Raw genomic sequence first — 72,089 nt, 5'->3', positions numbered from 1 at the left:
TTAGAGAAGACAACCATTAAAACGTCAAATTAACCCCTCTTCCGATATTCAACTACATCACAATATTTTTCCAAGACCCCATATATCCAGAATATGTATGCTGCAAGCACAACAATATGGCAAAAACCCATTTTCTGCCCTCAAGTTTGCTTCAGCACCCCCAAGGCCAATTATTATTATTATAATGTCTTCACGGAAAGGATCACAAAATTTTAGTCGTTTACACGGTCCGAACGCTCCCGAAAGCCCAACACAGTTAAATCGTCTGCCCCGCGGCCCACATGTTTCACTCCCATCTAATCAGCAGCCGCTGCACCAGAAACGCTTCCCCCGCAGTCGACACATTTTTTGGCAAGTCTAGAGCATAATAAAAACACAGGTGACATTCCCTGCTAAAATTTAAATGATCATTTTGTATATATTCTTTTGTCTTTTTAAACACCATCTTCCCGTTAGCGGACGGGATCAAAAACCAAGCTGCAATAAGCCATCACATTGCTGTAAATTGACAGTACATATAGGTTATATCAGTGGTTTTCAAAGTGGGCGGTACCGCCCCCCGGGGGGTGGTGTGAACTTTCAGGGGGGCGCTGACGAATAAACAGGCGAATGGGGGGCGTTGAAATAGTGAAGGGGGCGATGGAGCAATTACAGTAAAATGTGACGTTGGTGTTTGTAGAAAGACCGGAAAAATTGATTGTCTGTAATAAAAAGTCGACAAAAAAACAAGCTTTATTGAAACAAGAAACGTTGTCTGCTCGAGCGCTCACGAGCAGCGCGCATATACCGTATATCACTAATTGTCGCGAGTTTATCGTCGATGCAGGCGACTGGGGAAACCACCACCATCCAGTCAGCCGCAGAGGAGCACACAATAGCGCGCCGGCAACGCTTAACCACAGACGTATGCGCACAGCGACCGGCTTAATGCATCAGCTATCAATTTTTATGATTCGAGGTGAAGAATAAATGATAACCATTTTTGTTTATTAAAATTGTTTTTTTTAGTCTTCAAACTGTTTGTGATTGAAGAATCAACCAATTCTTGTGACATTTAGCAATATAGTCGTTCTAGCGTTCGTTGGAAAGGGGTAAAGAGGGGGGCGTTGGCATTTTGGCCCGGCGGTGAAGGGGGCGGTGGCCAAAAAAAGTTTGAAAATCACTGGGTTATATTAACAAAGCACCACCAGCACTTGGAAATAACCATTCTAATTGTTGTTATACAAGCCCAAGCATCACAAAAAAACCCAATTTATTGTAATCACAAAACGTCATACCCGGATTAACCAAATCAAATACCAGTGTCCCCATTAATTTTCTAGCTCCCTTTATTTTTGTTAAACTTCCTCCGCGCCCGTCACCTATCTCGGTAAATATTTTCCCCGTCAGCCGAGGAGGCCCCGCTATTTTTTCCTTACCAAACAGTACTTTCCCGCCGCCACGGTCTTAAATATATCCCCGTTATCCGAGGGAGCCCCCACTATTTTCCCAAAATAGTATTTTTTAACTTCTCCCCGGCCTTATTTCGCCATTAGTGTCTGTGGAACAAGCTGTTACACTTTTATCCACTCACATATTATTTATATATGTATATTACCTCCATTAGTGTCTGTGGAACAAGCTGTTACACTTTTATCCACTCACATATTATTTATATATGTATATTACCTCTATGCATTAGTGCATATATTATCCTGCATTTTATGCATTTTAAGCTGGCCAGCAAACCCATATTTATTTATCCATAAATATAGCTGTGTAATATTTTTAAAGCGCTTTGTCTTTCCAATTTTTTCCAATCCTTACAAGTTAGACGTATTTTTTGGATCGTCATCCAAACCCGCCTTACAACACGTGTTTCCCATATTTTACTTTTATTTTTTGTAGTGAGTTCGTGTGCCTCACACAGTTAACTCTATTATTTATTATTATTATTAATATTATTATTATCTATTCGACTGTATCGACTGTATCTCCTAGGCCTTTCCTAATTTTACTGCAGAAACCACACAAACACCATACAACGTATATTCGTGCCTACCCTTTAGACACAGGACACTCCCCGGCCCCAATATTGTACCTCTAGTACAATACATTCGTGCCTACCCCTGAGACACAGGACACTTTCCAGCAAAGTGCCCCACCGTACCTGCCATTGACTAGTATAAACACAGGGTTTTATCGCCGTCACCCAGGACGCGAAACCAGCCCAACAATGGGCCTCACATACAATGTCCCTTTAACGCATTTGTAAACACCTTCACAACATGCAGACATTAATGTGGACTTACCCGAGATCCATCAGATGTCTCCCTCCAGCAGGAAAAGTCTTCAACCGCCGAGAATCCAGGCGCCCCCGTCGAAAAACTCCGGCCCACCAAGGGTTTTGAAGACGCCGTGCGCACGGTCACTTACCAGATGTCGAACAGCAGCGCCTGGGTTCTCGCTCCGGTATATTGACCTCCATGGCTCAGAAGGACCAAAATGTCAGGTTCATTAATAATTACCTTCGTCCGTAATTATCAATAACTGCAGGAAGACATCTTATTCAATTATTGACATTTAATTAAATAGAAATGGATACAACAGGTAAAAGCCTCCGGAGGGGAGCATTACAGCAAGTGTCCCTAACAACTTCCGAACGTCTCCTCGAATAGACGTTTTCGTCCCATTCTTATGGTCACAAGTTAAAGAGTTGTTGATCATTCCATCACGTATGAGTAAAAACAACATCTGGGACTACAATAACAATCAAAGTATTTTACTAATAACAAAAACAGGGACTAGACCTAACAACATTTAGATTAGAGTAATTATACAACCTCCTTGACCTAAGAATCATATAATATAATCATAATCATATAATCGTTACATACAGAAAAACCCGAAGTGTACGGTTACATAACGATAACAATATTCTTGTTATTGTCCGAATAGCCCTGTCCTCGTCACCAAGGGCCCACCAAATCTCAAGGACCCAGATTGGGTGGATTGTTTGTATAACCATCCTGGAACAGGCTGTCTAGGTTAAAGATGACTTGGTGTGACCTCAACACTTTTGAAAAACAGAAAGAGAATGATTTAACAAAGTAATGAATTAATACAGAGAAAAGAAAGAGAATGATTTAATAAAGAAATGAATTAATATAACTATTATAATAGTAAAACAGAATAAACCCAACAATATATTACATGATTACCCAGATTAGAGGGTCTCTGAAAACAAGGAATGTCGGCTTAAAATGATTTGGAATGTGGATTTTGGATATTAGAATGTTGAGCTGCTATTTCATTTGGTTAATCCAGGTATGACATTTTGTGATTACAATTAAATTGGGTTTTTGTGATGCTGGGGCTTGTATAACAACAATTAGAATGGTTATTTCCATGTGCTGGTGGTGCTTTGTTAATATAACCTATATGTACTGTCAATTTACAGCAATGTAATGGCTTATTGCAGCTTGGCCTGGTTTTGATCCCGTCCGCTAGCGGGAAGATGGTGTTTAAAAAGACGAAAGAATATATACAAAATGGTCATTTAAATGTTTAGCAGGGAATTTCACCTGTGTTTTATTATGCTCTAGACTTGCCAAATAATGTGTCGACTGCGGGAGAAGCGCTCTGGTGCAGCGGCTGCTGATTAGATGGGAGTGAAACATGTGGGCAGCAGGGCAGATGATTTGCCTTTCGGATGCGCGCGGACCGTGTAAACGAATAAAATTCTGTGGATCCCTTCCGTGAAGACATTGCAATAATAATAATTGGCCTTGGGGGTGCTAAAGCAAACTTGAGGGTAGAAAATGGGTTTTTGCTATATTGTTGTGCTTGCAGCATACATATTCTGAATATGGGGTCTTGGAAAAATATTGTTATGTAGTTGGATATCAGAAGAGGGGTTAATTTGACTGTTTAATGGTTGTCTTCTCTAAAAAGCGTTGTATTTGGGCACAGGAAAAAAGGCGACGTTTCAAGTGTTGACTCGCTGGTTTGTAAACAAGAAGATAAGAATGCTGCTTTCGCAGCAACAGTGGAGGTCATAGTTAACGGCTTATGGCGTTTTCTGTTTGGACTTTTCAGAATAAGAGCAATACATGGTCTTCAAAGAATGCAAGGTTATGCGAATGCTTTCGCATTCATTTTTTGGGTTTTAAACAGAAATGTATATTAAGGTGCTAGAAAATCTGTTTAGGAAAAGGTTGATTTGGAAAAAAAGCTTTGGATTTGGGAATAGAGCAAAATAGTCATTTTTGAACAATTGTGGATTTCAAAGGGCTCTTAGTTAAAGGAAACTAGCTTTTGGAGGATAAAATAATATTAATACTAATTTTGAATAGTTTGATTGTTCAAAATATTTTAATCCAGAAGGTTGGCTTGTTAAAGAAAAGGCGAGGATGGAAAAAATTACAATATTATGGTATATTGGTGACAATTTGAGGGTCTTTTATTGTAGATTTTATGTTGTAGATTTTTATTTTGGTAACAGGGAGATATGGGAAATGACTCTTGTCTTAAGTAAACATCGTATGAGGTGATTTGCAAAGGATATCTTAGGTATTGAGAGTTATTTGGCTGTTAATGACATCAGACGGGAAATTAACAATGCAATAGGGGCACGAGCTCATGGTTCACAGTAATTTATCTAAGCAACGCCTTCTTTTCCATCCCATTGCACGAGTCTGCCCGTCATTGGTTCGGTTTCACCTTTAATCAAAAGAAGTACACATATACGAGACTACCCCAAGGCTATGCAGAGAGCCCCGCCATTTTCTCTCAAGAAATCAACAACTGTCTGAATCTCAATGAACACAGTAAAACCACTCAAATTTTGGTGTACGTATATGGCATTCTCATCGCCAGTCCATCCAAAGAGGAAAATCAAGAAGAAGCAGTGAAAGTATGTCAACACCTAGCAAAGACAGGAAACAAAGCCTCACTGACCAAACTACAGTGGACTCAGACCGCAGTAGTTTTCTTAGGTCACATCATATCGGCAGAAGGAAGAAAATGAACCTCTGATCAGAAACAAGCTATCCTTGATGCCCCCAAACCAAAGACCAAAAGACAGATGATGGCCTTCCTAGGCCTAGTGAACTTTTGCCGTCTATGGGTTCTGGACTTTGCCGAAATAACGCAACCAATGGTGGATTTAATTTACCATTAAGACATCACCCTGGCTGAACCCATCACATGGACGAAAGAAACTAATGAGAAGTTTAATCAGATAAAACAGACATCACAAGCACAGGCCCCTTGGGCCTACCCGACTACGAGAAACTGTTCACCCAAACAGTGGACTGCATTGACGGATTCATGACATCCGTCCTACTCCAACAACATGGTACACAAATGCGACCAGTGGCCTACTACTCAAAGAAACTTGATGCTGTCGCCAGAGCCCTGCCCCAGTGTGTCCAAGCAGTGTGTGCCACAGCAACGGCTGTCCAAGCATCCGCCGAATTGGTGTTCTTCCATCCCACCACTCTACGAGTAACAAAGTCTTTCAGGCTTTAGAAGGTCGAAAGGAGATGGACACCCATGAAATGTCGAAAAAGGTCTTGACATGATGCTCACAGAACCTGGTATTCCCAAGCGGTCTCCCAATCAGGTACTAACCAGGCCCGAACCATGCTTAGCTTCCGAGATCGGCCAAGATCGGGCGTTTTCAGGGTGGTATGGCCGTGAGCGGTACTGCACCAGGGAAATCAGTCCTTTGAAAAATCCTAAAGACCCAATTTTCAGCATGTGGATGGTGAATTTGGATCCAGTGTGGCAAGGGGGCAGGTCCTCTTTGGACAACCATTCGTTAATGTAGTCGACTTGGTTGCCGCTCGTTATCCTTTTGCTTTAAATTCTTCTACAACTAGGTGAATGTAGTTTGTCAGAAGGATCGCTTCAATAAAATGTCGCCAGATGTGTGGAGGAGGGAAGTCTTTCAGGCTTTGGAGAAGGTCGAAAGGAGATGGACACCCATGAAATGTCGAAAACGGTCTTGACATGATGCTTACAGCACCTGGTATTTCCGAGCGGTCTCCCACACAGGTACTAACCAGGCCCGAACAATGCTTAGCTTCCGAGATCGGAGAGGGAAGTCTTTCAGGCCTGGGCCTGGTTCTAAACCACCACTTGTAAATAAAGTGCCCAAATGGAGGTAATTTATTCGGGCATAACAGAACTTCTGAACATCCCTGGATGATAATTTTTATCCAGAATAGTCAAAAATAGTTCCCTTTCATCCTTGGACACCATCCCCGTGTCAATACACCAACCACATCCGACCCCGACCGGTTATAATACAGGCACTGATTTTATCGCAATTATGCAAGTTTTTGACACTATATTTGGTCGGCTACAGCCCCAGAACCAGTTAGGGTGATTATTTTTTCACAGATTAACGAAAATATATCTACCAACATAATGGACAAAGTTCTCGAGTAAATGCACCAACCAGAACCGACTGGGCCCGGTTCTAATACAACAACCATGCAAAAATCAAGTGGTCAATTGGAGTGGTCATTGATTTGGATATTACAAAAGCCCAGAACATCCCTGGATGATAATTCTTATTTAGAATAGTCAAAAATACATCCACATCATCAATGGACACCATCCCCAGGCCAAAAAACCCACCAGAACCGAATCCAACCTCTTATAATGCAGCCACTGATTTTATCGCAAATATGACTGTTTTGGACACTGTCTATGATGGGAAATAGCTCCAGAACCATCCTGGATCTTTATTTTTACACAGAATGACGAAAAAACATTTACCCGCAAGGGGGAAAAACCCCTGGTTAATAGCACCAACCAGAACCGACAAGGACCGGTTCTGATACAACCACCATGCAAAAATCAAGTTCTCAAATGGAGGTCATTGATTTGGACATAACAAAGCTCCAGAACATCCCTGGATGATAAAACTTTAAATTATATTAGAAAATGCATCCACATCATCATTGGACACCATCCCTAACCCAAACAACCCACCAGAACCGAACCCAACTTCTTATAATGCCGCCACTGATTTTATCGCAAATAGGACTGTTTTTGACACTATTTATGGTGGGAAATAGTCCCAGAACGTCCCTGAAAGTTTATTTCTTCACAAATCAGTCATTAATACATTCCCTCACAGATAGAAAAAAGTCCCCGTGCAAATACATCCACCAGAACCGAAAGGCATTATGTTAAATCAAGGGCTCCAGTTAATGACACTATTTATGATGAGAAATATCTCCAGAACATCCCTGGATGAATATTTTTACACAGAATTGTCAACAATACATATACCTACATATTTAAAAGCATTCCCAGTTAAAAACAACAACCAGAACCGACTGGACCTTATTATAATGCTAGCACAATTTTATCGAAAATAGGCATGATTTATGATACTATTTATGGTGGTAAAAATCAACAGAATGTCCCTGGAAGTTTATTTTTTTCACAAATCAGTCAATAAAACATCCGCCTTGAAATAGAAAAAAATCCTGCATCAAAATAACCCTCCAAAACCGAAATGGACCGTATTTAATACAGGCACCTATAATTCAATCATCAAATTTTCCTCGTACCAAGAGCATTTCCCGGCTGAATATCCACCCAGAACTGGTTCTTTTGATATAAAAAGATGTAATATAGACCTAGGAAATATTCAGGCACTTTTCCCCGTGTAAACTGACCCACCAGAACCGTTTGGACCCGTTTTTATACACTACCTGTTGGGTTTATTCTGTATTACTATTATAATAGTTGTATTAATTCATTTCTTTGTTAAATCATTCTCTTTCTATTCTCTGTATTAATTCATTTCTTCGTTAAATCATTCTCTTTCTATTTTCAAAGTGTTGCGAGGTCACGAGTATTGCCAAGTCATCTTTAACCTGGACGGCCTGTTCCAGGATGGTTATACAAACAATCCACCCAATCTGGGTCCTTGAGATTTGGTGGGCCCTTGGTGACGAGGCCAGGGCTATTCGGCCAATAACAAGAATGTTGTTATCGTTATGTAACCGCACACTTCGGGTTTTTCTGTATGTAACCATTATATGATAATGATTATATTATATGATTCTTAGGTCAAGGAAGTTGTATAATTACTCTAATCTAAATGTTGTTAGGTCTAGTCTCCTGTTTTTGTTATTGGTAAAATACTTTGATTGTTATTGTAGTCCCAGATGTTGTTTTTACTCATACCTGATGGAATGATCAACAACTCTGTAAATTGTTTTGATTCATGGCAATAAGAGGCGTACGAAAACGTCTATTCGAGGAGATGTTCGGAAGTTGTAAGGTGACACTTGCTGAAACTCTCCCCTTCGGAGGTATTACCTATTGTTATCCATTTCTATTTAATTAAATGTCAATAATTGAATAAGATGTCTGCCTTCAGTTATTGATAATTACGGACGAAGGTAATTATTAATGAACCTAACACTACCGCACGCATGCACGCTTTGGACGCTGTTTGGAATCGGGGAAACTCTTCTGTGTGGCAGACACATTTTGTCATTACACCCAAAAGCTCCCGTAATGTATCGAACTTTTGACCGTTTTAAGCAACCCCTGGACCTAGCGACTTGATTCTTTTAGACTCAATCTATTCTAATAAATGTCTTCTTATTTTAGAAATTTTTTTTAGGTCTATAGGACATCCAGGAAAAAAGTAGGACTGCTATTTATGGTTGTATTCATCACTACTAATAATAACCCCATTTGACACACTATTTCTTGTATAAAATAGCTCCAGAATATCCCTGGATGGATATTTTTACAGTATTTAGTCATAAATACGTCTACCATGATATTAAACTACATTCCTAAGTACAACTAGCAACCAGAAGCGAAATGGACCGATTTTAATACAGGCAATGTGTTTATTGCATATAGGCATGTTTTGAACACTATTTATAGATGGAAATAGCCCCTGAACAATCCTAGATCTTTATTTTTTCCACAATTTAGTCATAAATACATCCACAATTAAATCAGACCACATAATTAGGTAAAATACTCATCTAGAACCGACATGGACCGATTTTAATACAGACAATGTGCATGTTTTGTACACTATTGATGGATGGAAATAGCCCCAGAATATCCCTGGATGATTATTTTTACACAAAATGGTCAAAAATACATCTACCCAGAGATAGGACATCATCCATGGTTAAAATGACCCTCCTCTTATTTTAGAAACTAATTTGGGGTCTATAGGACATTCAGGAAAAAAGTAGGACTGCTATTTATGGTTGTATTCATCACAACGAATAATAACCCCCTTTTAGACACTATGTCTTGTATAAAATAGCCCCAGAACATGCCTGGATGAATATTTTTTACACATTTTAGTCATAAATACATCCACATTCATGGATCAAATAACCCTCCAGAACCGAAATGGGCCGATTTTAATACAGACAATGTGTTAATTGAATAGAGGCATGATTTGAACACTATTTATAGATGGAAATAGCCCCAGAATCATCCTGGATGATTATTTTTTCACTAAATAGTCATAAATACATCCACCCATAGATAGGACATCATCCATGGTTAAAATGACCCTCCGGAACCGACATGGGCCGGTTCTAATACACTCTTTCACTCATATTTAATCAATCTACCCTCATTTGAGACGTTTTTCCCATGTATATATCAACCCAGAACCGGTTTTCCGTATAACAAAATGTCCCCCAATGACCCAATCGTATTTTAAGCATTTTTTTCCCGTGTAAATTGACCCACCAGAACCGTCTGGACCGGCATTTATACTTTATCATGCGCACTGGACGCTGTTTGGAAACGGGGAAACTCTTCTGTCTGGCGGACACATTTTGTCATTACATCCATAAAGCTCCCGTAAGGTATCGAACTTTTGGACGTTTTAAGCAACCCCTGGACCTAGCGATGAGCTTCTTTTGGACTCCATCTATTCTAATAAATGTACTCTTATTTTATAAACAAATTTTGGGTCTACAGGACATCCAGGAAAAAAGTAGGACTGCTTTTAATGGTTGTATTCTCACTACTAATAATAACCCCATTTGACACACTATTTATGCTATAAAATAGCCCCAGAATGTCCCTGGATGATAATTTTTACACAATTTTGTCATAAATACATCCACAATTAATTCAGACCAAATAAATAGGTAAAATAACCCTCCAGAACCGAATTGGACCGATTTTAATACAGGTAATATGCACTGTTCTGTACACTATTTATGGATGGAAATAGCTCCAGAATATACCTGGATGATTATCTTGACACAAATTAGTCATAAATACACCCACCAAGTGATTTGACCACATTCCCAATTAAAATGACGCTCCAGAACTGATATGGATCGGTTCTAATACAACCAGCATGTAAAATACAGTAAGTCATATGTAGGTCATTGATTATGGTATAATAGAGCCCCAGAACATAACTGGATGATAATTTGGATACAGAATAGTAAAAAATACATCACCATCATCATTGGACACCATTTATAACTAAATACACCCACCAGAACCAACTGGGCCTAGTTCAAATACAGGCACTATTTTTATTGCAAATATACATGTTTTTAACACTATTTATGGTGGGAAATAGCCCCAGAACAATACTTAATGTTCACTTTTACACAGAATAAAAAAAATACATCCACAAACATAATAGACACAATTTCTGGTTAATAGCATCACCCAGAACCGACATGGACAGTTCTAATACAAGAAAATGGCAAAATATAGTGCTCAAATGGAGGTCATTGATTATACTATAACAAAGCTCCAGAACATCCATGGATAATAATTTTTTTATAGAGAATAGTCAATAATACATCCCTATCATCATTGGAAACAAGTTTTGAGTAAATACACCCACCAGAACCAAAATGGACCGGTTCTAATACAGGCACAATTTTTATAATAGCCCCAGAAGCATCCTGGATCTTTATTTTTGCACAGAATAATAAAAATACATCCACCTACACGGGGTAAAAACCACTGGTTAAGAGCACTAACCAGAACCGAGTGGGCTCGGTTCTAATACAAGAAGCGTGCGAAATAAAGTGTGCAAATGGAGGTCATTGATTATGGTATTACAAAGCCCCAGAACAATCCTGGATGATAATTCTTAAACAGAATTGTCAAAAATACATCACCATCATCATTGGACACAGACTCCGGGCAAATACACCCACCAGAACCGAAAAGGACCGGTTATAATGCAACCCTTATTTTTAGCGCAAATAAGCATATTTTGGACACATTTTATAGTGGCAAATAGCCCCAGAATCATCCTGGATCTTTATTTTTACAAAGAATAATCTAAATACATCCACCCACATTGGGAAAAAACCCTGGTTAATAGCATCAACCAGAACCGAGTGGGCCCGGTCCTAATACAAGAAACGTGCAAAATAAAGTACAAAATTGGAGGTCATTTATTATAGTATAACAAAGCCCCAGAACATTCCTGGATGATTATTTTTATCCAGAATATAAGAAAATAGATTCACATCATCATTAGACATTATCACTGGGTCAATACACCCATCAGAACCGATTAGGCTCGGTTCTAAAACGACAACCATGCAAAATAGGGTACCCAAATGGAGGTCATTGATTATGGTATTACGAAGCACCAGAACATCACTGGATGATAAATTTTACACATATTAGTCAAAAAGACATTCACATCATCATTGGACACAAGTTCCAGTTAAATCAGTGCTTCTCAATTATTTTCTGTTAGGCCCCCCCTAGCAAGAAGAAAACTATTCGCCCCCCCCCCCACCCCTACTTCCCACCGTGACTATAAATAAAATCATTTTATAAAATTGTTATAAGTACAACATTTTATCCTTATTAACATTAAAAAAAAGGAAAAAAAGAAAGAAATATAGGCAAACTTACAAAGAATAACTTTATTAAATCTTGTTTTAAGTCTGCAACAGAAAAGATTTTAAGTGCATCAATGCCTGAAATAAAAAATAAATGAGAGCGCCACTGCCAGCTACTGTAGTGGATGCGCAATTATACTTTATTCTAGTACGTCCAAATAAAATCCTGTTCCCCAGGGTTACTCTCTCTAATTCACACTCAGTCACTCATTCATTTGCTTAATAATTAAATAATTCACTCATTGACATAATAAATCACAGTCACTCAATCACTGATTCACTTAGTGAGTCACTGACTCGCTCACTCATTTCCTTAATAAATCACTCAGTCACTCAATCACTGATTCACTCAGTGAGTCACTGACTCACTCAGTCGCACTCTATCGCGCTCTTGCACTCTTGCTCCCTCGTGCTCGCTCACACTCTCTTCCGCTCACTCTCTCACTCTCCCACTCTCACAGTCCCTCCCTCCCTTTATTTTATTTCATAATCACATATGCACAATCATTTCCTTTTTTTGTGTTTCAAAAGGGCGGGGGGGGGGGGGGCGTGTTGTCTGAACATAGGCAAATTAAAAAAGGAAGTACCTAAGCACAACAAGGAAATATGCCCATCGTGGTATACATAGTGCTCACCAAACCGCTAGTTTAATAGCATACACAACACAGCTATCAAGGATTCATATTTTAACGATCAACCGCAAAACCTTCTATCAGCCTTAACTATTGTGATGTGATGAAATGGTAAACGCTACGGTTAGAGCACGTTTATCCACGGTAAGATGGCTGTGATCAGAGCGAGCAGTGATAGGCACGCGAGTTCTTTCAATTTATATGCAAGATACATTTTTTTCCTTGAAATATATTCATTTATCTGTTCATCCCTTCTTCATTAAGAAGTAAATGACCGTATTGGCCGCATTGTCTCGCGACATGACTTTAGAACACAATTGCGCCATGACATCATGGCGCCATTTTGTCGTCATATAATCGTACCAAGCCGTCATCAACTTGCAGTTTCGTGGATGTTGTGTTTTTATGCGCATATAAGCCTTACCCTATCTTTTTTACAAAAGCAGCTAAATATGGTATTTGTTTCCCTGCAATTTGGACTTGTTTTACTGGTTGATTCCTTGTTATAGATTAGGGTTACTATTAGCAACTGATCTTCCCCTGCAGGATTCTATAGGCACCCCTTATATCCATAATTCAGCCCACCCCATGGATTAACTGGACCCGAATAATGTTGTTGCAAATTGGAGCCAGGAGCCGTCCATGGATTAAAAGGCCAATTTTGTCGAATGTTGGGATCCCAGCATCTTGGAGGTGCATGGGTATGAAACATAAACAGAAAAAAGGACTGAAGTATTAACATACTCATCACTCATCATTAAAGTAAAAAGTATAAAGTACAAAGTAAAGTAAAAAGGAATGTATTAAGAAACATCAAAATGTCATTTGAATAAAAAAAGATAGAGGGGCTGTAAAACACTAAAAACTAATAAAAGTGGACAGAGCTACTGTCACTGGCTTTCACGTCACGTCGACATCTTGGGAAAAAAAACATTATTTGGACAACGTCGGCGGGGAGGATTAAAAAGCCTAGCGGGCTGTATGTGGCCCACGGGCCGTAGTTTGCCCATGTCTGCGCTAGTCCAACAACATCCTCCAGTTTGCTTCTCACCGGAGTTTGCATTGCTTCAACAACCACCGTTCTGAATAGCGTCGTCATCAGAGGACTGCTGTCAACCTCCTCTTCTCGTTTTTGTTTCCACATTTTGAGCAGCCGTCTGATGTATTTGGTAGAGTTTTCCATATCATTGAGTGGCCTTTCTTTCAGAGCCTTGGGATCAATCTTAATCGGGTATTCCTTCCTCAATTTAGCCTAAAAGTCTTTACGGTACGGATTGAACTCTACTCCATCCGCCTCTGGGTTACGCATCCAAGGATGTCTGCTCAGGTACAGGACATTCTCCATTTTAGGTATTCCCAAAACTCTCGCCCATACTACTTTGTGCTTATGTTTAAGGCTTATATAAGTATATTTAAGGTTTATATAAGTGCATTTGTATGTTTGAGGCTTGTATAAGTAACCAGCATTGGTTTGTACTGAAAAAAAAAAATTGGAGAGAATACATACAGTACTGTATACATATAGAGAAACTGGCCGAAAGAAGCTATCTAATGAAAATTGCACAGTTTTCTCCTTTTTTTCATCATAAACGCCGTAGCATTGTATGGCATCATTGAATTGATTTGCAAACTTTAGGCAAAGTTCAATATTCGGGTCCTGCTGATCGATCTTTGTTTATAAATGGTACTGACGGTCGAACGATTCAAGTTGTATTCCCGTGTAACGCTCACCACTTTCTCACGGGCATCAAGCGTCTTTATTATTGCCACTTTCGTTTCAAACGAAATTGCTTGTCTTTTCTTTGCACCTCCCTCACTAGAAGCCTTTCGCTTTTCACCAACCATATTGAATAATGGATGCACGAGATATTTAATGACAGAAATGAAAAAGATTCTTTGCGCACTGGAGATACGTAACCCACTTCCGCGCTGCAACGAACTGGGCAGAGCGGGGGGGGGGGGGGGTTTATGCTGGGTGAGCTGAGTTCTCAGAGCACCAGGCACTACCACAAATCCCTCAAGGTCCAAGGTTGTCCATGGTAATATCCCAGGGCACATTTTAGTAATATTGGAAATTGATTTGCTGGATCAGTTTACCTATCTGGAGGGGGAATCCCAGCTCTGTATCTGAGATCATACTGTCTTCCTTCCCCGTCTGTCGTGGCAAATGTAAGACAACCTCCCAACACATGTTTCTTTTCCGCTCCAACTGAGTTATTCCTTTCGTTGTTCATTTTCTAAGTTGCATCATCTACCGCATTCTCGATTTGCTGGATAATGCTGTTTTCTTTCTCTCTGTCTCCATTTTGGTATTCTTGATTGATTGAATGACCGAATGTTTTGTCAGTTATTTGAGCACTTGTTCTCTCTCAGCATGAAAATCCAGCACATTTGACTATTTTGGCTTTGGGTCTCTTTTGTCGGTGCTGCAGTATTGTGGTGGACTGGACATCCTTACGGTGACAAAGGTGAATGCCTTCCTTCATCCAAGTCCACATCCCCTGAAATTCTAACATTTTCAGTGATAAACGGGTATAGACCTGATGGGATCACATCTGAACACTGACCATTCATGTGTCCCTCCTTCTTGCTTTTTATTTTGGCTTTGTCTCCCCCTGTAGATTTCATTGTTTCGCGACTTTGTTTTATTTTTTTTCCCTAAACAACTCCCTTTCCTTCTTAAACAACTTTCAAACTTCCAATTCTTTATCTTTTATTGTCTTTCATTGCTCTTATCTTTTGGTTTGTAGTCCTTAACTGTAAGTTCCATACTCTCGCACAAGTTTACATCAAGCATTCTACTTGCAGGCCAGCTAGGGTTTAAATTATTTGTCTGCTTGGCCCATTTCTTACAAAAGTCTTCAATTTCGTCTTTCTTCGTTGGATATTTGACTCCCAAAATACTTGTCGGAGGAAAGGTAATGTTAGCAATGTTTTCCAATAACCAGTTAGGAAGTAGGTGTTTAATCTACATCACCTGGATTAAAATTGGGATTTAGCACAAGCAGTTTGTTTATAGAAATCTGGATAGTGCACTGTAGAGAAAAAAATGCTTTTATTTCAAACGCTTTAGTGAGTGGTTGTGTACTCAGAGTTAATTTAAAGTCTTCTCAAACACGATCTGTTGTTAGACGGGATAAGACAGAGTTAAGGAATTGGAGTCAGGTGATACAATTATTAGTCTAACAAACTATGTTTTGACACTTGTTTTCAAGTCTCAAGCTTATCATATGTTTTACGGCGCGTTTTGTTATACTTCATACCTTCATTCTTCTTTGCCTCTCAGCTGGTAAAGACACACACTCACTCTCCTAAAAGTGCGCACATTTAGCAACTTACACACTCGGTAACTCATATCAGAGTATTGTTATATTTCAGTACATAAATGTATTATGTAGTCTGTTTTCATATGGGCCGCATGAGTTTTTGCTCCAACAAAACTGGCTTGATTGCTCACAGGAGGGTTCACTGAACCCACATTATTTTTAGGCGCAGACCGGGATTGAGTGTTTCCTTCTGATGCGTTTTTCGGAGGTCGTAACTTCAATTGTACAGGCCCGCTAACCCTGAAGTAATGTTCATAGAAATTACAATTAACTTGCGGCCGATGGCCGCATCTGACCACTCCCCACTTTGTATTATTTTCCAGACCGAAAAAGCACTTGAGTTTCTTCCATAAGACAAAGCGCTCGGGATAACGGCCGCAGGTAAACTGGCCTTTTAGCTTTCCTTCCAAGGAAATTCCAATCAGCTGTTCAACAGCTTTGACTTGAGTCTTTTTGTACAAAACACACGAAGACTTTTGGTCTACTTGCGAGTGACCGTATAGCTAATCAAATGGTAAGAAGTCTTACCTCTTTTTTTTAATATTTTTTTTTTACGACCGTCGATTTTGCATTACCTTTCGCGTTTCAGCAGCCAACATTTGACGCGTTCCCCTTCGGCTCCCGATTCCGTGACTCCAATTATTGAAGTTCGAAAAGAGTGCACACTTGGACAGCAGTTACACAAGAACAATGACCCACTATATTGAACAACTCGGCATCTTTTAATGTTTGAGCACAGTATCCGAGACCCTGAAGGACAACTTGTCCCTTGCCCTCGCTTCGGCACCGTCTAGTATCTTTTTCGGGAGGTCAATCCCCCTGGCTCATGTAAACATAAGCGACAATCAGATGCCTGCACAAACTGAATCAAATTATATAAAAAGTTCAAGCTGTGGCCATGCACGTCTCTAAATTACAATTCATAATGGAATCATTAGATAGAATTCCACAATATTATTATATTCAAATTCGAGCAGCAGATTGCAATAACAATTTTGCTAGGCAGACAAAACTAGATTCCTCTGTCCTTCTGTATATTATTCCAAATTTTATTTTCTTATACATCCTTATTATTTTTGCTTCACAACAATAGTCAAACTATCTCTCGAGAAGTCACAAGTTTAAAGAGTTTAATGCATATGCACGCACGCATGTACATACATCATGTTCTAACAAACAGTACAGAAAAGTCTCCGAATTCTTTTGACAACATTGTTACGCTGTTGCTAATCAATGAGTATGCATGCACAAGAGAGTTCAATTATGTCAATTAAATTACAGCATAAGGAGGATTTTTTTAAACCTGGGAACTTAAGCAGATCTTAAAGCCAAAGACTAAATAATTTATAATTCATTCGATTCATTGTCTTGGCTTAATGATATTCTTAACCAATGAATACCAAATTGTATTTTCTCTAACACAGTTTCAAAATATTTGGACATTTTTAGAACCGTCTATCGGTCAGTACCAGGCCAAATAGTGGTTGGTTATAGGGGGCGATGATGCAAAAGTTGATGAAATGGAAAAGGAGCAAAGTAATCCCTCGAATACCGCGGTTAATAGAGACTAGACATAATCGATAATTTAAAAATCACAAAGTAGGGTCACCCGTAATATAAGAAAAAAGAAAATCAGCGCTGAGTCCCAGTGGAAAGAGTGGCTTCCGCTTATAAGTTTCACTGTGGATTTTAACCTCTTTATGAACTGAAAAATGTATATATATCCAGTGTTCCCTCGCTATTTCGCGGGGGGGGGGGGAATATATATATATATATATATATATATATATATATATATATATATATATATATATATATATATATATATATATATATATATATATATATATATATATATATATATATATATATATATATATTCTTAAGTGCGGAGTCACATTTTTATGAATTTGAAATGAAAAATATAATAGAAAAAATTGCGACGTGAATTTGCAAAAAATTAAGTCGCGATAATCGAGGGAAGACTGTAGACGTTCTCTAATTTTTTTAAAATGAATTGTTAAATGAAAAATTGACAACACCTTATTCAGGAGGGGAAAAAAGCAATCAACACTTGAGCTAGATACACTAGTCATAAAAGAACAATCAAAAGCAGGACTGATTCTCATGCATTCAAGAAGATTTTGTGTCAAATTTCTTTACTCATACAACTTTTATTATCACTTCCCAAATAGGCAGGCTTGGGTCAGTTTGCAAATTAGACCCATAAAACCATTTGCCCGAAAAAAAAACATTGGAAAAATACAAAGTATACACAAATTCCTACTTTCTATGATAGAATATTATATGAAAATATATTCCTTTGGGATCGGTAAAACATATGGCATTTCTCCCTCTGAAAGCCACACATATGCAAGCACTCATGCACATATACAGTTATGTTATAATTTATACTATTCACTGCCAAGCACAAGTATAGTAAGCTATCACCCCCACTTTGAAGCTTTCCTCCTCATCAGACTCTCTCTTTTACCGTCGATGGCCTCGTAAAGGTGCTGGTCATTTTCTTTTGTCGCGTGTAGGTAGCCCAGATAACCAATACACAAGGTGATGCTAATCAGCCCAAATGCCATCACTGGTTTATTCTGGCGGAGGAGAGAAATCACAGCTATTAGTTAAGATACAATTTAAAAAGTATATAAAAGAAAGAATTTTAGGACTTCAACTGTCCTGTTAAAAGAAAGAAAAATCAATTAAAAAAAGATGTATTATATATGAACAGATATACACACACATACAATGGGGCAAAAACCTGAAAATCACATTGTTTGATTTTTAAATAATTTATTTGCAAACCATGGGGAAAATAAGTATTTGGTCAATACTTTGTTGGCAATGACAGAGACCATACATTTTCTGTAACTTCACAGGCTTTTCACAGTTGCTGGTATTTTGGCCCTTCTCCATGCAGATCTCCCTAGAGCAGTCATGGTACGGGGCTATTGTTGGGCAACACTGACTTTCAACTCCCTCCAAGAATTTTCTATGGGGTTGAGATCTGGAGAATGGCTAGCCCACTCCAGGACCTTGAAATGCTTCATGCGAAGCCAATCCTTTGGTGCCCTGGCTGTGTTTGGAATCATTGTCATTCTGAAAGACCCAGCCACGTCTCATCTTCAATGTCCTTGTTGATGGGAGATTGTCCCTCAAAACCCCTTGATACATGGCCCGACTCATTCTTTCCTTTACACAGATCAGTCGCCCTAGACTCTTTACAGAAAAACAGCCCCAAAGCATGATGTTTCGACCCCCATGCTTCACAGTGTATGGTGTTCTTGATGCAAACACCAGATCCTTGGTTTCTACTAAAGAATAACATATTTTACTCATTAATTTTACTGTAGCTGTTTCATTTTGATATTACTACTGCAGGATTAAACTCTTGTTCTTAACTCAATTACAATGAACAAAAGGCCCTGCCTGAGATTCTTCTTTTGAGGTTGGATTCACACTGATAAGAAAACAGATGGAGAGGGACTTCAAAGGGCAGAGAGAACAATGAGCCGATGGTCTGGACTTCAAAGGACAAGCAGAGACAGAGGTCTGGATGGTGTGGATTCGAGCAAGGAGAGTGTGAAGTCCGGAGAAGACGCCCCTTGCCGCAGTAGAGGACCAGTCCGCATCTCATTGTCAAAGCGAATGAATATGCATTTTTGTTATACTATAACTGGGCAAACGCGGGTTTGGACGATGCCTTTCTCATCTTCCGCTTGGGACATCAACACTCAGCGGGCTTATTCTTTGGGAGGGAGACCCGGAGCTCTGTACGGGTAAATTTGTATGGAATAAATCATCTGTGGATTAACTCGCTCAACCCTGGTTTGTCTCCTCCGATGCTGAACACACTCCTTTGTTAGATTACAAAAAGAAGTTAATTACAAAACGAGTTTCTGTTTACAGCAGTCAGTCAGTCTTTGGGAAATTTCTTTGTCGCAGTAGCAAGAGGATGAGGATGCAGAAATAGGAAAGGCATTTTACACAAATAGGTAGTTAATAGTAAGTTAATAAATAAATACATGAATAAATATATAAATAAGTAACCGTGTTGCTGAAACATATATAGATATACAGACAGACAGACAGACAGACAGACAGACAGACAGACAGACAGACAGACACACACACACACACACACACACACACACAGAGAGAGAGAGAGAGAGAGAGAGAGAAGCACATGTATACGCATGCATGAGAATTCAGTAGGTCCTAACCCACAGCCATTTTTTGGGTTAAAGAGCCTGACAGCTGATGGGAGGAAGGATCTGCGGAAGCGCTCCTTCCTGCAGTGAGGGTACCGCAGTCTATTGCTAAAGGAGCTTCGAAGGGACTCCACCGACTCGTGCAGGGGGTGGGAGGTGCTGTCCATGATGGACCTCATCCTGGTTAGCATCCTCCGCTCTCCGAATTCCTCCACAAAGTCCAAAGGACAGCCCAGAACAGAGCTGGCCCTCCTGATCAGCTTGTTCCTGTCCCTCTCCGTGCTCCCGCTTCCCTAACAGACCACTGCATAAAACACAGTAGATGGTCCTCAGCAGTGACCTCCACACTCCAAATGACCGTAGTCTCCTCAGTAGGTAGAGGTGGCTCTGGCCCCTTCTGTACAGGGCATCTATGTTTGTGGACCAGTTTTGTTTATTTTTCAATATAGTTTTGCGCAATGAAACGAGAAACTTGGTAGGAACAACTGTTGTCTTCAATGTACGAAAGTTGTTTTGCTGTTTGCGAGGCGTGTCAGAGAAGATCGGTGACCTCACGTTCCCACGTGGTACTATTGAGAAGTGAACATGCTGTGCGCACAAGGTGATTTTACGGGGGCAGGGTACTAACTTACTTATTACCTATCTATTTATGTCTAAAATGCCTTTCCTATATTTGCATTCTCACCCTCTTGTTACTGTGCCAACGAAATTTCCCGAATACGGGATGAATAAAAATATCCATTCTACTCCAATCTGAACACTACACGCATCTACAATGGCGTATATCCTCCATTTTCTGTTTCCAAAAAAATAAAATCGAAGTACATTATGAGTATCTGATTCTGACGCGTTGCTTACAGGCTTGATGAAGAGTTCCGGGTTGATAACCCTGAATAATGTGGTGCCCCGTGCTTCTCTTGATCCAGAATTCATGCGGACTGGTTTTGGGACTACGTCCTTGCTTTGATGAGTTTTCTTAGATACCATGTCCAACTATAAGACTGACGTCTGCTTGGATTGCAAGATGTGCGCATGCGTAAAGACGTTTGAGGCAAAGTGTAGATATTCAATGGTGCTAGATGTCTGATGCGCTTATCAACAAAATAAGACGGGCATCGTCTTTTGTTAGTCATTTTGCATCGGAGCCATTCGATCAACAGCACTGTGACCAGATTCGATTATTACTACACATCATGAACCGGAACAATATTACGTCTGCACAGTCATTTATTTATTCGTAAGTCACAAATTCGTTCCTGGTCTCGATCTTATACTGTAACTGTGAGAGCGCCCCCGCCTTTTACCACATTCAAAATGGAATGTACGTTGACGCACATTTCAGAGTAAAGCGTCCTCTATCTGTACTGAATGTCTAGCCCTTCATCCAATCAAAAGTCAAACATGAGCGTGGCGTCATCATTGACGTACGTACGAGCGGGAACTCGCGCTGTATCAAACGAAAAAGTTGCATTTAACTGGCTTGCTATTGCAGGAAAGTAGGACTAGGGATGTTTTCGCATTAGCTAACTTTGAATTGAAATTTATCAAGGATACGTCAATATTAACGAATACAGCCTTCGACTGTCTTCGATTTTCTGCTGTCTTGAAGTGTGAAGGTAAAATGGTTTACTAATACGTATATGAAAACCTGGTTGTAATGTTAGCAAGCTAGTCGCGACACGCAATGTATAGATGTTTTTAATGGTTTATTTATTGCATGTGTTGTCTAAATAATCAAGCCTGACGCTTGAAAAATCATAAAAATTATACATTTAGCGTTTATATTTGATATTGTTTAACGTAACTATTACTAAAATTTCTGAGTAAAAAAATGTTTCGAGCAGTCTTTTTGAGGACGAATCTCACGCAGTAAAAATGTACTATAAATATATTCCAATTTATTGTGTGTTTTGCATTTGGATCCGTCACATCTTCGGCTGGGGCTGGTTCCAGGACACATATATTGTATGTAAAAACATTCTTAAACAGCTAAATCTTGGGATAATAAAGAATCAGCATTGTGTTCAAACCGAGTTGGAAATTTCAAACGGCCTTTTTTAATGAAAAATTAGAATACACATGTAAAATATTGCAACTGTATGCAGGCTGATTGGACAATCTGAATTACCCCCAGGTTTGAGTGTGAGTGTGCATGGTTGTCCGTCTCCTTGAGCCCCGTGATCGGCTGACCCGGAGTCAGCTGGGATGGGATCCAGCACCCCCCGCGACCCTAATGAGGGTAGAGCAGTTCAGAAAATGAGACATAACAAACAATGAGCTATCATGCCAGTGTAATGTCACAAGCTAATAGTTACATCTTTGGTTATATATTTATATGCAGTCAGTCATACCTCTCGGTGCGAAATTTCCAAGTTACAAAATCGTTTTATATGCAAATGAGTGCCTCCAGATAAGAAAAATATCCAAAAAGTACATGCATTCCTTATCCGTTATTTTATTTTGAAAATATTGTCGCGGATGCATTGATTCTCACATTAGAAGCTCACTCCACCAAATACTGGGCTCTCATTGGCTTTCTCACAACAACTGTTCATTTTCTTTAACCCATTACCTGCTTAAACTTATTTATGCTTGGAAGTGCCTCAACCTGAACTGCAGCCTTCGGCGGGCGAAATTGTGGCGCTGGGCTTTGTGGTCAGTAACACGGACGCTGACGGGTTAGTTGGTCGATGTGCACCAAAACGGACACATGCAACGCTCGGCAATACACGAGGAATTCAACGAGAAAGCAGCTACCATTGCAACAGCACAAATCAGAAAAACGCCGGAGAAACAAACTTTCCTAATTGGTGGAAAAACATGAACTCTCAATGCTTGGCAATACACAAGGAATTCAACAAGAAGGCAGCTGTGGAGGAAGCAGCCACCATCGCAACAGCACACATCTGGAAAAAAAATGGGCGAAGCAAATTTTCCGACCTTGTGTAAAAAAAACATCCTGAAAAAGTGTTCACGTGTCGTGGCCACTTTGGCGACATTTGTCTTATGCATTTTAGTTGGGAGGTATGGCCCTGGAACGAATTAGAGAATTTACATTGCTCTGCTCTACTTATGAAATTTTCAAGTTACGAAAATAGTTCTGAAACCTATGTAGACCTATGACTGTATTTTACTTTCGTCTTCATATTTCGTATTCATCAGTGATCTGTTTATTATTTACTTTACCATAAGTTAAACCTTTGTATGAATTCATTCATTTTCTGAACCGCTCCTCACAAGAGTCATAGGGGTGCTGGAGCCTATCCCAACTTATTTAAAGGCGTAAGACGGGGGACATGCTGAATTGGTAGCAAGCCGATCACGGGCCAGAAGGAGACGGACAATCATTCACACTGACTCTCATACCTAGGGGTAATTTATTGTCAAAACAGCCTACAATGAGTGTTTTTGGAATGTGGAAGATAGATTACCTGAGGAATACCCAAGCATAACATGAAAATTCCACACAGGAAGACCAACCTGCATTTTAACCAAATACTGCGAGGCCAACGCACCAACCACTTTCACGGAACTGCTCTATTTGTCTGAATGTCATTCAAATATAAGACTTGCCACATTGAAAAATTGTGTTGTGTATCAACATTTTGAATGAGTTTGTGCATTGTTTGTTCCCCAATATGTAGATTATGTAAAGTAATGTTTGTTTCCACAGGTAGAGGATGGCAATGCAATGCCAGGGTGCAGTTGAAAATGCCATTGAGGAGGAAGATAATTTTGGACCGCAGCCTCTCTGCAGACTTGAGGTATGTTTTTTTTATTTTTTCAATTATTTCTTGTTTGATATCGATTGTCATCATACACCTTCTTCGCACTACCCTTCATTGCACTGGCTTGCAATGGATCCATTGTGGTTCCCTTAATTCTGCACTAACTAACAAAAAAAATCAGAAAAAATGCAACGCTCCGCCCAGTGCTTGTAGAGATCTTTGCACGAGGAAGATGTGGCGCTGAAATCTTAAGCAGCCTCTCGTGGCTCTCTCGAATGCTAGTATGTCCAAATTTGTTTCATACTCAAGGTAGATATTTGCTAGGAAGTTTACTCGTATCTCAAATCCCTTTATGTCGGGGCACTCGAATTTCAAGGGATTATTGTAATGTAAAAACAAAAAAAAACGATTTGAATCTCGTAATAATAACTTTTCTGCCGATATTTATTCAATCGCCTGACATTACAGAAACAACAGTTGTGCTCGCACAGACTTAACATCAACAAATGTTGATGACTGTGAAACCAGACATAAAAATGATAACCGGAAATGAATAAAGCTGCATTAAGCACACTAAAAGAACAAAACGTGTTAGAAGTCTTTCCATTGACGGCAATGGGAGAGCAACTCTATCATGACAATTTCAAAATAAAATACAAGAGGTTACAAGAGGATGTAAATGTTGAATGAATTCACGCTAAATCAATATAAAATGTAAACATAAATAAGCATAGGACAATTTAAATCAAACCGTTATGTTTTTATCAATTGAAATATTGTTTTTGCAAACTATTGAAAAAGTACAGCACAATGAAAATAAGTATCAAAGTGAACAAAGTCAAATTTGATGATCATTTATTGGCAAATTCAAATTTCCACAACATCAAGTTTCTTCAACTGGTCCCTTACCTGCAGCTGCACATGCATGCAATGTGCAAATGTCAGCCCTTATGGAAACGGCGTCAACATGGGATATTTTGTCAAATAAGAAGAAATGGAGCTCTGCGAGTGTCTGTGTTATAAATTTCCTGTTGTGTTTTGATTATAAAATGATATTTTTTCTTTTCAAAAGGTACATAAGTGGGCAGCTCAGGCTCCTTAAGTTTTTCTTGCTATATTGAGAAACTTAGGCGTACAGCGTGGAGTTCTAGATTTGTAATTTGGTATGGAGTACCGTGAACGTCTTCAGCTGAGTTTTTCAACGTTCGGAAAAAGTTGACTGTTGTGCAATCGTGGAGAAGAATATTGTGCATTGTGTTAGACTTATCGTTTTAGTGCCTGACTCCAATTCCCTAACTCTGTCTTATCCCGTCTAACAACGGAGCTTTTCAGCATTGGAGGAGACAAACCAGAGTTGAGCGAGTTAATCCACCGATGATTTATTCCTGACAAATTGATCCTTACAGAGCTCCGGGTCTCCATCCCAAAGAATAAGCCCGCTGAGTGTCGCTGCCCCCAGCAGAGGATGAGAAAGACATCGCCCAGACCCTCATTTGCCCAGTTATAGTATTACAATAATGCATATTCATTCGCTGGTTGACAATGATGCGGATTGGTCCACGACTGCTGAGAGGGGTGTCTTCTCCGGACTTCACACTCTCCATCCTCGAATCCACATCATCCAGACCATCTGTCTCCTTATCAGCATGAATCCAACCTAAAAAAAATAATCTCACGGAGTCTTTTGTTAATATTGTAATTGAAGAATCTCAGACCAATCTTTTTATTCATATTGTAATTGAGTTGAGATCAAGAGTTAAATCCTGCAGTAGTAATATCAAAATGAAACTGCTACAATAAAAAGAATGAGTAAAATATGTCATTCTTCAACTGTCAATTGCTTGAAACTCAAAAAGGGAACTGATCAGTGTGCTTTCGTCTCACTTTCTGAATGGAATATCTGTGTAGATGAGGTATCCCAGTACTATCAACGAACACCGTGATGTTAAGTTAATTATCTAATCTTGTCTGGATTTCATGAAAGATTCATCCTGATTGCGATCCATTTTACGCTTATTCCAAGGAGGCTTATCGCAAAATGCTGTGTACTACTACTTGAACTTCCTTTGGAACAACCCAAGAAATTATAGGATTTGTTTCAAAATAAGAGTGGTGGTTTAGTCAGCCTTAATAATATATACCTCCCTTATGAAAAGAAAACAAAAATGTTAAAGCGATCAAGGCTATCTATGTAATAGATTCCGAATCGATTGCCACGGTGAAGTTGCACAAGACGAATCATTTGTCAGAACCTGTAACTCGGATGATTCACAATGCACTTGTGTTACCGAATTCTTCCGATTTACAGGACAGTTTAATCAAGATGGTGGAAGCCGTAGCGATGATGTAAATTTTGTGGCATTTAAATTGCACATTTGGTACTCGCTCAAAATGGTTGCTTCAAAAATAATGTAAGTGACTATTTCTTTGAATTTCCGGGATGTCCGGTGTACCGTAGTTTGCGTTGTATCGCAAAATCGCGGGGTAGTTGCCAGCTCTGATGATGTGTAAAGGTGATAAGGCTTTAACAAAGGGCAATTTATAGCTTGCCTGTCAGAACCTTTCCCTTTGGAGGCTGTCAATCTGAAGTAACTGAATTATTGCGGTGTGAATGCTATCTCGTTTTTATATTTCCTACAATCCAACTGGTGGCGGCCCGGAGTGGTGAGTGTGTCGGCCTCACAGCTCTGGGGTCCTGGGTTCAAATCCAAGTCGTGTTCATCTGTGTGGATTTTGCATATTCTTCCCGGGCCTGCGTGGGTTTCCTCCGGGTACTCTGGTTTCCTCCCACATTCCAAAAACAAGCATGGTAGGCTAATTGGACACTCTAAATTGTCGAGTATAGTATAGTACTTTCGATAATTCACTCAACATATTGGACAAAATTGTCCAATTTTATGGAGGTTAATGTCAGGTTTTCCAACAGTTAATGTAATAGCGATTATAATATTGATGAATGGTTGTGACAGTGACTGCCCTTTCGACCAGCACAAAAGCCATTTTTTCTCTATGTTACTGTTAAACTTATCTTTCATAAAATGCTTACTGCAGATTCTGGACTGCTTGGACGAAGTCAACCCAACACTTCTTTAATGCTTCATTCTTTAGTACACCATTCCCTAAATATACGCTGAAACTCGTAACCAGAAGACAGATGGGAAAATGGCGGTGAAAAATGGCAAAGGTCAGGACAGCACTTCATCTCTGTGCCAATAATGTATTCACAACAGAAGGAGAATAGCAACTCCAAAAATCATTTCTATCGTGCCTAGTTTGCGTCTTGCATTTTCTCTTTTGTTGTGACTGACTTTTTTGTATTTTTTGGTTGAAAATGCCTCTTAAATATTGACGTTCCTTGATGTACTAAATTAATAGCATGCAATTTAGGCATAAATGAAATGACACCGTGGCATTCATTTGTAATTCAGATGGTAGGAACGATTTTAATGTGAAGTAATTTCGCCATGCAGTTAAAGTCGAGAGATAGGAAGTGATTGCAGTTTTCTGGAGACGCATCCTGAAAAGACCTAAGACAGGGGTCTCAAACTCAATTTACATGAGGGCCGCTAGAGGCAGAGTCTGGGTGAGACTAGGCCGCATCAGGATTTCCACAAGAAAAGCTCTGATAAAACCATTCCAAAGTTATCAAATATCTTTATTTTCTAATGAATTAAATAAATTAACTTAAAGATGAATAAAAAATAAATCAATCAGTAATAAAAAAATAAACTAATAAAGGGCTTACAGTAGATATACAGTGGCTGGCTAAGTTGAGAAAACTAATTATTTGTATTCTGTTTCAAATGTCTGTATTACCAGCTCTTTAAATTTTAACTTTCTGAACTTGAATGGAACATTGAACATGAAATATTCTGGACAGAGCTTCTCTTGCCTACTTCTTGCTGCTAGAGACCTGGCAGCGCTTCTTCTCACATAGCTGAGTCACATTTGGCTTGAGGGAGGAAGCAGTGGAGACCCTCAATAGCGCATGAAGATGCTCATTAGTAAGTCTGGACCTATACTTGGACTAATTGAAGTTCAAGGTGGAGAAGAGTTTCTCACACAAGTATGTGATCCCAAAAAGTTACATGGTCCGCTTGAAAATTCGGGAAAGTTCAGGGAAGCTGGGGGTCAACTCTGTCAAAGATTGCCCAAGCTTAACTGCTTCTCCACTCACCTCCCTGAACACTGAGCTTTGAGTGCAGAGTTGCACAGCAGGTCAATGAGCTCCATTTGAAGCTCAGGAGGGGCATCTTGCCCATCAAAGGAGAAGGGGTCCACAAAATTTTGAAATGTGGCTTTGTGTGTCTTGAAGTCTGCAAATCTGTGATCAGATTCCTCCTGCAGCTTCGAAATGGCCTCAACATATTTCTCACCACTGAATGGTGCCTTGCATCCTTGGAAATGGCAAAGGTTTGCCTGAGAGAGCTGGGTTTCCATAACACAAGTTTAGTGCAGAATGCTCTCGCGTTGTCATAGGCAGCACTGACAAGTTGCCCCTGGCCTTGTAGCTTCTTGTTCAGTACATTAAGCTCATGCGTGATATCAACAAGAAAAGCTAAGTCCATGAGCCATTTGGGATCACTTAGCACAGGAACAGCAACCCTGTCTATCTCCATGAAGTCTTTTACTTCTGCTCTCAACTAAAAAAATCCCTTCAACACGTTTCCCCTGCTGAGCCATTGTACCTCAGTGAGGTAAAGCACATCCCCACATTCTGACTCTATTTCCTTTAAACAAAAGCATGGAACCTTCTATGCTTTAAGCCCCTGGATCTGATTTGGTTGATGCATTTCACAATGACAGACATCACATTGTCAAACTTCAGGCATCTGCTGCAAAGGGCTTGGTGATGGATAATGCAGTGCAGAGCTATGGCCTCCACACCCTCTGCCATTTTTTTAACAAGAGCTACCAGTCCATTCTTTCTCCAATCATTGATGGGGCTCCATCAGTTGTTATTCCAACAAAGCTCTTCCATGGCAAACCGGCATTCTGAATGGCATCACACAGCTTGTGAAATAATTCCTTAGCGGTGGTCTGGCCATGCATTGTAATTACTGTGAGCAACTCCTCGATCATTTCAAAATTGTCATCAACACCACAGACATATTGTGAGCTGGGCAGTGTCTGGTCTCATCAAGAGCCACTGAATATACAAAAACATTGCGCTTTCTCACACAGTTGATCATAAATGTCACTTGACAGGTCGGAAATGCGCTCTACCATCGTCTTGGCAGAAAGGCTGATGTGGTTGAACTGACTTCTTTTCTGGACAGACAATATATGCAGCCTGTAATATGCACTTTTTGATAAATTCACCTTCTGTGAATGGCTTTCCTGCTTTAGCAATCAGCTCACAAACGGCGTTGCTAGCTTCGACTGCTGCGTTACTTTCTTTGGTAGCCTTCTTGAAGAAATCCTGTTGCCTCAGAAGACGTGTTTTAAGACTGTCAACCTGGTTGGCTCTCTCATCTCCCTGGTATTTTTTGTACTCCTCAGCAGGTCTAGTAGCATAATGACATTTCAAATTGTATTCCTTGTGCACTGCAACTTTTTCAGTTCAAATGGGACACGTCGGGGTGCCCCTGTGCTCAACAAGGAAATATTGCACTCCCCACTTTTCTTGAAACTATCTGTGCTCATCACTGACCTTTCTCTTCACGGCAGGCTTTGAAACAGACATCTCTGGGGCTGTAATATGTGTTTACACTTGGAATGAGTCTCGGATTGAACTTTTAACTTTCAGTTGCGTGGGTCTGTTGTGCATGCGCTCTTTCGCTCTCCGTTCGTATTGGATTACGGCAGCTCGCCGAGCGGGGTGATCGGCTTCACGGCTTCTCCGTCTAGCTGATTGGAGGAATGAATGAATGAGTGAGTGAGCGAGGCACTGAACAGCCCGGCCAATGTCCCGTCCTCCAGAACCGTATACCTCATCTTGATTGGGTCATCCAGCTCAATGTCACAGTGTCATTCATATCAATCTTGCGGGCCGCACGGACATTAATCTTTCATATTAAGACGCGTGCCGCAAATTATCGTCCCAGGCGCGCAGTTGCCCTGCGGGGCGCGGGTTTGAGACCTCTCACCTAAGTCATTCAGGTTTATTTTTAGAAAAACAAAGATGAGAAGGATATGTGAAAGAGCCGCAACGTGGTCAAAATTAATAAAAATAAATTCTCGTGAGGTCATAGTGTCCCGTCCGTTAAAAGTAATCCATTAATTAAGACTATACTTGAGAGGGCTGTCTGAGTTTAAAGAAAAATAGGTCTGACATTTTTTTTAAAGGAGACAATGTTATGGGTCAATATTCTTATTCTTGTATAGAGAAACACTGAAGTGCTTCTGATGATAAAAATTTACAGATCTTTCTCCTCTACAGCAATGTGGAATAGGTGTGAGTGACATCAAGAGACTGGAGGATGCTGGCTTTCATACCATTGAGGCAGTGGCCTATGCCCCGAAGAAGGAGCTGCTAAACATTAAAGGCATCAGTGAAGTCAAGGCTGATAAAATAATTGTAAGTTTCCATTTCTTGAAACAGAATTGTCTAAAAAATATTCAGATGTGGGGACAATTCATGTTAATTATTACACCCGTACCTCGATTGACAAAATTTCTTCCAGAAGTGGTTTTGTAATTTCGTCAAAAAATGGAGGTTGATAGGGAGAGACACATAGAGAGAGAGAGAGAGACACTGCGATAGCAAGAGCCACACACACACTGACAGAGAGGGAGACACAGCGATAGAGAGCCAGACACACACACACACACACACACACACACACACTGACAGAGAGAGAAAGAGCCACAAACACACATGCATGCAAACAGACACAGAGAGAGAGACACACACACGTGCATACAAACACTGAGACACAGAGAGAGAGAGAGAGAGACATACATACACACAGATAGTGAGACACACAGATAGTGAGACACACGTAGAGAGAGCGAAAGAGACGCATGGAGAGAGAGCAAGATATGGTACACAAAGAGAGAGAAACACATACACAGAAAGCGACAGACACGAACAGAGAGCAACAGAGGCACACGAACAGAGAGCGAGAGAGACACACGAACAGAGAGCGACAGAGACACGCGAAGAGAGCGACAGAGACACGCAAAGAGAGAGCGACAGAGACACGCGTTGAGAGAGCGACAGAGAGACACGCGAACAGAGAGCGATAGAGAGTCACGCAAACAGAGAGCGACAGAGAGACACACGAACAGAGAGCGACAGAGAGACACGCGAACAGAGAGCGACAGAGAGACAAGCAAACAGAGAGCGACAGAGAGACACGCGAACAGAGAGCGACAGAGAGACACGCGAACAGAGAGCGACAGAGAGACACGCGAACAGAGAGCGACAGAGACACGCGAACAGAGAGCGACAGAGAGACACGCGAACAGAGAGCGACAGAGAGACAAGCAAACAGAGAGCGACAGAGAGACACGCGAACAGAGAGCGACAGAGAGACACGCGAACAGAGAGCGACAGAGAGACATGCGAACAGAGAGCGACAGAGACACGCGAACAGAGAGCGACAGAGAGACACGCGAAGAGAGCGACAGAGACACGCAAAGAGAGAGCGACAGAGACACGCGTTGAGAGAGCGACAGAGAGACACGCGAACAGAGAGCGACAGAGAGACACACGAACAGAGAGCGACAGAGAGACACGCGAACAGAGAGCAACAGAGAGACAAGCAAACAGAGAGCGACAGAGAGACACGCGAACAGAGAGCGACAGAGAGACACGCGAACAGAGAGCGACAGAGAGACACGCGAACAGAGAGCGACAGAGAGACACACGAACAGAGAGCGACAGAGAGACACGCGAACAGAGAGCGACAGAGAGACAAGCAAACAGAGAGCGACAGAGAGACACGCGAACAGAGAGCGACAGAGAGACACGCGAACAGAGAGCGACAGAGAGACATGCGAACAGAGAGCGACAGAGACACGCGAACAGAGAGCGACAGAGACACGCGAAGAGAGCGACAGAGACACGCAAAGAGAGAGCGACAGAGACACGCGTTGAGAGAGCGACAGAGAGACACGCGAACAGAGAGCGACAGAGAGACACGCGAACAGAGAGCGACAGAGAGACACGCGAACAGAGAGCGACAGAGAGACACGCGAACAGAGAGCGACAGAGACACGCGAACAGAGAGTGACAGAGACACGCGAACAGAGAGCGACAGAGAGACACGCGAACAGCGAGCGACAGAGAGACACGCGAACAGAGAGCAACATAGAGACACGCGAACAGCGAGCGACAGAGAGACACGCGAACAGAGAGCGACAGAGAGACACACGAACAGAGAGCGACAGAGAGACACACGAACAGAGAGCGACAGAGAGACACGCGAACAGAGAGCGACAGAGAGACACGCGAACAGAGAGCGACAGAGAGACACGCGAACAGAGAGCGACAGAGAGACACGCGAACAGAGAGCGACAGAGAGACACGCGAACAGAGAGCGACAGAGAGACACACGCGAACAGGGAGCGACAGAGAGATACATACAAACAGGGATTGACTGAGAGACACACATGAACACAGAGCGACAGAGAAACACACAAACAGAGGGACACACACGAACAGAGAGCGACAGAGGGACACACACGAACAGAGAGCGACAGAGGGACACACAAAGAGAGGGTGAGAGAGACACGCACGGGTAGTGAGAGAGAGACACGCACGGGTAGTGAGAGAGAGACAGGCACTGGTAGTGAGAGAGAGACACGCACGGGTAGCGAGAGAGAGACACACACATGGCGAGACAGTGAGCGAGACAGAGAGGGCGACACCAACAGGGAGAGAGCGACACCAACAGGTAGAGAGAGAGACACTTAGCAGGGAGAGAGTGACAGAGATAGCACACAGGGAGAGACACACACGCACTGAGAGACAGGCACACCCAGAGAGAGACAGAGAAAGAGAGACAAACACATGCACATAAATCGAGAGACACGAAGAGAGAGAGACAGATGGAGAAAGAAAGAGACATCGGAAGAGAGCGAGCAAGACAGAAAGAGAAGCCAACAAGGAGAGAGAGAGAGACACTTAACAGTGAGAGAGAGCACATGGGGAGAGACACACACGGAGAGAAAGGCACACAGAGACAGAGAGAGAAAGAAAAACACAGACACATAAATAGAGAATGACCCCCAGGGGGGGGGGGGGACACTCTCGAGAGAAAGAGACATACACAGAGAGAGAGTCACACACTCACGGTAGAGAGTCTCACACGCACAAACACACACGGCGAGAGAGTCAAGCACGCACACACGGATAGAGAGAGTCAAGCACGCACACACGGATAGAGAGAGTCAAGCACGCACACACACGGAGAGAGAGAGTCAAGTACGCACACACGGAGAGAGAGAGAGAGAGTCAGGCACGCACACAGAGAGAGAGAGAGTCAGGCACGCACACACAGAGAGAGAGAGAGTCAATCACGCACAGAGAGAGAGAGAGAGTCAAGCACGCACACACGGAGAGAGAGTCAAGCACGTGCACACACGGAGAGAGAGAGTCAAGCACGCGCACACACGGAGAGAGAGAGTCAAGCACACGCACACACACACACACACACACACATACACACACACACACACAGAGAGAGAGTCACACACCCACACACGGAGAGAGTCACACACGCACACACGTAGAGAGAGTCACACACGTACACATGGAGAGAGAGTCACACACGCACACGCGGAGAGAGAGACACGCGGAGAGAGAGAGACAGACACGCGGAGAGAGAGACACGCAGAAAGAGAGAGAGAGACCCACGCGGAGAGAGACCCACGCGGAGAGAGACCCACGCGGAGGGAGACCCACGCGGAGGGAGACCCACGCGGAGGGAGACCCACGCGGAGGGAGACCCACGCGGAGGGAGACCCACGCGGAGGGAGACCCACGCGGAGGGAGACCCACGCGGAGGGAGACCCACGCGGAGGGAGACCCACGCGGAGGGAGACCCACGCGGAGGGAGACCCACGCGGAGGGAGACCCACGCGGAGGGAGACCCACGCGGAGGGAGACCCACGCGGAGGGAGACCCACGCGGAGGGAGACCCACGCGGAGAGAGGGAGAGAGACCCACGCGGAGAGAGGGAGAGAGACGCACATGGAAAGAGTGACACACACGGAGAGAGAGAGACACACACGGAGAGAGAGAGAGACACACACGGAGAGAGAGAGAGAGACACACGGAGAGAGAGAGAGACACACACGGAGAGAGAGAGAGAGACACACACGGAGAGAGAGAGAGAGAGACACACGGAGAGAGAGAGAGAGACACACACACGGAGAGAGAGAGAGAGAGACACACACGGAGAGAGAGAGAGACACACACGGAGAGAGAGAGAGACACACACGGAGAGAGAGAGAGACACACACGGAGAGAGAGAGAGAGAGACACACACGGAGAGAGAGAGAGAGAGACACACACGGAGAGAGACACACACGGAGAGAGAGAGACGCACACGGAGAGAGAGAGAGACGCACACAGAGGGAGAGAGAGACACGTAGAGTGAGAGAGACGCACACAGGGAGAGAGAGAGAGACACATGTAGAGTGAGAGAGACGCACACAGAGGGAGAGAGAGAGAGACGCACACAGAGGGAGAGAGAGAGAGACGCACACGGAGAGGTAGAGACACACGGAGTGTCAGAGAGGGTCAGAGAGAGTCAGGGTGTGAGGATACAAACCACAACATCTTTTTTTTCTCTTCCTTCTTACCATTGCCTTGCCATTGATTTTTTTTTTGTCTTGCATTAACATTAACCTGCACAGGCCCATAACGATGGAAATCTGTCTACGGTTATAATAATAATAATAAAAAAAAAAATAATAATAATAATATAATAATAGTCGGACATAGGCTTTTTTATCTTCATTGACTCGACAAAAGTCTAATTGTCATACCCAGGTGTGTATGACGAAATTAGTAGTGCTTCTCCACAAGGTGCGCTTTCCCGGCAAAAGGCCCAAATAAGTGATAATTTCAGACTCGTTGGCATTCTGCCGTGATGGATGCATCGCATCACACCCCGAGCGAAACCAAAACCCATTGACTACAGAAAAACTTTGCCTCGCAGATGGCAACAAAGAAAAAATGGATCACTTACCTCTCACTGTCTCCTCACTTCAGTCAGCCAGTATGTATGTATGTATGTATGTATGTGTGTGTGTGTGTATGTGTATGTGTGTATGTGTGTGTGTGTATGTGTGTATGTGTGTGTGTATGTGTGTGTGTATGTGTGTGTGTATGTGTGTGTGTGTATGTGTGTGTGTGTATGTGTGTGTGTGTATGTGTGTGTGTGTGTGTGTGTATGTGTGTGTGTGTATGTATGTATATATATTTATTATTATTTTAATAGGGACAACCCTACTTCGTGGATTTTCACTTTTCGCGGGATGTCCGGCCCCCCATTAACCGGGATACTCGAGGTATTACAGTAATATTCCCTTCTTTTTTGAGATTTAAGCCACCGTTGAACAGCAGCCAGCTCCACTCACTAAAACAAACTCCCTTTCAACGTCCATTCCCACTCTCATACTTTTCCTTCAAACCAGTTTGAAGTTTCTATCTCTCCCATACACGTAGCAACTTTCTAATTTTCTCTCTCTCTCGCACACTACCCTCACCTTCAAACATTAAGAAATTCTCTCTCATTCTTTCTTTCTCTCCCTCTCTTTCTGGGTGTTTTATGCCCAAAATCCTGTTTGGTGAAATGGCCATTTTTCATTTATATGTCATGTTTCAAATTCTAAAACAGAAACTACATAGAAATGCCTTGTCTATGGGGGAAAAAAATACCCTTGAATGTAGGTTAGGTAAGTACACCAATCCCTCGACCGGATATTGCTGCGATAATCGAAAATCAACGAAGTAGGATTACCCCTATTATTTATAATATTTGATAAATATAATTCTTGATAATTGTACTTGTACTTTTTGTATGTAGTAATAATACATAGCATACTACATGTTTTCGTGCCTATTCAAAAAATGCATGTACACAAGTACAATTATCAAGAAGTGTATTTATTAAGTATCACTGTGACAGGCATAAGAAAAGACTATATAATATATTAACATCTAAATATAATATATAAATTAAAAAGTACTGTAGTTACAGTGAAAATAGTTCCTCTCTGCTTTATTCAAATACAGTAATGTCTTGATATACGAGCCTAATGCGTTCCGGGACCGAGCCCGTATGGAAATTAACTCGGATCTCAAATCAAGTTTTCCCATGCAAAATAACAATACAAATTAATCCATCCCCACACTGAAAAAAGAGCAAAACAGTATATTTCAACAGAAAATCATCTTTTTATTTCTTCTAATTCACCACCTACTTACCAAATACATATCCATTGGTTATGATCGTCTATACTAAACTGTTTACTCAGTTACTCACTACAGAGAGACGATAGCATCTAACCGGAGAGTGCACGTCCGAGAAAGAGAGAGAGTGATAGTTTCACCAATAAGTATTCCCAAGTTCACCCTTCAATAATGGAGGCATCTGAGATCATATCCTTTTATTCATGCAAGAAGAGATCCATCCACACGTGCCTCCGTTCAGATGATTCTGAAGACCCCGGTGTCCCTTTTGCTAATATATTCATTAGATCTAAACAACATATAATATTGATAACTCCAACATTCCTAATAAGCCAACCGTTCATATGTGTAATTGTTTAATATCCAAAATAAGCAAAGCGTTCTTCATTGCAAGCACATGTATAATATTGATAACTCCAACACAGAGGAAGGACCGTAGAGAGACTTGAAGGACCGTAACACGCTCGTAACATAACATAAACTTTAAATTTAACTGAAATAATCATAGATTACTATACAAATACTTACATTTACCTTTTAATCTTATGTTACACTACATTTAAATCTTCTTTTGCGAAGATCGAGGCAAAGATTTTAATGTATTTTACCGCAGCTTTCAAGACAAACTTGCTGCTTCTCCATGCCTCAGAACCGAATGAATCCCAGTTTGCTTTTTAAATTATCGGACCAGCCACGACTCGCGTTAAAAGAAGGGTTCAGCTGGTGTGTCTTTCAGATGTTTGCTTTGCTTTCAAATCCATTTTTTTGCAAATTAGCACTCGATCACGCTATATCCTTGAAAAAATGTAACCTGTACAGTCTGGCGCTCTTAGATATTTTTACGCGAGGGTAGTGATGGGTCCATTAACACTGCGTTGCTGACCACTAACACCTGGCAGCTCATCAATCATCTCTGTCTTTGTTCTCACTCTCTGAACGAGTATCTGTGTAGATGCAGTGACCTAGAACTATCAACGAATACGTAACGCCAAGCTAATTCGCTAATAGTTTTATTTGTGTATCTTTTCTCTAAAAAAAAAGACTATTGTCTTGCATTTCGATGTTTTGTCTTTGTTACCTTGCAGTTTTCTGCATGTCGTCTTTTTATGGGCATATAAGCCATACCCTCAATTCAGTCATCATTTTTGTGTCTGAAAAATGAAGCTTTTATGCGAGTAAACATTTTAAGCACTGTCTTTATTGTACAAGTCCATTTGCTTCTAACAAGATGTGGAAGAGATGTAGACTGTAAGCAACAAATTGCTAGCCGGTATCTTTATTATTTAATTTTCACTGACTATGTACAATTTGATTTTTGCATCAGGTGCTTTTTGATTATTGTTTTATTCGGCTAACTCCAAAACAATGTGCTGTTTTCAGTTGGAATCTGCCAAGCTTGTGCCTATGGGCTTTACTACAGCTACTGAGTTTCACCAGAGGAGAGCGGAAATCATCCATATCTCCACAGGTTCTAAGGAATTGGACAAACTCCTACATGGTTTGTAAATATTTACCATATTTAATCGCATATATGCCGATTGTCGGACAAAAAATGACTGAATCGTAAGTACGGCTTATATGCGCTTAAAAAGACGGAATGCACGAAATTGCATGATGACAAAGACGAAATGTCTGTTTGTCACTGTCGGTCGGTGTGTCAGTCGGTCTGTCGGTGTATCAATTAGTCTGTCGGTGTGTCAATCAGTCAGTGTGTCAGTCTGCCTGGCACAAGCGTCCGGGCGACCAAGCGTCCAGGTACCGTCAGTATGTCATTCTGTCAGTCCGTGTGTCCGTCCGTGTGTCCGTCCGTGTGTCCGTCCGTGTGTCCGTCCGTGTGTCCGTCCGTGTGTCTGTCTGTGTCCGTCCGTGTGTCCGTCCGTGTGTCCGTCCGTGTGTCCGTCCGTGTGTCCGTCCGTGTGTCCGTCCATGTGTCCGTCCGTGTGTCCGTCCGTGTGTCCGTCCGTGTGTCCGTCCGTGTGTCAGTCAGTGAGTCATTGTGTCAGTCATTGTTTCAGTCAGTCATTGAGTCAGTCATTGAGTCAGTCAGTGTGTCAGTCAGTCAGGGTGTCAGTCAGTCCTTGTGTCAGTCATTCAGTGTCTCAGTCTGTGTTGTGTGTATGCAAGTATATACATATATACAGTTGTGGTTAAAGTTCACATACACTTGTGAAGAACATAATTTAATGGCTCTTGTGTTTCCAGTTATTTCTACAACTCAGATTTTCCAGAGTGATTGGAACAGATACTTCTTTGTCACAAAAAAATATTCATGAAGTTTGGTTCTTTTATGAATTTATTATGGGTGAACAGAAAAAAAGTGATCAAATCTGCTTGGTCAAAAATATACATACACCAGCACATATATTTGATAACATGCCCCTTGGCCATTTTGACTTCAATTAGGTGCTTTTGGTATCCACCCACAAGCCTCTGGTTGATTCTTTGACCACTCCTCTTGACAGAATTGGTGCAGTTCAGTTAAATTTGATGGCTTTCTGACATGGACTTGTTACTTCAGCATTGTCAACAAGTTCTCAATAGGGTTTAAGTCAGGACTTTGGGAAGGCCATCCGAAATCCTTAATTTTAGCCTAATTTAGCCATTCCATGACCACTTTTAATGTGTGTTTGGGGTCATTGTTCTGTTGGAACACCCAACTGCGCCCAAGACCCAATCTTCGAGCTGATGACTTAAGGTTGAAGAATTCAAAAGTAATCCTCCTTCTTTATTATCCCATTTAAACCCATGTAAAGCACCATTTCCATTGGCATCATAACAGCCCCACAGCATAATACTACCACCACCGTGCTTGACGGTGGGCATGGTGTACGTGGGGTTAAAGGCCTCACAATTTCTCCTCCAAACATATTCCTGGGCATTGTGGAAAAACAGCTTGATTTTTGTTTCGTCTGACCACAGGTTTCCTCCAGAAGGTCTTATCTTTGTCCATGTGATCAGCAACAAACTTCAGTCGAGCTTAGGTGCCGCTTTTGGAGCAAGGGCTTCCTTCTTGCACGGCAGCCTCTCGGTTCATGGAAATGCAAAACACGCTTAACTCTGGACACTGACACCAACTGCTTCTAATTCTTGGCAGATCTGCCTTTTGGTGATTCTTGGTTGAATCTTCACCCTCCTGATCAATTTTCTCTCAGCAGCAGTTGATAGCTTGTGTTTTCTTCCTGATCGTGGCAGTGACAAAACAGTGCCATGCCAGAGGTTTCGCTTTTTCAGATCCATGCTGAGCTCCTTTGGCTTTCCCATAGTAGCGTTTGTGGGCGTTTGCATCCAATGGGCCCTATTTAAATGGCCTCAGAGAAGTCACCAGCTGTAGTCACTCATAATCACTCAAAAGAAGTTAAAAGGCCATGCTATGAAGCTCATTTCACTGATACAACTTTCTAAGTCACCAAAAGGGCTAATTCGCGTTGCTGTGTTTATATGTTTGACCCAGCAGATTTGATCACTTTTTCAGTTAATCCATAATAAAGTCATAAAAGAACCAAACTTCATGATTTTTTTATGACAGAAGCATCTGTTCCAATCACTCTATCTGAGAAAAATCAGAGTTGTAGAAATAACTGTAGAAATAACTGGAAACTCACAAAAGCCATGACATTATTTACTAGTGAATGTAAACTTTTGACCACAACTGTAAGTGAAGGTCAGCCTGATGAGATCTTTCAAACTGAAAAATTAGCTCCAAAATCATCACTGGCTGAGGTGCTTTGTGGTTTGCGTATTACTGTGCCTCATTACACACATTCATTTTGTTCATATATGAGTCTTAAACCTAACGTTCAATATGTTAATGAAAATAGAGCCCAGGAACAAATAATTTTTGACTTGACAAGGATTGAAATTCTGCTCTTTTTCACTCGAGGTGGTTTTGAGACTGGGTCCATCACAGAGATGTTTGGGGAGTTTCGGACTGGGAAGACACAGCTGTGCCATACACTTGCTGTCACTTGTCAGGTACTACCCAATTGTTTAAAGTTTTCGAGATACCTAATTAGGGCTCTATAGTTTCAGGGGAAAAAAGCTGACATTATATTTTTAGGGTTTATGATGTGTAGCAATACATTTTTAAAATTCCTCAAATCTCGATATTTCAAGTCTTAATAGGTGACTTATCAGAAATGCGACCCACCTGCAACCTTACTCTGTGGCACTTATTTGAAAGTAGAACTTGCTTGGCAAAATGGACAGCAGAGTGCATCGACAAAGGGGGATTTTTTTTCAGAAATGCGAGCCACGGGCGATATTATTGCAGACGCCGTGGTCCTTAGCGAAAGTACAACTCGCTCAGTGTACTCCGGGAGCCTCGTGGTAGCGGAGCTGACGGTGAAATGTCTCAGAAATGTTTATTTTTTTTATTTTACCAATTTGTCATACGCATTTACTGGGTATGATGACAATTAGGCTTTTGTCAAGTCAATGATGATGACAAAGCCTATTTCCCGGGTACTCGGTCAAGGCCAGCAACCTTCCTGGTGTTAAAAGTCTGCAGGACCTGTTTCGCTTCATGTTCCTGAAGCTTCAGTGTACTGCTGCTACTGCTGCAAGTAGGTGGATGTGTTGAAACTGGATCCGATTTGCCAGTCTCAAAGCGGGCAAAGAAACGGTTCAGTTCCTCTGCTTGTGAAGCATCTGTGTTAACAGTCACCTTATTAATGTCATTGTAATTGGCAATGATTTGTATTCCCTGCCACATCTACTTTGGGACGTCTGATGTGGTAGCTTGAAGCACGGGGGCCCCACAACGCAGAGTGGTTTCCCCGCTCCTCTTCTCCCTCTACACATCTGACGTCAAATATAATACAGACACCTGCCACCTCCAGAATTTCTCTGACGACACCGCTATTGTTGGACGAGAAATGGACGGGAATGACCTGGAGTACAGGGGAGTCATCACAGCCTTTGTTGACTTGTGTAGGCAAAACCACCTCTACATCAACACCAGTAAGACAATGGAAATGGTCATCGATTTTTGGAGGAATCCTCAACAGACCACTCAGATGAACATCCAGGGTACAGACATTGAAATCGTGGAGAATTTTAAATTCCTGTGTGTTCATCTCAACAACAAACCAGACTGGTCCACGAACATGGATGCTCTGTATAATAGGGGCCATAGCCGCCTCTACCTACTGAGGAGACTACGGTCCTTTGGAGTGTGCAGGACACTGTTGAGGACTTTTTACGACACTGTGGTGGCATCTACAGTGTTTCATGCAGTGGTCTGTTGGGGATGCGGGAGCACGGAGAGGGACAGAAACAGACTGAATAAGCTGTTCAGGAGGGCCATCTCTGTTCTGGGCTGTCCTTTGGACTCTGTGGAGGAAGCGGGAGAGCGCAGGATCCTGACCAGGATGATGTCCATCATGGACAGCACCTCCCACCCCCTGCACGAGTCTGTGGAGTCCCTCCAAAGCTCTTTCAGCATTAGACTGCTGCATCCTCAGTGCAGGAAGGAGCGCTTCTGCAGACTCTTCCTCCCATTAGCTGTCAGGCTCTTTAACAAAAGAATGACTGAGTGTTAAGACCTGTATGTATGTATGCCTGTATGCATGTATGCATGTATGCATGTATGCATGTATGCATGTATGCATGTATGCATGTATGCATGTATGCCTGCCTGCCTGTATGCCTGCCTGTCTGCCTGCCTGCCTGCCTGCCTGCCTGCCTGCCTGTCTGTCTGTCTGTCTGTCTCTCTGTCTGCCTGCATGCACGTCTGCCTGCGTGCATGCCTGTCTGCATGCCTGCGTGCATGTCTGTCTGCATGCCTGCGTGCATGTCTGTCTGCATGTCTGTCTGCATGCCTGCCTGCATGTCTGTCTGCATGCCTGCGTGCATGTCTGTCTGCATGCCTGCGTGCATGTCTGTCTGCATGCCTGCGTGCATGTCTGTCTGCATGCCTGCGTGCATGTCTGTCTGCATGCCTGCGTGCATGTCTGTCTGCATGCCTGCGTGCATGTCTGTCTGCATGCCTGCGTGCATGTCTGTCTGCATGCCTGCGTGCATGTCTGTCTGCATGCCTGCGTGCATGTCTGTCTGCATGCCTGCGTGCATGTCTGTCTGCATGCCTGCGTGCATGTCTGTCTGCATGCCTGCGTGCATGTCTGTCTGCATGCCTGCGTGCATGTCTGTCTGCATGCCTGCGTGCATGTCTGTCTGCATGCCTGCGTGCATGTCTGTCTGCATGCCTGCGTGCATGTCTGTCTGCATGCCTGCGTGCATGTCTGTCTGCAGCCGAGGCCGGCGCGGTCATGCGACCTTCCCATTGTAGAGCGAAGCCACAGCTCTGAAAGTAGTTGACAGAAAACCATTGATACTACTTATACTGCTTATTTATTATGTTGACCACTTATGTATCTATTACTATTTAGTCATTAGTTATTCATCAATACTATAAATTGATTGTTTGTTGTTGCGTCCTTAGACACAGCAAGTGGTGCTCTCGCTCTCTTGATCTCACTTGAACTACTTATTTATTTATTATTTATTTATTGATTAATTATGTGTCCGTTTGTTGCTGTTATTTGTGGACTACTTGATGAAAGCTTTTAAGTCTCATTATACCTTGACAATGACAATAAAAGCCTTAAATTTTAAGAATTAGAAGATGCAAATAACGTACCACCATTGTCAGATATTAAATAAACACAAATGTCCGAACTGGGACAATATTAGTGTTAAATATCCGGATGCCACCTTAGTTTACAAAATCTACAAATTACAAAGCTCCTCTTTTTAAAAAAAAAATCCAACAGATCAACAAAGGCGGGCTCTAGAGTCGACTGTGTAGTTCCTTTCAAAAAGAATGCATTTAGCCAAAACACCTTCTCTGTTCGTGCCTCATATACGTGAAACTTAATACCAATTGACATACATGAACTCCCGTCTCTGAACCTCTTCGCCAATCTTCTTTAAGCCTGGGTATTAGACAAACTAAATTGTCATCACAACGCTGCCTAGACTGTGCTACTTGAGTGAGCGTGTGTGCGTGCGACTCAGTTTATCTTCAACCTTCATGAATCATTAATGTAAATAAGTATATGTTCATTAATATGTACTTTCTCTTTAATAAATAAATAAATCAAACTCAATGTGGTAGTAGTAACTCATGCAAGTATTTGCTTTTGGCACAGCTTCCAATGGATCAGGGTGGTGGCGAAGGTAAAGCAATGTACATTGACACAGAGGGAACCTTCAGACCAGAGAGACTTCTCTCTGTCGCCGAAAGGTAAGTCTTGAAGTGTTTTGCACAGTATTAAGCTTTTCAATGGTGTTAAGTTTGCAGTCCCTTAATGTCATATGAGCACATCAAAGAGGCGTTAAGGCCTTATTACACTGTTCTGTGGTTGGCTTTTCCAGCTACAAGCAAGGGTGCGTGCACCGTATTGTTTTTATTACCAATACTACTTGCCACATTACCAGGTTAGACAAAAAGTAAATTGCATATATTTCCCGATTACGGGATGAATAAAGTTATCCAATCCAATATATATACGCAAGTTTTTTCACGTTTTGTGCAAGATATGTACGCTGTTTTTCTTCAATTTCATTCATAGACGTCAGAATAAAGTTTTTTTTAGCATTTATCTTTTCATCCTTTCTCTATTTTAAAAAAACGACTACGGGCCGCATTGGCTTGGGTCATGATGTCACGGCGCATTACATCATGACGCAACGGCGCCTTTTTCTCGTGTCGCCATCGGGTCACGCCGTTGTCAACTTGCAGTTTTTCGCATGTCTTCATGCACATATAAGCCGTATCCTTGATTTAGTCAAATTTTTTTGTCCGATGAAAGTAGCTTGTATGTGAGTAAATATGGTCTAAATATACAGTGGGGCAATAAGTATTTAGTCAACCACCAATTGTGCAAGTTGATTAAGACCAAGCATATTGTTCATTTCAAGAAAATGTTTGATAATATGAAATCAAATTCTGACGGTTATAGAAAAGGAAGTTCGGGGTATTAACAATGGATTGTCCATGGAGAGGATTTCAAACTGACTTATCAAAGTGATTTATTTCACTATATTTTTAAGTAAGGGTTTCATTTAAGAGGCTTGTGTTGAATCAACACAGTCCCCTTTCTTTTAATATCCAAGGGCAATATCAAAAATCCCCTAGCATAATCTCGCACATATCTGACTCTATCTTTACAATAAATTTCAAGTTCAATGTGGGTTGAATATAAACAATCTGCATCAACAAATACTGATAGAGGAGTGTAGAATGATTTAACTTTATCATATGGATGAACATCCCCTCCCCTATCCGGTATATCCACATAATTCCATTAATATTTTTGCCATTCACTACTTCAAGTATAATTCTCTATGCATTTGAGGAGTTCAGTGATGGTTGCAGGCAAAATACTGCATCCCCACCCATCCCCGAGACACGCGCACCTCAGATGTCTGTAGATAATGGAATATGTTTTTAGCAATTGATCTTTTTATGATGATAGGTATGGGCTGGTGGGCAGTGATGTCCTGGACAACGTGGCCTATGCTCGGGCTTTCAACACAGATCATCAGACGCAGTTGTTGTATCAGGCATCTGCCATGATGGCTGAATCCAGGTCAGTTGATTTATTTGTAACTGTATTTTAATGATCAAATGCATTCAAATCTTTTTAATGAGGGTGACCTGGTAAGTAGCTGAGTGCCACATAATGCGACAGGCAACATTTGTTTTCAGCAGATTCAGCTTTATTTCACTCTGGCGCCATTTTGTCGTGACATCATAGTGTCACGGAGACGTCAAATTTCAGTTTTTTTGCAAGTCGTGTTTTAATGCACATATAAGCCATACCCTCGACTGTCAGTTTTTGTCTGACAAAAATGGCTTATATGGGAGTATTTATGTATATATCTATTGTAAATAATTTTTTTCAGCAGTAAAAATATTTTTCGATAAAATGTGATACTTTTAAACTGCAATTACACCACAAGAGCACCGCAAACAAGGGGGCACTGATTCAACGTGAACGCTAGTTACCGTCCAACGTCAGTGGAAGATGAAAATGACTAACACGGCCAAGAGATGCAGGAGAACACAGAGCTGACCCACAAGATCCAAGTGTTTTCTCCCTGTAATTTTGATTCAAACTTTTATAAGATGCCCCTTAAATACATTAGCACAAACTGCTGCCATATTGAAATATACCTTATGATAGGTCTGAAAATACAACTTCAGGAGCAGGTTAAGAAAGAGTGAGATCAATTTAAATAGGAAATAGGTTTATTACCGGACTGCAGGATGGTTGGAGAATACTCCGACAGCTGTGAACCTCTCACAGCCTGCCTTCCTCGCAATTCTCTCTGAATGAACAGAGCTCAGTCTTTATATAGGAACTATCGGGTAATATTTCTAAAACAGTGATGTAGGACAGCTTATGTAAACAAAACTTTGGGCTAATATGGTTAGACATTAGCAGGTTTAAGTTGTATGCTAATACAATATTTTTATAGCACACACAAACTGCCCCAGCCTATCTTATATTGCGCGTTTCGAACAAACAGTTCCAAAGTGAGTTGGCCATATTCCACAATACAAGGAAACAATTGCAAGGCCAGCTATTTAGCTATTTTACAATTCGTAGTGCGAACAAACAATTGCAAGGCCAGGTAGTTGGCTTATCCTACATTCCACTGTCCTAACAAACAATTGCAAAACCAGTTTGGCCACATTGGCTCGACATGAACAAACAATTATTAACCCAGTTGGCAGGTCTACCCCAATACCTTAAGCCATTTTAATTAACCCACTGTCCTCTTTCGAGGACAGCCTGTACTATTTTTTTTTTTTGAGATCAAGGAGTTTCCCATTCTATGCAAATGTTCTGAAAACATTGCAAAAATCTAAAACTTAGCTTGGGTTAAAATGGGTTAAGTTCATCCAACTTTTTTTTCTTTTTTTTTTGTAAATGGTCATATTTGAGGTAAATTATTTTCTTTAAGTGAGGGTGAAAATAGTCTGCTTGCCAATGGTGATGATGTCTTTAGTTGAATTTTTTTTAGGCAAATTTATAAAAATAGAAATGCCTGTCAAAATTTCTCCAGCACTTATTGTTTACTTTTCATATAGTAAGGAAATGGTTGTCTTATCTTTTTGCATAACGGAAAAAATACTTTTAAAAATTGTTTTCAATTACAATGAAATACTATATATTATAAATTGAAAACACTAAGTACTGTAGTAGAGTAAAAATAGTTCTCCTCAGCTCGATTTAAGAAAACGGTATTGGGAGCCTAAATGCAAGTCCTCTTCGTCAGATTCTATAGGCATTGGATCATCGATGGAGTCTTCAGGAGACGGTGTAGGGGTAGCAGGAAGAGCTTTGGTGAGAGGTGTTTGGCAAAGGCAAACAACTTGGTGATGGGGAGTTTTAACCATTGTTCCTTTTTTTGGACAAATATGCTTTTGTACAAGCACATCACGCTCCTAAGACGATTGCCATGTCCGATGGCTATGACCATGTTGTCATCACTCTACAGGACCTTATTGAAAATTTCTTGCGAAGTACTAAGACCATGTTCTACATTTTTATTGCCGTCATTCTTTTGGGAGAAATAAATTTTCCATGAGGGTACCTGGGGCTCGCATTTCTGCATTTTTTTTAAATTGAATTGAAAGGAATTGAAAGCTTTATTGTTATACATAAATACATATACATGCTTTTTATATTGTATTTGTTCACCGAGATGCATTCCAAGTACAGCCCAGGGGGAAAGTTATGACATACATACATTTACAATACAGCCAGGCTGCCTGCAAATTCTTTTTCAGTGGCTCAAAAAATTTATGGGTTTTGCAGTTCCAGAACCATCAGATAACAGCAGCAATTGCTATGTTTGTATCTTTGCAAAACAGTTATGTAGAAAGACAATAATTGGCCGTGCAATATCCAAATGTCCAGTCAGCTCTGCCCTCTGTTCCTCACAGAAAGATATTACCAATTTCCTATCCACTACAAACACTCAGATATTGACGGAGATGATTAGTATGTACGTAGGTAGTCTTGAGGTGTCGATTTCTGATGATGCAGACTTTATGCTACCATATTTCACTTAAGAACCACACTTCACTTCACAAAGTGAACTTGTTGACCAGGGTTGTGATTGGGAAGTAAGTTTAAGACAGAACTCTTGGAGTCCAGCTTCAACAATGAAACTTTGTGAAGAAGGATTAGGATCTCAAGCTTCCATTATTGTAAATAAGATCCGGTTCAATATTTCTCAATGAAAGGTGATCTATAGTGCTGCCTGTGCAGGCCTTAGCTCTCCAGCTCTCTGAGGTCCTCACAGACATTTGCCAACTGTCTCAAGGCTAAGCTGTTACCTCACCCTACCTGAAATCAGCAACTACCATATTGGTCCCGAAAAAGCCCTCCACAACCAGCTTTAAGAACTATAGTGGCCCGTGGCCCTGACCCCCCTAGTAACAAAGCTAAACCAGGTTTTCATCGTTAACTAGAGCTCTGGATGTAATACCATTATCCCAGACATTCTACTCCCCTCCCCATATTGCTCACTTGGGGACAAACAGACCACTGCCTTTGAAACTCGGTCCCCACCTTTCAACCCCCTGTACTGTCAACATCGGGTCAAAATAGGCTCTCACTCCTCTACTCTCTCTACACCTCCAAGCACCATCCTGCCCATCCAGAGAAGGGGATCATCACGTTTGCAGATGACACAACAATAGCAGGAATGCTGTCAGGGGACAATGAGGCAGCCTATCAGGATGAGGTCCTGCACTTAGAAAAGTGATGTTCAGCCAACAATCTGACACTGAACAACATCAAAATAAAGGAACTCATCCCTGGAGCTCAGGAAAAACAAAGCTGCCCCTGCGTACATGTCCATCAAAGGCAAATGGTGAAGAAGGCCCAGCATGGACTCTACTTTCTGAGGTAGACGTCAGCATTACCATTCTCTGGCTAGAGGACACAATGCCATACGACGAGCATGGTTTTGGAACATTTTTTCTCCTAGAACTGTGATCACTGTAAACTATTACTGGACTCAGATCTAATCAACCACATCCTACTGCACTTTATCACACTGGCGCTTTTGTGTACTGCATGGATATCAATAGTTTAATGGCAGCCCTTACCATTGCATTACCTGCTGGGATCCGACCTTTGGCTCGCAAACAACAGGTCCTGAGACGAAAGCATCATAAATTATAGAAGGGACATGGGATACAACTGATGAAGGAAACCAGACGAGTTTATCGGCAACTTGCCTTTTAAAGGTGGCTGATGTTGCTCGCCTGCAGCCGTGGTCGCTCCACCTGCAATCAGAAAAAAACACAGACCTGCCCATGGGCCAGGATTCAGGAGTGAAGAGCAAAGGCCCTAACAGTATCAATACAAATAATTGGAATTGGCAGGGGTGCCATCATACAACTCTACCATCTAGGATCATTGGGACACAAACCTTTACTGAGTGGTCAAAGATGCATTGAATATTCACATTATTTACTATTTTTTGAGTGTATTGTTGATAGTACTGAATATATAAATATATTGTTCTATTTTGAATAATTTTTGGCCTCTCCAGCGGGCACTAATAGTGAGCTTTTGCATCAACTAACCATGTGCGTTCACAGATATGCCCTGCTGATAGTTGACAGTGCCACAGCTCTATACAGAACTGACTACTCGGGTCGAGGTGAGCTTTCAGCCAGACAAGGACACTTGGGACGCTTTCTACGCATGCTACTCAGGTTGGCTGATGAGGTATGTGGGTATTTACTGGCTTTTAATTGTTTGAAATAGAGACATCACCAAGTTAGGAAAAAAAGAGCAAAGAGCAAAACCCAACTGTTATTAATTAAGCACTATGTGAGTCAGGTGGCCAAAAATGGTACTACAAACAGGATCAAAATATTTAAGTGGACACCATCCCTCTACCCTTTTAGCATATCACATATCAGGGTCCTTGTAGGTCTTCATAAAGTATTTGATGAATGTCCTTGCAATTAAGGAATTACATTGTCTCATTGAGAGTGTAGTCATTGTGTAGGTAATCAATTTACATTTAAATTCTACATTTATTGTTTAATACAATTTAGATCCTCTGTGACTGACCCAAAAACACTCATATTCCTCCTGGAAAGGTGTTTTGAAACAGAATAGGTATGTGACAGTTGGAGCCAGCTGTCCCAGATTCAGCTTCTCAAAGACCTGTTAGCCCAATATGTGATGCTTCACCCATGTTGCAGCACTGTCTACATTATAACTGCATTTTTCGACTTCCTAGTTCAGAATTGAATGTAACACATTGATTGATTAGGTAATCCCCACATTCTCCCATCATTGTTGTGTTGAAATTTTTAAATTTGTTTAAATTGGTCATCCAAAGGCAGAACATGTTACAAATGATTTTTTTTAAATCTCTTGTATAAACCGCCTACAATTCACGCAAAAGAAAGTAAAAAGTGAAACGAAACAATAAAAATGTAAAACGTCATGAAATCAGTTTCCATCTTGCCTAGGTCTTTAAGGCTCGCATCTTTAGCCTCAGCCAGTGTTGTAAGACATTAGCATAGCAGTTATGCTCATGAGTATTGATTATGCACATGGCTTTAATTACATTGTAGGTTAATGAATTTAAAACGATTGTTGTTTTGATAGTTTTTTTAAATAACAATTTGACATTTTGTTAGATATACATTACATGCAATGTGATGGGATATATATTTCATAGATCTTTATTTATTTTTTTTTTTTTTCAGAAAAATTGCCTCACACCTTTTAATAATGTCACTTCTTTGCAGATCACATAACCTCTAGATACATCTTTATTACTCATGGCATAGGTGGTGAATTTGAGCAATGAAAAACATGTTTTTCAATTGTAATGTTCTGGTTTTAGTTTTTTTTTCACAGGGTCGGAATGGATTAATTTGTATTTAGTTATGTTACATGGGGAAACATCGATTTGAGATATGAGTGAATTGACACACCAGCTCGTGTACCGGAATACTTTATGCTCTTATCACAAGGTATTACCACACAAAAAAAACAAAAAAGTTGTTTTCATGGTGTGTGAAATGCTTTGATTAGCTAAGAAAATTTTAAGGATTCAGTTAGTACTTCATAAGCAGATACTCAACTCCCAAATACGACGTCTCAGGCGTAGACAAACTTTAGGTGGGAATACATGAACAGGAAAAGGAGGTGGTCACAACAAAAGGTGTAGTACAAGTTTCAACCAATAGGTGTAAATAAAATTATGTTCTAGTAACTTTACATTCATAAGAGTGCAGAAGGGTGCTAGATTAATTAAGTCATATTTCACAAGTGTTCTGGATTTTTTTGAATTTTTCACTTACAAGGAGAACAAACTGTTTTGACCTTATGTGTATTTTGTTTTCATTACATTTGAGGGCACTGATTAGAATGTACATCTCAACTCTCAGGGGAGGGGTGGAAACAAGTGAGACGGCAATAGTTAAAAGAAATGAAGGCCTGTAAGTCTTGTGGAGTGGACGCATGTTCCGTTCAGGTTGCTTTGGATATTCTTTGTTTTATCCAATCCAAGCAGTCCGAGGCGTTTTGTCTTCTTTTTTTAGTTTAACAAAGATTCTGTTAGGTCCATTAATAATTGCACTTTAATATATTATAAAACAATACAAGGAAGACATCATACATATCCTGCGTTAACTTGCAAGTGAAAATACAACCTGACTCGTCCCCATCACAGATGATTCTCCCGAACTGAATTTTCTCCTGTCAATTTAAGACATCCAATCAAAACAATTACAAGGTTAGCTATTCCATCCGATTGCATAAGCGTTAACCTTAAGGTCAAAAAACAACTGCAACAACAATTGCATATCAGGTATTCAAAACAAGAATTAAGGTCGGAACTCAAAAACAACTGCTTTAGAATTTAGACAAACAAGCCTCCTTTCGGCAAAACAATTCCATATTAGGTGAACCGAGCGACACTATTTTAAAAGAATATGCGAGTATTCCCGGACGTTGATTGATAGCCATCCGCTGGAATCACGAACAATTTAAGAGTCCTTCACAGATCTTCATTGCAAACTTTCATCTGGGTAAAGGGTCCAGGTAAACAGTCCTCGAAAATGAAGACTGTGTGAGGTGTTAGTTCAACAAAACGCGGAGTCAGCTGCATGGAGAGTGACCTCGAGCTTGCTGGTCCCAAACTGAGGCAAGCTTATAAAGATTAATATTTCTCACATACATATAGTAATTAATATTCCACACACATATAGTGGTTAATGTGCACATATAAGCATATATATAAGCATCCAGACTAACCCCAACAGCTCTGAAGAGCAAAGCATTTACTTTGTTGCAAGCAAACATAAAACTAAGTTTAATAGTCAATTAAAGCATATTCTTCATTGCAAGAAAATATATAATAATGTGAAATTAATAATAATCTAATGATAATGAAAAAAGTTATATAGTAAAGGCGAGCATATTCTTCATTGCAAGCAAATATATTATAATGTGAAATTAATAATCTAATGATATTGAAAAAAGTTTTATATTAAAGCAGGGCATATTCTTCATTACAAGCAAATATATTATAATGTGAAATTAATAATCTAATGATAATGAAAAAAGTTTTATAGTAAAGCAGGGCATATTCTTCATTGCAAGCAAATATATAATGATAATATGAAATACAATTCTGACAGATAGGATTAATCAAACTAAATCCTCTTTCACAATGTGCAACTCCCCATTCTGCAGTCTGGTAATAAACCTATTTCCTTTAAATTGGTCTCACTCTGTCTGCCTGTTTGTGAAGTTGTATTACAGGGCTGACATTTTTCATAGTTTGTAGAGCATCATGGACTGAGTAGGATGCGTTGGCAGGGATGAAGGTGCAGCATGAGTGTCCTACCTCCCTGCTTAGCAGTTATTTGGACTTCTCGGCCTTATTGTAGTCGTACTGATGCGTTGACATTGGCCTGGAATCTGTAGTCAATTGTTTCCAGTTGTAGGGTGTTCTTTGCTGTTCCTACCCAGGGGAACAGAGCCATCAGAATTTTGGAGGAGACTGACCAGTGTTTGTGTTCGAGGGGGACATCCGAACCCCACCCTAGATAATGGTCGTGAGCTCCAACACTCGTTCATTAGCTTTGACGGTGGCGGCCAACTTGGTGAAGTTAGCGGTCAAAATCACGGTGAGGTCCGTCCCAACTTGGAGATGGCCAGCTCTTTCTTTTTATCACCTTGACGAGTACCAGGTCGCCTGTGAACAGGGCCTCCTGTGTGGGAGATTGAGAAGTTGTCGGCAGATCATTTGCACTTATCACAGTTCTTTCCTGGAACATTTTGCATAACTACTGAGTGAGAGAATCTGTTTCTCCTTTCTCTTCAGCTTTCTTGGATGGGCATATCTCAACTCACTTGGTTCAAGACTGCTTGTATGTGCCACTTTGGCTCAGTTTGATGAAATCCATGTTCAGAACAGCGAAGGAATATGTCTTTGTTTACCTTGTTCCACGCTTGGGTCGTTCATTGCCTTGGGAGTTGTGTCTACAGCAGGTTAGACAGTTTCTGCAAAAAAAATAAAGTAGGTTTGGAGACCTCTGGGACTATACTATCCCTCCTGTTGAGACATGGCTACTCCAATGGCTCAATTTGGCAATTACTTCAAACAATGATCATGGGACACATGGCTGCACTTCTTCTTCATGCTGTAGGTTGAGCACCCAGGCTCCTGGCATCACCGTTGGTCCGTTTCCTGTTGAGTAGCACAGTGTCCTTCTGCTAACCCAATTTCAATGCGTTTCCTTAAAGATTTTTTTTCTTTTTCTTTTCCAGTGCCCTTAAATTCCCCATTTTCAGAGCAGATTATCTTTTCCCCCATGCCAAGTTTGACATTTGGAGTACTTCTGCTGCATTTTAATTTAAAAAATCATTTGACAAAATATTTATCCCATAATTTGTCGCCGCCATCCCTGAAAAAGGGCTTATTGGCGTTTCAAATTTCCAAATCCTTTGCCGCCATCCCTGAAAAGGGCTTATTGGCGATTTCAGAAATAGATCGCAAATTTCTAAATCCTTTTCCACCTGGATATCTAACCGATTGATTGTATCTCGGTGGTCAGCCAATCAAAAACACAAGAAGACAGACAACCATTCATGTTCACACTCAACAGACATCAGTGGTCTGCATCAGTGTGTCTTTTCATCACCGGGAGACTACCTTTTGCTGTCCTATCAGCAATAATAATTCCCCGAGGAAATGGGTAAATGTTATTTGGTTGACATCAATTGTTCGATGCCCATGCAATCCGTAATATTCTAATGGTCATTAACAAACAAATAATTCTTAATACCATGCCTCTCCACCCATCGCGGCAGACACAGGCAACCCCCCACACTACGCATCCGCACATACCCCACATCCGGTAACTCAGATTTTTATTCTGCAGTTAGGCAACAAACCCACCCCTTTTGTCGCTTTATGACCCATATTCATCACTTTCTTAATTGTTTAAACAACAAATCTATTCTAAATGTCTCGAAATTGATCTCAATATTTTGTGATTCACCCAATATCTCTGAATACACTGAGACCACAAGTCCCTGACTTTGTCTTAGCAGAGTCCCTGACTCTATTAACACACCAAGGCTATAAGTCCCTGACTTTTTCTTAGCGGAGTCCCTGACTATTAGGGTGTGTTGTCATGTTAAGATTCTCTTGCTACGTTTGGCCAAACTGTGCACCGTAGAGCGTTTAATTTTTTTATGGTGTCCAGAAACTGCTGTCGGATTCTAGTAGAATCTAGTTTCTTTGCCTTCTTTAAGTGTTTAGACTTTTTTATTTGTTAAAGCTGAAAGCAGAGTTTATGCATGAATCATTGTTTTTACATGGTGAACCTAAACGCACCGCATCACTGATTGGGAGTAAGGTAGAACGCCTTTCCACATCACTTACAAAAATAATTTTCAGAAGAATTTCCGCCAGCGGGTTTCCAGGTTTTTTTCCTGTTGTAACTTTTCCACTTTCAACCTTTATTGCGATCTGCCCACGTGTGGATTAGCCACTATGCTGTTCCTTACACAAATAGATGACCAAAACAATAATATTCTCGCCCAAATAGGTTTGCACTAAATTCAAGATTATGTAGATGTTGTTGTATGATGCTGACAGCTTGACTGTTTGGTACATTGCTTACTGGCGCACTGTGGAAGAGGAATGTGCGTGCGTATGTCATGCTTTTTGTCTGCTAGCAGTGACCAAGAAGCAGCATTCAATTAATAATTAATAATTATTTAATTAGCTATCCGCAACCAGACAATCCTTGGAATTTATCTTAGTTGATGTTTACTTACCGTGAAACCTCTATTTGAACAGCACCTCTAATATAACGGCACATTAGTGGAACAATTGAAAAATAGATCGGCACCCTCTAATTGAATGTCACAATGGGAAAAGTTTGAAACAGAGTGGCATGCCAGTGAAATGTAGGTTTTTCTCAACCTGCAATGGTGGTCAGATAGCCCGCACCTTCTTGCCTGGGATTCATACTGTTGTCACATTAGCGATGCCCCAAGAAGCAATTGAAGAAGCTCCATATTGATGTGGCCTTGATTCCAGGAGTCTGCACCAAATTTATTCAGGCCCCCGAGGTCTACTCATGCCCAAAGTCCGACAGTACTACGAGAACTGGATGTTGCACGGCGAGAAGAGCTACACCAAATTCGGCACAATGCGAGAGAGAGAGTGTTTACGGTAGTTGCTGTATTGTGTGAATAATAGCAAATCAGAGACAGGACACAACACCGTTGCCATTTCTTATGGCAACATTTGGCTTGAAGAATACAAAAGAAAATCAGTTTTCTTCTGTTATTCCAAAGCTTTCTCCATACATCTGAGTTAAATGCTATTGGTGTTTGCTCTTTTTCAACCTCGTACCCACATGCCACATGTTTGTTTTCTGTTTGGGGGGGGGGGGGGGTTGGGTTTGACAGACAGAGACATACTGAGACTCAGAGTGGGTTATTTAAAAAGTCAGTGTGACTTTATTGCAAGAGCGATAACTTCTGATAACTAACTGCAGTTTGGAAATCCTTTTCCAACAGGCAAAAGTGGGCATTAATTTGAATATTGGTGGGTGTGTTTCAGCATAGAAGGAAATTCCAAATATGAAGTTCTCTTCTATGGTTAGCTTTTCTTGTTAATTAACTTGTCTTATCACTCATTAAAAAAAAAATTGAAGCAAGCATATTGGAAAAGTAAATGCCTCAAAATTCACACCATCGCTTCCGCTTCTTCATTCACCTGCACAGTAAGTAAGTGGCTGAATTTGGTAAAATGAGTGGATTGTGAACCATCTGAGTTACAAGTTCTGACGAATGATTCGTCTTGTGCGACTTCAGCGTGGCAATCGATTAGGAATCAATTGCATAGGTAGCCTCTATCACTTTAACATCATTGTTTTTTTCATAAGGGAAGTAAGCTATTAAGGCTGACTAAACCATTCGTCTTTTATTTTGAAACAAATCCTATAATTTCCAGTGTTTTTATAAAGGAAGTATGTGGACACAGCATTCGTAAGTCTTATAAATATGCTTGCTCGGGTTAAGTGCAAAATGTAGGGCAAGTTGGATAAAACCTCTAATAAGAAATCAAGACACTTGCAGAAGTTTATCGGTTCGTACTCGACAAAATATCCTGTGTTGAAGCTTCAAAAGGACCAAAATTTGCTCATTGCACGACATGCATATGCGACTTCAGCGTGATACTTGGTGGAATTACTGACTGTAAAACGCACGTAGAAGGACCCAAACACAAAGATAATCTAATTTTCATTATTTTGTACTTTTTCAATATTACTAATCGGACATTGTCTTTGTCATCATCATTGACTCGACAAAAGCCTAATTGTCATCATACCCAGCTGCGTATGACGAAAGGCAAAAGGCCCAAATAAGTGATAATTTCAGATTCATTGACATTCTGCACTTACCTCTTACTGTCTCCTCACTTACCTTCAGTCAACCAGTACGAGTCAGATCACTGCCCAACGTCTTTCATGTTACCTTACACAGAAGGGATTGTGATTGATAGTTTGCAAAAACACAATATTTCAATTTATGTTAAAACATGATCATAAAAGTTTTATTTGAATTGTCCTACGTTATGTTTTTTTTACATTTTATATAAAATTTGCGTGAATGGTATTAACTCTGGAAATGGGACAAGGGTATTCCTGAAATGGGGTCCATGGAATTTGGCAGCTCTGTATATTTTATAGATATTGCAACTTCTTTTACATTTGGGGTAATCATTTTTTCAATCTGTCCCCAACACAGTTTGGCGTAGCAGTGGTAATAACCAACCAAGTGGTTGCACAGGTAGATGGTGCTGCCATGTTCTCTGCTGATCCAAAGAAACCAATTGGAGGGAACATTCTGGCTCATGCATCCACAACTCGGTAAGTGATATTTTATTTATTTAATCTCAAGTCACTTTGCAAGCGCTGTCATAACCTTTATCTTTTAGAAAGGTAGGTTCTATGAAAACACATTTTTAAACTCCTTGTTCCAAATTCATCATTATAAATGTCTGATTCATAATTCTTAGTTTGAAAACTAAACTAAACCATCCAGCAGGAATGCAGAGCTTGTCTTTATTTCTGTTTTTATATGACATAAATAACCCTTGCAAAACCATGGACAAACAGGACAGATCAGTGGTATTCTTATTTTTATCACATCCCAAACCGACACACTTTTTTAAATTTGATGAAAGTAGGCATAAAAGAAAGAGTTTAAGACATTGTATTACTACGTGCCATTCCAAATAAGTTTATTCTGAAAATAATGTACAGTGGTACCTCAATTTTTGATCATCCCAGACCTCGAACAAAAATTTCAAGATTCTTTTTGCTTCTTATTTTGAGCGAAAATCGAGAACTACAACGGCCCGATAAAAGCCGTAAAAAACTGTGCATGGATGGGCCGCCCAACTGACGAATGACGTGTTTTTTTTATTGTGCATAACGCAGCCTCTGTATTCCTGCTAGCGTAATATTTTTTGGTTTGGCCATTTTCCCTTGCCTATCTTGTCCATGTGATAACCCATGAAATTCATCTGCCCTGTCTTTCCTGCTCACCTTCCCTCGTGTAATCCTGGTGTTTTGAATTGTCTTGTCAACCCCTGTCAGTGCATTTAAACCATGTCTCCATCATCCGCGGATCTACTCCGAGCCTTTCTCGAATCACCGAGCTTATCACCTTATCACTAAGGGAAAGTCCGTATAACCTGCGGAGGAAACTCATTTCAGCTGCTTGTATCCGGGATTTCATTCTTTCGTTTACAACCCACAGCTCGTGGCCATAGAATCGGGTGGGAATGTAGATTGACGGGTAAATAGAAACCCTAAGAGAGGGAGATATTTCTTATAAAATTGGTCTACACTTTAAAAATGTTAAAGAGTTAAAGGTCAAGTAAAATACTAATTCTATTTACAAAAACCTAAGTTAAGAAACTACTTCTGGAACAAGTTATTTATTAAGTAGATGTACCCCTGTATTTCATATCAAATTATTATAACTCGTACTAACATCTTTTATGGACTACAATTCTTAATAGCTGAAGTTCCTTCCCTCAGTGCCCTGCTGTACTATTTCTCAAGTTTTTGGTCAATAATTTCCACACGACCCTTTTGTTTACTAATTGTCTGACCGAATTTCTTGACAATTGTTTTGACATGCATCTGATTGTCCCTTAACACCCAATGTGTTTTCTTGCAGTTTATATCTGAGAAAAGGCAGAGGAGAAACAAGGATCTGTAAAATTTATGACTCACCTTGCCTGCCAGAGGCAGAAGCCATGTTCGCCATTAATGCTGATGGAGTGGGAGATGCTAAAGACTAAGAATGCTGTGCAGCAGGCTGTATGCAATTTTCTAACAATCGTCATCATAAAATCTCGAACGTCTGTAAATTGGACTGCACCATTAAGATGAAAAAATAAAAATGTTAAATGAAAGCTGTTAAGGACAGACAGTGAAAAAATCCAGCTTTAAATGTTGTTTGAAATTAGGGTCTCTAGCTAGGACATTTTACCTTCTTGGGGCCCATTGGCGCGAGTGGTTAGCGTGTCGGCCTCTCAGCTCTGGGGTCCTGGATTCAAATCCAGGTCCTTTCATCTGTGTGGAGTTTGCATGTTCTAACCTGCGTGTGTTTCCTCCGAGCACTCTGGTTTCCATATTTGATTGGACACTCTAAAGTCATCATTTGTCAAGTCAATGATGACGACAATGCCTATGTCTGATTATTATTATTATTATTATTATTATTATATTTGATTGGACACTCTAAATTGCCTCAATGTATGGCTGTGAGTGTGCTTGATTGTACGTATCCTTGTCCTGTAATTGGCTGTCCACCGATTCAGGGTGTCCCCCGCCTCTGCCCCGGAGTCAGCTGGGATAGGCTCCCGCTCCCTCCGTGACCCTACTGGAGATAAAGTGGTACAGAAAATGAGTTGAGGTTGTTCAATTAGTCCCTGTGATATAAAATCTATCATGAAATTTAAAAAAGAAAGACCTCATACGCGTTGCAATTTGTTCCTATATTCGATTCCAGAGATTGAAAAGCATTAGATACCGGATCCTCGCTGATTTACCCTTACACTGACAGGTGTAAGTTCAGTTTCAGTAAGTATTAGTGCTATCTTTCAGACATGCATCTATGAATATACTACAAAGTTGTGGCCTTATAAGTGCATTTCCATGTGGTGTGCACTGATGAGAATTGTTGGTTCCGCCTACATGATCATTTCGAGAGAGCAAACGGTCTTGGTGTACTTTTAGATCTCTTTAATTTCATCTTTGTAAGTGAAATCAGCTTGCTTCTTTTACGTTTCATGGCTCAATGCATTTTGAGAATGCATTATGCATATTTGTGCTGTGAAAAAGCTATTTGTGTGTCAGCCCGACCATTTCCTGAGATAGGTTGCATGTCATTATTTGTAAACTTTGAGGCCTTTTCCCATTCACGTGCTCATTTTAGTAGTGCTTTTGGCGCCTGTTTGGTTAATTTGGTTAGAACAAATATACTAATTGTACCCCTACTTTAGAAATTAATTTGTTTGGGAATTCATTTTGTTACTTGAATTTTTCCTCAGTGACACATTTTGAGTTCCCCAATACTACTTCTGAAACTCTTTGAATTTATTAAACTACTACTTACAAAATGAATTGGTTCCAATACTTTTTTTTGTAACATGAAAATTAGAGTAGAGCTGTACTTTATATGTAAATTATCTAATTTGTTCCACGGTCCTCACACAACTACCAACTAAACCCTTCATAGAGAGGGGCAAATAAGTATTTAGTCAACCACGAAGTGTCCTACTTGAAAAGATTAGAGAAGCCTGTAATTGTCAACATAGGTAAACCTAAACCATGAGAGACAGAATGTGAAAAAAAACAACCGAAAATAACAGTTAATTTTTGAATAATTTATTTGCAAATCATGTTAGAAAATAAGTCAATACCAAAAGTTCATCTCAATACTTCATGTACCCTTTGTTAGCAATAACGGAGGCCAAACGTTTTCTGTAACTCTACACAAGCTTTTAACACTGTTGCTGGTATTTTGGGCCATTTCTCCATGCAGATCTCCTCTAGAGCAGTGATATTTGGGGCGTGACCGGACGTTTGGTCACTGGTCAAATGTACTTAGATGTTAAACAGTACTTGGATATTAAACTCTTTCTCTTAGGTATTAAACTCTCATGAATATAATTTTGAGACCTGGTTTAAACAGTAAACTCTCTGTCACCATTCAACCGGCGACCAAACGTCCGAGCACCGGGTCAGATGGGATAGGCTCCAGCATACCTAGTGAGTATAAACGTCTGAGCACCTGTTTGGGGCTGTCGTTTGGGCAACATGGACTTTCAACTCCCTCATAGATTTTCTATGATGTTGAGATCTGGAGACTGGGTAGGCCACTCCAGGACCTTGAAAAGCTTCTTACGAATCCACTCCTTTGTTGCCCTGGGCGTGTGTTTGGGATCATTGTCATGCTGAAAGACCCAGACACGTCTCATCTTCAATGTCCTTGCTGATGGAAGGAGATTTTCACTCAAAATGTCTTGATACTTGGCCCCATTCATTCTTCCCTTTACACAGATCAGTACTCCTGGTCCCTTGGTGACCGAACGTTTCGCCAACGGACGTCTGGCCGATTAACCGTTCGCCGAGTGGGCGTTTAGGATAGGTAAGGATAGTTAGCCGAACGGATAGTTATTAGGTTATAGTTATTATTTGGCCAACGTTGGTGGGCCGGATTAAAAGACCTAGCGGGCCGCCGGATTATTGTTATCAGACATAGGCATTGTCGTCATCATTGACTTGACAAAAAGCCTAGTAGTCGTCATACCCTCAGCTGCGTATGACGAAATTGTATAGTGCTTCTCCACAGGTCCGCCATCCCAGGCAAGACCCCTTAACTGACATATTCAAACTTGTTAGCACTCCGCCTCGATGGAAACATCGCATCACCTCTTGAGCGCCATCAATCCAGCGACTGCAATTTGCCTCACCGATGCTAACAAGAATAAATTGTATCACTTACCTCTCACTGTCTTCTTACTTACCCTCCCTCAGTTCGCCTGTAGAAGGCAGATCCACGCCAAAAATTGTGGGTAATGGATCGGGCGTTTGTCAAAAAGATATTAGGAAGCGGGGCTCGTAGTGGTTGTTGTCGTAGCTTAGCTTAGCCGCAATGGCCGCCCGGCCTCCACTCTTTTGCTTCCTTTCTCTTCGCCGTCTACGGCGTACTTTGGATGGGTTGGATATCCTCGGAGATCCCGGAGTTCTCCGGATGTTCTTGGGGATATCAAAGGTCACTTTGTAGTAAGTCGTGAAATTGGGTTTCTTGCCTTTCAACGAACGAACTGGAGAGCAATGAGCCGCTGTGCCCGAGCGCGCCGCCATCTTGAACTCTATATCTGATGTTTCCTCAGGTGATTTATAAATTCAATTTTGCTATGGTTGATCTTCCATGGTATGGATGAAATATGTGGAATTTTTAAATCTCTTTTGATTTTCCAAAATTATACTTTAAGGATATTCATTATCTTTTCCTAATTGATAGTTCTAACCAAATGTTCACCTACAGGTAGTGAATTAAATTCAATAACTAATTTGAACTTTAAAATCTAGAGCAACCCATTCACCCTAACCAAAAGCTGGCCATTTATGACCCCGGCAAAGACTCAATTTGTCTGGCAGAGCATAGTGGGATGAGAAACAAGGCACTCCATTAAAACATTTTTCCCTTTTTTTGTCCAAATAAATCCTACATTCAAATGTTTTAGTGCTTGCTCTAATAATATCAATTCATAATAATTTTGATAATAGACTTGGGCTTTTGTCGAAGTAACCCGATGTCAGGTACCATTTATTCCACTGGTACCTCTATATATGAGCTTAATTTGTTCTGGGACTGTACTCGTATGTCGATATTCTCGTAACTCGAACAAACGTTTCCCATTGAAATGAAAGAAAAATTAATTTATTTGTTCCAACCCTCTGAAAAAACACCAAAAAACAGGATGTTGGATTGGAAAAAAAAGTTTTATTTCTTCTAATTCGCCATCTGTCAACAAAGTAACACATATAACACACGGATAACTAGTGGTGTAATAGTCATAAAATTAGCTGTTAGCGCCACGCAACACCTGAATTCCCCTGGACCTCCCCGTGGAGTTAAAGAGGAAGAGGACAAAAATGTCAAGAGAGAAAGTGACACTTCAGACCCAGCTTCTATCTATTATTATGGGGAACGTAAGATCTCTCCCCAATAAGATGGAAGAGCTAACGGCGCTTACCAAACAACGATGACAATATCGGAGAATCTGCATTATGTGCTTCACGGAGACCTGGCTGAATGAACTAACACTAGACTCTCGTGTCCTTGGATGACTTTTAGCGGGTGAGGGCGGACAGAGATTCTGAGGAGTGAGATAGGTAGAAAGGTGGCCGACTAGGTATTTTTATTAATAGTAGATGGTGCAGCCCCGGGCATATTACTGTGAAGGAACAACTTTGCACTCGAGCTGGTAGCTGTTAGCATGAGGCCGTTTTACATCTCCCGGGAGTTCTCACACATTATTGTAATAACTGCGTATATACCTCCTTCGGCCGATGCGGCAGTCGCTCGCGAGTTGCCCCACGCTACTTCTCGGCTACAGACGTCACACCCCCAGTCTATCCTTATCTCTGGTGATTTTAACCATGCTCCCTTGGCTTCTTTTCTCCCCACCTTCACTCAGTATATGAAGTGCCACACCAGGGAGCAGAAACTCTGGACCTGATGTATGCCAACACAAAGGAGTAATACAGCTCAGTCCCCCTGCCTCCACTGGGCCACTCAGACCACAACCTGGTCCATCTGATCCCCACCTACATCCCTATGGTGAGGAAAATAAAACCTACCACGAGGATCATACAAAGATGGACCGAGGAGACCAGCATGGTTCTGAGGGACTGTTTCAAGACAACTGACTGGGAGGTGCTGTGAAATTCACATGGGAAAGACATCGACAGCTTGCCCCTCTGCATCACAGATTATATTAACTTCTGTGTTGAGAACATTGCACCCTCCAAGAAGGTACGTTGTTTCTCCAACAAAAAGCCATGAGTCACCAGGAATCTAAGAGCCCCCTTGAACAAGGATATCTGCCAATAGATCTGCCAGGAGCGAGCGATATTTTGAGAATAATGCTCTTTTACATTGTACCGTCAATGCAATTACATACTCACTCTTTTTCTGATGATAATTTTGAGAGTGAGAGATTACCTGGTTGGTCGCTTTCAACAGTAAACTTTACCTCGCTCCCTCTTTCTCCCTCTCATAAGAGGGAGCGAACCCGGCGACCAAAAAAACGGCGACCAAATGTCCCAGCACCCGTAGCCCACTATCATATTTTTCAATTATTTTGCGCTTAATGTTGATTGTCAACATTCGCCTTTTCTTTACACAACTCTTCATTCCACCTTGTTTCCTTTGGATCCATTGTTGTTCACTTTGTATTATGCATTGACTAACGGGGAAAAACACGGGAAAATGCAGGCTCCGCCCAGTGCTCGTCGATATCTGTTATACACAAAAGAGATGCGGCAAAAACGACAGTGCGTTACAATGATGAATCCTGTTTTGCCCTGGGGATTATATGGAGCACTGATAATAATTCCTTCCAAGAAATGTTATTTTTAGAAAACAAATTAACCCAAAAGTTGTTTAATGGTGCTGCATTCAGCCCCACATTCCCTTGTTGCGACATGAGACTTCCCATGAGTCAATATAGTAGCCCACCCACGAAGGTTTACCTACAAATTCTTTCCAGTGCTCCCAAAATCCCCATTTTGCAGAGCATCTTATTTGTTCATTCACCCCTTAAGTCTCAAATTTGGACCTTGCTGCTTCATTAAACTTTAATATGATAAAATATTTCTGCCATAATCTGTCGGTGCCATCCCTGAAAGGGGCTTATTGGCAATTTCAGAAATTGATACTAAATTTCAAAATGTTTTCCACTTGTTAGGTTTATCATTATTATATATTTGCTTGTAATATAATTATTATATTTGTGCTTGCAATGAAAAACACTTTGCTTTATTTTGTATATTAAACATTACGTATATTCACGCTTTGCTTATTAGGAATGTTAGAACGTTTTGCTTATTTTAGATATTAAACATTACATATCATATCAATCACCATATCATATCATCTTATCAATATTTATATATGTGCTTGCAATGAAGAACACTTTGCTTATTAGGAGTGTTAGGTTCATCATTATTATAAAGGTAACATTAATACAATGGAGTTTTAATACATGTTTTGCAAAAGAAATGCTCTCTCCAAAGTTAACCAAAACACCTTTGGAGGTCACTTGTCCTTTACACCTGGACTTCTCAAGACTATTGTTCAACAACAAGTTCTTGGGAACTGTGGACTTCTTTTGGGAAACGTGGCTCCTCCAGATGATCCGCAACAACACTCTCTCGGGAAGATTCGACAGACCAACAATAGTTTTGAGAACTGAGACAAATTGTTATGAAACACTAAGTACTGTTTAGACTTCTGTTATGCATGTTACTTAACACTGATGAATTTACAGTGTTCCCTCGCTACTTCGCGGTTCAGCCACTGCGGACTCAGAGCTTCACGGATTTTTTTGGGCAAAAAATAAATAAATACAAATATTACATTAAACAACATATTTTACATTTTTTTGTTATAACATGAATTTCACTCTCTCTACCTGTATTCTATATGGTGTACTGTATACAGTGGGGTAAAAAAATATTTTTTTTAATTAAAAAAAGTTGTATTAAATTCAAATTAAGCATTTTTGAAGGGGAATACCTACTCCGCAGAAATTCACTTATCGCGGGTGGTCCCGGTCCCCATTAACCGCGATAACCGAGGGAACACTGTATTAGCAAAGGAGACAACGGGGTCTTCAGAATCATCTGACCGGAGGCGCGTGTGGAAGGATTCTTTTCTTGCAAGAATAAATAGATATGACCTCAGATGCCTCCGTTATTGAAAGTTATCTGATCAATTGATTATATCTCGGTGGCCAGCCGATCAAGAAACACAAGAAAACAGACAACCATTCACGCTCACACTTAGAGACAAGGGTAATTTAGTGTATGCAACTAACCTAGCATGCATATTTTGATTTGTGGGAGGACACTGGTACTCGGAGAAAACCCACATATTCTCGGGAGCACCATGCAAACCCCACACCCGATAAGGTTGGAACCCAATTTAGTACTCGATAATGTAAATTTTCCATCGCAAGTGGAAACTGCCACCCCAATGAAGGGCTTCTTGGCAGACCCCCCTTTTGCTGTCTCATCAGCAATATTATTCCCGAAAGAAATCCGTAATTAATGTATTAGATGTGTGCACCACACATTTACAAACTTGAAGTTTGTTTCAGAAGTCTGATCAGCCGTTAGTCGCCACAGTCAGTCAGCATGAGCGACTGCCATGCCAGTGGATGTATTAACCCCTTGTTTGCCAATAATGCAGTATAATGGGCAAAATTGTGACACATTGAAAACTCACCTACACACACGAATATTATAACCATTTGCATACATTCTAACCTCCTTGTTTTGCATTAAGTCATACACCTTTGTTAATTCTATCAGTTTAGCTCTTTGTGCGTAGGAATGTGGTGGTAATAGCTCTGCTTCTAAAACTTTAGTATTAGTATATAGGTCAATATATTGTATCATGTTCGAGTTTTACCCATTCTATTAATTCTTAAATCAATTTTTAAAGGTTGATATATAACATATGTACATAATTTCAAAATGCTAATGTTTACCATATTCCAGCACTTTTGTTTAGTGCTTTGGAAGCCCGGATAAATTTTGAGCGTCTAGTGCCAAATAGAGCTAACTTCCAAATCCGCTTGAATTTGTTTTATAAATGGGAACCACACTTTCTAAGTAATCTAGAACCCATGCACCACCACAGTTTGTCAAACCACCCAAAAGCAACAATTATAATCTATTTAATTAGTGGCTTTGGAGCATCTTTGAATTGTTAATTCCCCACTTTTTTTGACTGTCCTTGCCAATCGATATATTTTTACTCTAACTTTTAGTTGATTAAACCCTGTAATTGCACTGCCTGATAGTTTTAAGACTAACTTCTCTTAATGTGTATGCCTTCAAAGCTATAGAAAGCAAACTCATCTAGTTGATATTAATTGTTTAATTCTTTATCCAATACGTAAATATCCAAATAGTCATCAATATGGCGTATGCCAAAGCATGTTTCACCGATCTGGGACAGAACAGGGAATGTCTTCCGTGCACTGAAAACAAAATTTCTCCCAAGAGCAAGGGACACCATACCTATTCTAAAATCAATTAATTTATCCAAATCAGCCAACTATTTACCTAACTGTTTGAATGAATGACATTTCTGTTTTTATGTTTTCATGATTATTATTAACACCCAAATACTATTTCTGAACATTTAAGACCTAATTCTCGAATCAAACTTATATTGTTAACCTACTCAAGGACATCGAAATCACTGGCAGAATTCCTCCCGCAACCGACCCATCTCCAAGGAGACGATGTTTATACTTAAGAAAGGAGCCATATTCTGTAGCTCACTCTTACCACAATAAAAACCTCAGAGCGTTTTGAAATCAACAAATCTTGTTCTGTTCCCAATTTCGAAGCCAAATTAACCAATCATTCACCAATCAAAATTTTTTACTGATTTCGGTGTCTTGAAAGATATTCCCGCGTAAAATCCAACAAATGAACCCTGCCATTCCTGGAGACCATGTCTTGCTAATATCCTGAAATGTTCAACGGAAGCGCTGTGAGCTTTTGAATTCTCACACAGTTTATCTGTAATAAATTCCTTGATATCTTGCTCTGTTACAAATACCTCTCCCAGCGAGGTGTCATGTTTGAAATGTGATCTTTTAGCTGTGAGTAATGTATTTAGAGAAGACTACCATAATCTGAAAAATAAAATAAAAAATGCTGCAAGCACAACTTTATTCAATAGCAAAAACATTGTTCTGCATGTACAAGGTTGATTCAGCAATGTCTAGAGCCAATTGACAATGTTTTCACAGAAGGGATCCGCTAATGTTTTTTTTTTGAGAATTGTTTAAAGGCTTTCTACTTCCAGACAATCTACTAAAAATACACATCACATACACAGTAGATCACTGCAATGAGAACACTTGGGGGAAAAAAAGGAGAGAGGGAGGACAAAATAAAAAAAACATGAAGACAGGACTGTCACATACAAATTTGAGTGCACTTATGGCTACACGCTAAGGCTACTTAATTTAAAAAGGAGTTCATTTTGTCCCAACCAAGCCTCCCTTTCTGCCATCTTTGGTTTATCCGAAAGCGCTTGCCATCTGAAAGCAGCGGCAGATTGGCGCAACCTGTTCATTTTGACTGTCGCTAAATCATAAAAGAGCCCTTCCAATCACGATAAACGCTTGCTGATTCCACGTCGCTTGTTGTGGAAATACATGCCTTTCTACAGTTAATTACAAATCTAACTTTTGGCAGTTTCTTACGATTTCATTGTTTTACTCAAACCCATAAGTAAGTGATCACTCGTCACCTCGTATTCATTTCGAGATGAGCAGATACATGCTTTTATTTATAGTTATTTCCATTTGCCACTCTAGACAACATGATATATCTGAAAATACAACTTCAGGAGCACTTTAAGAAAGAGTGAGATCAATTTTAATAGGAAATAGGTTTATTACCGGACTGCAGGATGGGGGCGAAAGCTCAAACAGCTGTGAACCGCTCAGTCTGTCGTCCTTGCACTTTTCTCTGAATGAACAGTGGGTTAGTCTTTATATAGGAACACAGGGTAATATTTCTAAGAGAGGGATGTAGGACAGAGTTTATGTGTCAGGTTTAGAACCATATACATTCAATAACTTCGGATCAGAGGTAGCACACCCAGAGTCGGCTTGATGAGATTTTCAAAGACTTCAGCTGAGGGAGGGGTCGGGAGTAGCCAGCGCTGGGAGATGAGTCCATCCCCCAGCCTGACCAGTTCGAATCCCTGCCTACCTCCAACAGTTGAGCTAGTTTTAAGGGTCATGTGACCTAGGTACAAACTATAGGCGGGAAGAAGTGAACAAAGAAATGGGAGTGTCGTGATAGATGACACCCCCCCTAACTAAAAGGTGTCATGATGGAAGTTTCCACTGGGTCATGCAAAATTCTATTCTAGTGACTACACTATATAAACCAAAAGACATAATAATAAGCATAAAATACATTCATACTTCACATTATGTAAAAAAAACTTTGAGCTAATATGGTTAGACATTTGCAAGTTTAACTTGTATGCAAACACGATATTTTTATAGCTCACACAAACTGCCACAGCCTATCTTATATTGCGCGATTCGAACTAACAGTTCCAAAGCAAGTTGGTCACATTCCACAATACAAGGGAACAATTGCAAACCCTGTTAGCCAGTGATAGGTTCATTAATAATTACACTTCAATATAATCATAAAATACTGCAGGCAGACATCTGATTCAATTATTGACATTTAATTAAATAGGCCTCTTCTGATGAGTAAACTTATAAGTGATAATACATTCAGACTTCACCAACACCCCTCAAATCAACTCTTCGCACACAAACCCTTTTTTTTTGCTCCACTTTACGCCCTTCACTCCAAATATTCTTTTCGCACACGTTCATTCTATGCACTTACAAAAATCTTTTCTGTCCACATAGCAAAATTCCTTCTATTCACCTACAAAAATCTTTTCTGTCCAATTACTAAAATCTTTCCTATTCACTTACCAAAATCTTTTCTATTCACTTAACAAAATCTTTTCTATTCACCTACCAAAGTCTTTTCTACTCACTTACCAAATTCATTTCAATTCATTTCGCTTTCGTCTATTCACAGAGGGAATTGATTGCTTATCGCCACGAGCCGCACTCCCAAGGAAAACACCAATAACTTAATCCTGGTCTCTTTAGCAAATCCACAACAGCACATCCAATATGATCGCTTTGGCTTAAATTACAATACACTAATACCTCGACATACTAGTCCCCCGACAAACGAGCAATTTGAGATACAATTGAAATTTTGAGCAAATATTTATCTTGAGATACGAGATCCAAATTATAGTGAAATCAATGACTTCATTCATTTCCCTATGCCCTGCAATACCCTTGCTTCCCCGATATATGACGCTCTAATCTAGACCTTTTTTGGAATGTAACTTGAAGAACAACATGCCGCTCATCACTCTCAATTTAAAGACTGCTTTCAACTGCTGTTGAAACATAATAATGTCCTTAATGTTGAAAGTGAATTTGAAAATACATTTTCACCTTCAATTGTCTCTTTTTTCTTACATTTCAATCGCCAGGTTTGATAAATTACATTGCGTGTCCAAATGCTCCTGGCCCTGCCCCTCTGTCAAATTTCAGCATCCATTCTGGCCCGCAAGTCAAAGAGTTCGCCCACCCCTGGTATAGACAAACTTGCCTCTTTTATACTATTATTGTCCCAAATTAAACACTATCAATAAGCTGCCCTTGACGGCGGTAGACGTCCGATTCATGTTGACTGAGGTGCAGATGCTATTTCTGTTATTAAAGCTCCATCTAGTGGATGTATAACGCAACAGTCGATTTTGAGAGTGAGCGAACCCGGGAGCAAGCGAGTGAATCCGGCAACAAATAACATGTACACACACGGCAATAATACACAACTTATTGATGATTTTGATATTAGATATTTAGATATTAATGGTCTGACATTTACAAACTCTCTCATGATTATAATTTTGAGACCGAGAGATTACCTGGTTGATCTCTTTCAACAGTAAACTTTCTCTCTCATGATTATAATTTTGAGAGCGAGCAAATCCGGCGACCAACCGTCCATTCGGCAAAACGTCCATTCGAAGAACTGTCCATCGATCAAACATCCACGCCTCCGCTTCGTGAAATCTGTCTAATTTTTGTGCTATTTAACACATTTTAGTACTATTAAACCACTAGTTATTTGTTACTTTTTTAATAGATGGCGAATTAGAACAAAAAATGTTTTTCCAATCCAATATCCTTGACATTTGTTGGTTTAGGGCTATAGAGGAGGCTATATCATTTTGAGAGTGAGACGTCCCTGTGCCATGGTGTGAAATCAGGTGACCAAATGCAATCTGAAAAATACATGAGAAAGCAAAGACCAGGTGGCTTCAAGGCAACAGGTTTCAGATGAAGCAGCCATCAGTGTCATCCACATGCTGCACCAGGCGAACACCAGGGGCCAGTAGAAGTGAAGACAGCAACTGGCGGAGACTCGTTGAAAAGTCCAGTTAAAAGAACAAAGTCTTGAGGCAGAAGATTGAAAGACTAAGAATCACCATTGTGAAAGCAAAAATTGTTTTATTGAAGGATGAAGTGAAATCCAAAAGAAAGAATTATCCAAGTCAATGTAAGTGAAACGAGCGTGAGCTGATATAATTTGGGACAATGCTGAGTGAGGGTTTGGGACAGGCAGAGTGGGAGTCAAGATGCCTGTATTAATTCCAAGCATGTCATGGACTGTGGAAAATTTTCCAGTGGCTTTCTTTTTAATCGGTAAAATGGGCTTATTATAGTCAAAGCTATGAATTTCAGCCCTTCCGTTGTTTCCAAAATGCTGATTGTCACCGCCCATTTCACAGAGTATTGGGGAACTAACACTTGTCCTGATTTCATTTGAAATGCAACAGGAGAGACGTTGCATAAACCAAATCAGTGGGATCAATGGACCACAGCAATGTAGGAAGCACTTCAAGAAGTTGACAAGCAAAATCGCTGTTGATAGTTTCATGTCTATGGTGCCTAACCAGAAGCTGGTGTTTCAAAACAGAAGTGGGTACAAATGTGTTACATTGAATCCAACAAGTGTCAAATAATGGGGAATAAAGCAGTTGAGAGTGAAACAATCTTACCAATCAGTGCCGCGTGTACATGCCAGGACAAACGGACCCAGATTCCTTGTTGTCTGCTGAGGTGAGACCATCAAGGAGAAATTTGGGTGGCAAGAAGGCATAGAGGGATCCGCCATCATGTGCCACTAGAGTTGTTCAGGAGTCAGGGACACCGGAAAGGCCACACCTGGTTTGCCTGCAAAAAAATGTCCCATGTTCAATTCCCAAGTGTTGTTTTTGATTGTCTTAAATGCCTCGCTATAGATCTCATCCCCTGATCTGTCATAGTAGAGTACAATGCATACAACCAGTCACCATATCATAAGACCAGAGAGTCCAAAAGTGTTCAGCTTCGAGGCAGCTACTGGAGTCAATACCTACTCTTGCCCACTAGAGGCGCATGTCACAGGGTGTCGTTCAACAGGCGGGAACTGGGAGTGCCGGCCCGGGGGTCATATCTGGCCCACCGCATAGTTTTGTACGGCCCGATAAAGTAAAACTTGAGTGCCGACTTTCTGTTTTAGGATCGAATTCAAATGATTATAGATGTACATTATATTTCCAGATTTTCCCCTATTTAAAAACAATCATTGCAATTTTTTAATCATTTTTTTCTTTTGTGTTTTTAGTTCAAAATGCATTTTGTAAAATCTAAAAATAAATAACCAAATGTTTTCCTTTTTCCACTCAATAGAGGGAGAAGAGGCAAGAGTGGGTGGCTTCATCTTGCTTTTTCAAACTTTGCAACTGCAACACAGGAAGTTGTGTTTCTGTGCTTTTTGTTTGTCTACCTTAGCCCTATATCTTTGGCATGGGTTAGGGTTAGTTGACTTATAGAGCAAATAGGTCTACTGAGGACACCATCTTGGGTGGCATCAAATATAATTTTATTAATATTAAATGTTTCTAACATTTTGGTTGCACCATAGATGAAGGAATACAGTATCATAAATGAATATCAATACCATAAACAAAATTTAGAAAACTACAGTAAGAGCCAAATAAAATATAATAGTACACAAAAGATAATTGCCTAAAACAGCTGCTTTATTGGAATGGTGTGCAGGTGTTTTCATCAGATCTTGAATGTATATCTCAAATCGACTGCGATTGGCGGGCCACCAATTTAGGGTGTCCCCGCCTCTGGTCAGCTGGAATAGGCTCTGATAGAAAAGTGGAGAGTGAGAGCTCTAACAGTGGAGTCCTGTTTAGCGTGGTGTTCTTGCAACTCTACTCGAAAGACCAGTGAGTCTTAAATACAGGCAAAACTGACAGTTGTCACCAGGACTTTGGACAGATATGTTTCAGTCATTTGCAGGGCAAAAAGTGATTGATCAGTGACGGACAGTTGAGTATTTGTGCTGACATGTCAACCCAAACACAAGACTAA

At 40.7% G+C, this 72,089-nt stretch overlaps 2 protein-coding genes and 1 pseudogene across 5 annotated transcripts; 1 reads left to right on the top strand and 2 right to left on the bottom strand.

Moving 5' to 3' along the window:
• Positions 1-5,564: 5,564 nt before the first annotated feature.
• LOC144189595 (5S ribosomal RNA) lies at positions 5,565-5,684 on the bottom strand (annotated as a pseudogene).
• A 12,318-nt stretch (positions 5,685-18,002) lies between these two features.
• Positions 18,003-21,116, bottom strand: smim8 (small integral membrane protein 8). The gene is made up of 2 exons (XM_077710203.1): positions 20,931-21,116; positions 18,003-18,455 (listed from the first exon to the last, which is right to left on the bottom strand). The coding sequence occupies exons 1-2, from the start codon at positions 21,057-21,059 to the stop codon at positions 18,297-18,299; spliced, it is 288 nt and encodes a 95-aa protein (XP_077566329.1). The 5' UTR covers positions 21,060-21,116; the 3' UTR covers positions 18,003-18,296.
• A 387-nt stretch (positions 21,117-21,503) lies between these two features.
• Positions 21,504-64,684, top strand: rad51 (RAD51 recombinase). Of its 4 annotated transcripts, none has more exons than XM_077710194.1 (11): positions 21,504-21,688; positions 23,746-23,836; positions 30,183-30,320; positions 37,551-37,668; positions 40,051-40,142; positions 43,319-43,413; positions 44,648-44,761; positions 48,799-48,928; positions 56,504-56,625; positions 57,947-58,089; positions 62,484-64,684. In XM_077710194.1, the coding sequence occupies exons 2-10, from the start codon at positions 23,753-23,755 to the stop codon at positions 58,068-58,070; spliced, it is 1,017 nt and encodes a 338-aa protein (XP_077566320.1). In that variant the 5' UTR covers positions 21,504-21,688; positions 23,746-23,752; the 3' UTR covers positions 58,071-58,089; positions 62,484-64,684. The 4 variants fall into 4 exon arrangements, with proteins under 4 accessions (XP_077566320.1, XP_077566322.1, XP_077566319.1 ...); XM_077710196.1 differs by lacking the exon at positions 62,484-64,684 and adding an exon at positions 26,852-26,984 and having other exon boundaries at positions 57,947-59,397; XM_077710193.1 differs by lacking the exon at positions 62,484-64,684 and having other exon boundaries at positions 57,947-59,397.
• The last annotated feature ends 7,405 nt before the right edge of the window (positions 64,685-72,089 follow it).

Source organism: Stigmatopora nigra, unplaced genomic scaffold (genome assembly GCF_051989575.1).
Source record: "Stigmatopora nigra isolate UIUO_SnigA unplaced genomic scaffold, RoL_Snig_1.1 HiC_scaffold_24, whole genome shotgun sequence".
NCBI lineage: Eukaryota > Metazoa > Chordata > Actinopteri > Syngnathiformes > Syngnathidae > Stigmatopora > Stigmatopora nigra.
This window is presented reverse-complemented; position numbering and strand designations above follow the sequence as displayed.

Coding starts and splice junctions, on each gene's coding strand:
- smim8 (XM_077710203.1), bottom strand. CDS start 21,059: ATGGTATCTAAGAAAACTCATCAAAGCAAGGACGTAGTCCCAAAACCA. Junction 18,456..20,930: donor CGGAACTCTTCATCAAGCCT/GTAAGCAACGCG, acceptor CTCCTCCGCCAG/AATAAACCAGTGATGGCATT.
- rad51 (XM_077710194.1), top strand. CDS start 23,753: ATGGCAATGCAATGCCAGGGTGCAGTTGAAAATGCCATTGAGGAGGAA. Junction 23,837..30,182: donor AGCCTCTCTGCAGACTTGAG/GTATGTTTTTTT, acceptor TCTCCTCTACAG/CAATGTGGAATAGGTGTGAG. Junction 44,762..48,798: donor GCCATGATGGCTGAATCCAG/GTCAGTTGATTT, acceptor GTGCGTTCACAG/ATATGCCCTGCTGATAGTTG.